The following is a 72,089-nucleotide window of genomic DNA, read 5'->3' as shown; positions in this document are numbered from 1 at the left end:
TGTACTGTTACTATGTAGACTGACTGACACCTTCAATAAAGGCGATATATAGAACAACGTGTCCTGATATTTTTCTTTTTTTTGTATATAACAGGGATATGGAGCTTTTGTGTGACTAAAGCCCCATACACACTGCAGATTTTTGTCTTCAGATTTACCAAAACCTTATAATATGAGGTCAAACCTTAAGAGTTTCTATTTGTATGCAATCAGGCAGGCCCTTGCAATGCAAGGTTTTGGTAAATCTGAAGACAAAAATCTGCAGAAAATCTAATAGTGTGTATGGGGCTTAAAGGCTGGTTCACACCACAAAAACATACTCCAAATCCGTTCTGTATGCGTTTCTGCATTCACGTTTTTTTTTTTTAGTTATTTTTTTTTTCCATTGTACTAGGGTCCAGTGCATTTTTTTGATGCTTTCCAGTACATTCTGGTTTGTTTTTGATGCGTTTACTGCATTCCACTACAGTCCATGGGAAGGAAAAATGCAGCAGGTTCTACTTTTTTGTAGCACTCTGATGTTTAGGCAGGGTTGCTAGTAAATGTACCTACCAAGTGTAGTTGCCTTGGCCAATCGATGGAACAATTGATTCCACCCTATTTCTGGAATTGCTGCACTTCTCTCTTCTGCCGTTAGATGGCTGGGTATCTGGTGGCATTGGATAGGACAAGGGCATTGCAAGGACAGGTTAGGAATAGATGGGGTGTCTCAGCCAATGGGCAGGGATTTTTTGGGTCCCTTGGCCTGCTGGGAGAACCTATTTATTTGGGTGAGGTCAGGTGATTGGGGTTTTGTGTCACCTGGACGGCTGTCTGGGTGGACGTGTGTTGTATTGCCCTGGGCTTCTAGGCCAGAGCCTGAGGACTATCCCGGGAACATCTGGCTGCTAGGCTGTCTGAGGGCCTATCCAGAAGCAAGAGAGCAGTGCAGGGTTAGGACGGCGGCTCGCAGTCCAGCCAAAAGTAACGGTTCTGCCGGCCAGTGAACCTGTCATGGTTGGAGGTAGAAGGGTAGCTGTCTCCACTAAGGGACCATCCACCTTATTACCAGGGACCACAGTGAACAACTGAAGCAAGTACCAGAGAAGTCTTCTCAACAACCGGGGACGGTAAAGAATTGGGAAACTTCAGCAGGTATCAAGCCAGGGACCCAGCCAGTGGAGGTGACGCTTGCAGAGCAGTCTTGTGTGCCAAGCCAGGGACCGAGCAGGCCAGTGGGGTGACACTTGAGGTGTATCTGTGAGTGCCAAGCTAGGGACCCAGCAGGGACGTGGGGGTGATGCTTGAGAAAGATACTCGTGAGAAGATTGGAAGAGCCCAGATAGACTGGGAGTTCAGTTGCGTGAAGATCTAAAAAGGAGCTTGTGGAGGAAGCGAAAGAGTTCATTGCAACCTTTGTTAGAAACTGTTCAAGATTGTTGCCACAGGAAACGGCGTCTCTACACATGCAGATCTGGTACCCAACTGGGTGCTTTTTCCCTGCGTGGCTGTGTACAAATAGAAGTCTTGAAATCTGCCAATTAACATTGCAACCACTAAAGGCTGTCCTGACCCTAACTCTGTATAAATAAATCTCTTTGCAATTTTTAAGAAGTGTGTGGCGCACATTAACCACTTGACCACTGGACCCTTAAACCCCCTTCCTAACCAGGCCAATTTTCAGCTTTTGGTGCTCTCACACTTTGAATGACAATTACTCAGTCATGTAATACTGTACCCAAATGAAATTTTTGTATTTTTTTTCACACAAATAGAGCTTTCTTTTGGTGGTATTTAATCACCGCTGTTTTTTTTTTTTTTTTTGCGCTATAAATCAAAAAAGACCAAAAATCTGTAAAAAACAAAAAACGTTTCTGTTAAAATTTATTGCAGAGTATTGGAAGAGTGTTGCAGAGTATTACACAGTATGGGCAGAGTATTGGCACAGAGTAGAGCTGTGAGCACTACACATCCAGCCCACAGCACTGCTGCCATCTCTCCCCCTCTCCGCTCGCACTGTACCGATTGGTACAGAGAGGGGAGGGAGGAATCGGCGTCATGACTTGTTTACAAGTGATCGCTCCATCATTTGGTAAACATGGACGCCCTCCCAGAAAAACATGACCGCGCTGTAGCCGTCTTTCGGCTATGACCCGGTCGGCAAGTGGTTAATCTACCTACATTGCACCCACCATGCCTCCTAACCCACTGTACAGAGAAGGATGTCAGCTGTCCCTGACTCTAGAGGTCACAATTAGGCCTGGAGAGGCCCGGGACTTGGCTACATTTTTTTTTCTGGAACTGGAAAGCCCTGCACTGGTGTGAACTATGCCATTGGAAACTATAGAACCTACTTTCCATGCAGAAACATACTTTTTGATGCAGAAAAAAAGAAAGCACTGGACTGCCTGTGGTGAATACTGGCCCTGACAGCAACTGGAGTAAAGACGGCAGTGTTGTTTGTAGCAACCAATCAGATTTTAACTTTCATTCTCAGAATGGAGGATAGTATGTGGTGGATTGAATAGAAGACACTAATATATGCAATATAATGAAAGTAAAACTAAGGCCCCTTTCACACTGGGGCGGTTTCCAGGCGTTACAGCGCTAAAAATAGCGCCTGTGTAGCGCCTGAAAAAACTGGCCCCTTTCACTCCAGTGTGAAAGCCAGAGGGCTTTCACACTGGAGCGGTGCGCTGACAAGACGGTGAAAAAAGTCCTGCTAGCCGCATCTTTGGAGCGGTGAAGGAGCGGTGTATTCACCGCTCCTAAACCGCTCCTACCCATTGAAATCAATGGGACAGCGCGGCAATACCGGCCTTTTTCGGCCGCTAGCGGGGGTTAAAACTGCCCCGCTAGCGCCCGCAGACCGCCGCTAAAAAGACGGTAAAGCGCCGCTAAAAATAGTGGCACTTTACCGCCAACGCCCGCACCGCCCCAGTGTGAAAGGGGCCTAAGAGAAAAACATTTTTTTAAGGGAGGACTATAACCTATAAGGTTTTATTTTTGTCGTGTCCCATTGGGGAGATGCCCCTTCACTTCCTGTCTCCAAGACAAAACAGGAAGTGAGAGGAAATCCTCTAAAGTAAGGGAATCCTAACTTGTCACCAAACCTACTGTCCCCATCGGAAGATTTCCCCTCTATTTCTGTTCTGGAGATTTTCTTTCAGTCTTGTTGATAAAGAGCGTGAATCTCCCTAAAGTCGGGTACACACAGGCTGAATGGTGGGAGACAACAGCGATTCAAAAAAAAAAAAAAAAGTCTGACATTCAGCCCGTGGGTTTGAACAGAAAAAGCTTGTGTTCCCGGCTTAAGGGTTTGTTCACACAAGAGGCCAGGGGGCTATAAAAGCTGGTGGTTGAGCTGTGGTTTTACTGCCCCCAACCACCCACCCCTTCTAGATTGTAAGCTCTAACGAGCAGGGCCCTCTGATCCCTCCTGTATTGATTTGTTTTGTAAGTGTACTGTCTGCCCTCATATTGTAAAGCGTTGCGCAAACTGTTGGCGCTATATAAATCCTGAATAATAATAATAAAGGACATGCAGTCTCTCAAGGCTGTATATATGCCATGGCAGTGATGCTTGTCAACCACCACCGGATACAACCCATGTAAGTGTAAAGGACAGTGCCTACATCTCTCCATTCCAGCTGCAGTGAGCCGGCAGTAGGGGGTGGTGTCTAAATAACACGTTTCGCATCACAGTCCCCTTTTTCTTTCTTTTTTTGTCAACTTTATTTAAAGTATACAAAGTGACACAATATTTATGTCCCTACACAGCAGCCCCATGTGATCCCTTCCTGTACACTGAGATAAAATGCAGCATGCCTCCTGGACTGTGTTGCAATGTGAAAAGAATAGGAAATAGTTTTCTGTTTTTTCCGTAGGGTGACCTGTGGGCATCCAGTGCAGGAAAAAGCGTGTCACCACACTGTATGTGAACAGGGTTTTAAGGTAGAGGTCCACTTTAAGAAATTGAAGCCAAGCTCCAGCTAATACTTTTTAAAGGGCCAGTCCACACCTTAGAAGCGCAGTCCGGATGCATTCCGGATGCTTTTTCACATGCGTATTTTTGATGTGTTCGGGTGCATCTTTTCCCCAATTTTACTGTGTGTTACAGTGCATTCTGGTTCATTTTTGATGCATTTTACTGTACTCCAGTTCAGTGCATAAAAAATACAGCATGTTCTACTTTTTTCTTCTGGAACTGGAACACACTGGGACTAACTGCATTGGTGTGAACTCTTCCATTAGAAACCATATAACCTACTATATGGGCCAATTCACACCATAGAAACGAAGTCTGGATGCATTGCAGATGCTTTTCTGCATGTGCGTTGGCGTGTTTTTGGTGCGTTTTTGATGCAGTCCAGTGCATTTTTCCCCCCTTCTTTTTTTCTCAACCTTAAAGGCCAGTTCACACCACATGCAGTCCAGTACGTTTTTTTTCTGCATCAAAAATGCATGGAAAGTAGGTTATATAGTTTTCAATGGTATAGTTCACACCAGTGCTTGCAGTTCGAGTGCGTTCCAGTTCCAGAAAAGAAAAGTAGAACATGCTGCATTTTTCCTGCACTGGACTGTACTGGAATGCTGTAAAACGCAACAAAAATGCACTGGAACACGCCAGAATGCACCTGAACACACCAACAAAAAACGCACTGGAACACATATGTACTTGTTTAAGAAAAAAAGAGGGGGGGGGGGGAATGCATCAAAAATGCACCAGAAGCACATTGGAATGCATCAAAAATGCACATGCAGAAAAGTATCTTGAACGCATCCAGACTGCATTTCTATGGTGTGAACTGGCCCCAAATAAGGACATATATGTGTTACGGCGAGTGTGTTTTTACAGCGTTCCAGTGCAGGATAAATGCAGCATGTTCTATTTTTTTTTTCTGGAGCAAACACTGGTGTGAAATATGCCACTGAAAACCATATAACCTACTTTCCATGCGTTTTTTGATGCAGAAAAAAAAACGCACTGGACTGCATGTGGTGTGAACTGGCCCAACAAAAGGAACTAAACCGTCCTATTCCTTTCAGCCAAGGAAGCTGCCATCTTAGCCTCTGTTTGATCTGCCATTGCTGTGGTCCTGCACATGTGATCAGTTATGACACCAGACATTTGATGGTTTGACAGTTCAGTTGAGGAAACAGGCAAATGTGTAACTGTTTTTTAAAACTTAAGTCAATGGGTTTGGTTCCGCTTTAAACGATCACAGCAACAGTTTTTTTTTGTTCCTTTTTTGGCATAGAGGAATTATTTAAATTAATTAAAACTGAGGAACCTACCCAAACACGAAGGTGGAATAACGCTCCCTGATCTCAGGAAATACCATCAGGCAACCCTCCTAACACGTATAGTGGATTGGAATATCCATCAAACAGTAAAAGATTGGGTAACTTTAGAACAAACCCAATTCCTCAATGAGATTAAATCTCTACCTTGGATTCACCCCAAATTTCACTCTAAGGACATCAAATCACACCCCTTAATAGGCCCCACCTTAGAAATCTTCTGACAAGCATTCAAAGCCACCAATCCAACACCCTGGCTAAGCTCCCTCACACCACTCAGCAACAACCCCGACTTCCCACCAGGTCTAGACAAAAACTACTTTACACATAGTTGTGTGGTGGAGATTTTGAAATATAATATTTATTGCAAGGAGCTTAAAGGAAACCATTCTGAATGTATGACTTAATATTTTTAGGTTTATGTGTGTATGTGGGCAGAGGTTTTAACCGGTTCCCGACCAGCGCATGCCGATGTACGTCGGCAGAATGGCACGGGCAGGCATATTGGCGTACAGGTACGTCCGATCTTCAATGCCGCCCTACCATCGCGAGTGTGCTGCCGGCGGCACGCTCTCGTGCCGGTCAGGACCCGCGTGAGTCCGGTCACGGGTCCCGCGGACTCGATCGCCGCGGGCATACCCGCGATCGTCTCACGGGACGGCTGAATGGAGGAAATGCCGTGTAAACAGCATTTCTCCATTCTGCCTAGCAACTAGTGACGCTGATCTCTGCTCCATGTGATTGGAGCAGAGATCAGTGTTCACTAAATGAAAGCCCAACCCCCCCACAGTTAGTCACACACCCCTAGGAACACTTAACCCCTACACTGCCACCCACTGGTTAACCCCCTCACTGCCAGTGTCATTTACACAGGAATCACTGCATTTATATAGCAGTGATTACTGTAGAAATGACAATGGTCCCAAAAATGTGTTAAAAATGTCTGATGTGTCTGCCACAATGTCGCAGTCACAATAAAAATCGCTGATCACCGCCATTACTAGTAAAAAAATAAATAATAAAAAATTATTAATAAAAATTCCATAAAACTATCCCTATTTTGTAAACGCTATAACTTTTGCGCAAACCAATCAATAATCGCTTATTGCGATTTTTTTTACCAAAAATATGTAGAAGAATACGTATCGGCCTAAACTGAGGGAAAAAAAATTTTTTTATATATTTTTGGGGGATATTTATTATAACAAAAAGTAAAAAATAATGCGTTTTTTTCAAAATTGTCACTCTATTTTTGTTTATAGCGCAAAAAATAAAAACCGCAGGGGTGATAAAAAAAACCACCAAAAGAAAGCTCTATTTGTGGGAAAAAAAGGATGTCAATTTTGTTTGGGAGCCACATCGCACGACCGCGCAATTGTAAGTTAAAGCGACGCAGTGCCGAATCGCAAAAAGGGGTCTGGTCTTTGACCAGCAAAATGGTCCGGTCTGTAAGTGGTTAATACAGAAATGTCTCCTATCTTGTGGGAACCATTGAATGTCCCCAGGTGTTAAGTGAATACCAATCATCTTTGCAGACATTGAGGCTCCATCTCCCCAAGGGACATTAACATGCTAATGTCGGAACTGTTTGGGCTTAAGGATAAAAGGAGGTGGCTCAATAATTGATAGACGAAGTGGCTCCGGACGTTCAGACCTGAAATATGGACATTTCTGGGAGCTTGAGAATTAGCCAATCAGAGTGTGAGCCATCCCGAACCAATCGGCATTTAGACTTCAGAATCTGCCAGTCAGAGGTTGATGCGAACTCAGAGTTCCATCTTTTGATTGGCCGAGAATGCATATAAAATAGGGCGAGAGTTTAGCTGGTGGCCTGTTCAGTTCCAGACCATCGGGGATGTCAGGATTAGTGATGGACGAACTTCCGACGGGACGTTTCGCGAACGCGAAACGCGAACGGGCACAAACGTTCGCGAAAACGACCGTTCGCCGCGGGCTCCATTGACTTCAATGGGAGGCGAATTTCGCAAACCTTTAGGTCGAATTTGCGGCCACGGGGTAATTATTAGGGGGTAGCACGTAGTCCCACCACCTGGACAATAGCATAATACATGTATGAGGTGAATTTGGGATCGATAACTACAAGCATTTTTTTTTTATTTGGGAAATTGTTCTGACAATTCAGGACTATGGAGCTAATGAAGGCAATGGAGGAGAGGGAAGGTCAGGGACCAGGGTAGGCAAACAAGAGGGTGCAGGAGATACAGAGCACTGACAGCAGCACCGTAATACAGAGCACTGACATCAGCACCGTGACATACAGCGCTGACAGCAGCTCCGTGACATACAGCGCTGACAGCAGCTCCGTGACATACAGCGCTGACAGCAGCTCCGTGACATACAGCGCTGACAGCAGCTCCGTGACATACAGCGCTGACAGCAGCTCCGTGACATACAGCGCTGACAGCAGCACCGTGACATACAGCGCTGACAGCAGCTCCGTGACATACAGCGCTGACAGCAGCTCCGTGACATACAGCGCTGACAGCAGCTCCGTGACATACAGCGCTGACAGCAGCTCCGTGACATACAGCGCTGACAGCAGCTCCGTGACATACAGCGCTGACAGCAGCACCGTGACATACAGCGCTGACAGCAGCTCCGTGACATACAGCGCTGACAGCAGCTCCGTGACATACAGCGCTGACAGCAGCTCCGTGACATACAGCGCTGACAGCAGCTCCGTGACATACAGCGCTGACAGCAGCTCCGTGACATACAGCGCTGACAGCAGCTCCGTGACATACAGCGCTGACAGCAGCTCCGTGACATACAGCGCTGACAGCAGCTCCGTGACATACAGCGCTGACAGCAGCTCCGTGACATACAGCGCTGACAGCAGCTCCGTGACATACAGCGCTGACAGCAGCACCGTAAGCAGCCCCAGGAGGAAGTCAGCACAGCACAGGGATGGTGTGATCCCCTCATAATAAGAACCCCCAGGAGGAAGTCAGCACAGCACAGGGATGGTGGGAGCCCCTCATAATAAGAACACCCAGGAGGAAGTCAGCACAGCACAGGGATGGTGGGAACCCCTCATAATAAGCAGCCCCAGTAGAAATATGACACCGCTCAACCTCTTCAAAGAGGAGGGTAGGGGCATATAGTACGGTGTGCTTTTTTGGGTCAGGGAAGTGAGCCAAATGAATTAAGAAGGTCTGTGTGCTTGATTCCAAAAATTGTTTATAGACATATACATGGTCTACTGATCACATGTGTTGAATTCCTCCGAGATCCATGCCTCATTCATTTTTAGAAATGTGAGGTAGTTAACACTGTGGTGAGCTAGGCGAGTACGCTTATCGGTCACAATCCCCCCTGCTGCGCTGAACGTCCTTTCGGACAGGACACTGGATGAGGGGCAAGCCAACAGTTCGATTGCAAATTGGGCAAGCTCTGGCCAGAGGTCAAGCCTGCCCACCCAGTAGTCTAGGGGTTCATCACTCCTCAGAGCGTCCACATCGGCCGTTAACCCAATGTAGTCGGACACCTGACGGTCTAGGCGTTCCCTGATGCTGGATCCGGATGACACCTGTCGATGGGTCGGCTGAAAGAATGACCTCATATCCGAAGTCACCAACACATCTTCAAACCGGCCTCTTCTTGCAGGCGCTGTTGGATTGGTACCCGCAAATCCTTCTCTGGGAGTGGGAATTGCTCCTCTGCCAGCGCACGCAAAAGCAGAATGCAGCATTTCTCGAAGCAAGGCCTGGAAGTGCTGCATTCTGACAGCCCTCTGCGACGGCGGTAACATTTCCGCCATTTTGTGTTTGTACCGGGGGTCTAAGTACGTTGCCACCCAGTACTGGTCCTTGACCCTCATGCTTTTTATACGGGGGTCCCTATTAAAACACTGGAGCATGAAGGCCCCCATTTGCACTAAAGTGGAAGCGGTGTGGTGGCCTGGCTCCTGCTCATCATCCAGGATAATGTCGTCCTCTTCATTCTCCTCTCCCCATCCTCGCACAACAGGGATCCCAGAAAGGTTTAAAGCATGCTCTTCTTGCTCCTGCTCATCCGCCCCGGCACCATCCTCCTCTGACTCCTCATCAGACTCCTGTTGTTGACTTGTCTCAGATAGAGTAGCCCCCCCTGGGAATTCATCCAGCATTGCGACTTCCTCATCTTCCCGCTCCTGCTCCTCCACAGCCTGATCAATGACACGACGCAATGCACGCTCCAGAAAGAAGGCATAAGGTACCATGTCACTGATGGCGCCATGGCTGCGACTGACCAGTTTGGTGATCTCCTCAAATGGCCGCAGAAGTCTGCATGTGTCGCGCATGAGCAGCCACTGGCGCGGTGAAAAAAAACCCAGCTCCCCAGAACCGTTTCTTTCGCAGAGTTCATACAGGTAGACGTTAACTGCACGTTTCTGCTGGAGCAGCCTATCAAGCATATAGAAGGTTGAGTTCCATCGCGTCGGGCAATCGCAAATAAGACGTCTGACCGGCAGATGGTGTCGCCGCTGAATGTCAGCAAGGCGAGCCATGGCCGTGTAAGATCTTCTGAAATGGGCCGAGATTTTCCTTGCCTGCCGCAAGATGTCCTGGACCCCAGGGTATTTGACAAGGAATCGCTGCACGACCAAGTTTAAGACGTGTGCCATGCACGGCACGTGCGTGATTTTGCCCTGTTTCAATGCGCTAAGCAGATTGGCACCGTTGTCACACACCACTTTACCAACTGTCAAATTGAGCGGTGTTAGCCACTCATCTGCCTGTGAACGCAAAGCTGAAAGGAGTGCCGGGCCAGTGTGGCTCTTTGCTTCCAGGCACAACAGACGCAGCACGGCATGGCAACGTCTCACCTGGCATGTGGAATAGGTTCTGGGGAGCTTGGGCGGTGCAGTGGAAGAGACGCTAGCAGCGGAAAAGGAGGAGGCAGCTGAGGAGGAGAGGGAGGAGGATGGAGTAGGAGGAGGAGAAGAAGAGTCAGGCCTGCATGCAATCCGTGGCGGTAAAACCAAATCTACACGGGTGCCACGGGTTACATGCTTGACGGCCGTCAGAAGGTTCACCCAGTGGGCAGTAAAACTGATATACCTTCCCTGCCCGTGTTTGCTAGACCACGTGTCTGTGGTCAGATGTATCTTGGCACCGACACTGTGTGCCAGAGATACATTCACTTGCCGCTGAACATGGCCATATAGCTCTGGGATGCCCTTCTCTGAGAAATACTTCCTTCCTGGGACCTTCCATTGTGGTGTTCCAATGGCCACAAATTTGCGAAAGGCCTCCGAGTCCACCAGTTTATATGGCAGTAGTTGGCGGGCTATGAGTTCTGACAAGCCAGCCGCCAACCGTTGGGCAAGAGGGTTATCCGGCGTCATCATTTTTTTACGCTCAAACATTAGGCCCACGGAAGCCTGCCTTTTTGCAGAAAAATGTGAGCTTGGCGTGATGGAAGGTGGAGTGGAGGACAATTGTGAGGAGAGAGGAGAAGGAGAAGTAGAAGACGAGGCTGGACGGTGAGAGCCTGCAGTGTGGCTTTGTGTGTTCCGTTGCTCCCACTGGGCTCGGTGATGGCTGCTCATGTGCCTTCTTAAGGCGGTCGTCCCTAGGTGAGTATTGGGCTTACCGCGACTAACGCGTTGACTGCAAAGATTGCAGATGGCAACGCTATTGTCAGCAGCGGACACGTTAAAAAAAGCCCACACTGCGGAGCCATGTGCCGGTGTCCTGGGAGCGCCAGATGTGACCGTACATGGTCGATGACTCGCTCCTGATACATTTGCAGTCTGCTTTGTCCCTGCTGTGCAATGTAAGTCATTGCTGCTTCTCCTCCCTATCTGCTGGTCCATATCTCCCTCTGAACTCCCCTCCTCTTCCTCTCTTGTGGGCACCCACGTGACATCACTAGACACGTCATCATCAACGTCACCTTCCCCACCGCTATAAGTAGAGTAGGCAGCAACACCGGGGACCAACCTCCTCCTTGGGCTGATCTGGGTACTGGCGTCAGACTGCTGAGTAGCGCTTGTTGCTACCTCCTCTTCCTGATCCAATACCAAGAGTGGCTGCGCATCAGAAATGTCCTCTTGATATGGATCGGAAAATAATTCCAGTGACTCAAGCGGAAGGTATGTGGTGGTGGTGGTGGTGGTCGTGTTGTTGGTGGTAGTGTCTTTGGGGGTGCACATAGCAGAGAGTGAAGAAGAGGGTGCAGATCGAGAGGATGAGGAGGGTGCAGAAGAGTAAGGCTGAGCGAGCCACTCAACCAAGTCTGGTGCATCCTTTAAAGTAATTGAACGCACCTTCTGCAACTTCCCACTTTGGCTCAAGCCTGTTGCTCCTGCCCTACCCCTACCACCCCTGCGGAAGGGCCTGCCTCTTCCTCTGCATGTCATTTTTTAAATGACCCTGTGACAAAACTCTTAGTCCCTATACCGCTGAAGGACTGCTGCAGTATAGGTGAGCGGTCAGCAGTGGTGCACGTCAACCCTATCTATTGTGGACCTATAGCGGTCCTTACAGAACAGCAGACTGTACCGCACTCAAGCCTATGTACCGTAGCACCCTATACCAAGTTACCAGTCCTTATAAGAACTTTTGTGGACCAAGCAGGTTGTGTATTAGTGTTTAGCAGACTGTACGTCAGTCCCTATACCGCTGAAGGACTGCTGCAGTATAGGGCAGCGGTCAGCAGTGGTGCACGTCAACCCTATCTATTGTGGACCTATAGCGGTCCTTACAGAACAGCAGACTGTACCGCACTCAAGCCTATGTACCGTAGCACCCTATACCAAGTTACCAGTCCTTATAAGAACTTTTGTGGACCAAGCAGGTTGTGTATTAGTGTTTAGCAGACTGTACGTCAGTCCCTATACCGCTGAAGGACTGCTGCAGTATAGGGCAGCGGTCAGCAGTGGTGCACGTCAACCCTATCTATTGTGGACCGATAGCGGTCCTTACAGAACAGCAGACTGTACCGCACTCAAGCCTATGTACCGTAGCACCCTATACCAAGTTACCAGTCCTTATAAGAACTTTTGTGGAACAAGCAGGTTGTGTGTTAGTGATTAGCAGACTGTACGTCAGTCCCTATACCAATGAAGGACTGCTGCAGTATAGGGCAGCGGTCAGCAGTAGTGCACGGCAACCCTATGTATTGTGGACCGATAGCGGTCCTTACAGAACAGCAGACTGTAACGCACTCAGGCCTATGTACCGTAGCACCCTATACCAAGTTACCAGTCCTTATAAGAACTTTTGTGGAACAAGCAGGTTGTGTGTTAGTGATTAGCAGACTGTACGTCAGTCCCTATACCAATGAAGGACTGCTGCAGTATAGGGCAGCGGTCAGCAGTAGTGCACGGCAACCCTATGTATTGTGGACCGATAGCGGTCCTTACAGAACAGCAGACTGTAACGCACTCAGGCCTATGTACCGTAGCACCCTATACCAAGTTACCAGTCCTTATAAGAACTTTTGTGGACCAAGCAGGTTGTGTGTTAGTGATTAGCAGACTGTACGTCAGTCCCTATACCAATGAAGGACTGCTGCAGTATAGGGCAGCGGTCAGCAGTAGTGCACGGCAACCCTATGTATTGTGGACCGATAGCGGTCCTTACAGAACAGCAGACTGTAACGCACTCAGGCCTATGTACCGTAGCACCCTATACCAAGTTACCAGTCCTTATAAGAACTTTTGTGGACCAAGCAGGTTGTGTGTTAGTGATTAGCAGACTGTACGTCAGTCCCTATACCAATGAAGGACTGCTGCAGTATAGGGCAGCGGTCAGCAGTAGTGCACGGCAACCCTATGTATTGTGGACCGATAGCGGTCCTTACAGAACAGCAGACTGTACTGCACTCAGGCCTATGTACCGTAGCACCCTATACCAAGTTACCAGTCCTTATAAAAACTTTTGTGGACCAAGCAGGTTGTGTGTTAGTGTTTAGCAGACTGTGCGTCAGTCCCTATACCGCTGAAGGACTGCTGCAGTATAGGGCAGCGGTCAGCAGTAGTGCACGGCAACCCTATGTATTGTGGACCGATAGCGGTCCTTACAGAACAGCAGACTGTAACGCACTCAGGCCTATGTACCGTAGCACCCTATACCAAGTTACCAGTCCTTATAAGAACTTTTGTGGACCAAGCAGGTTGTGTGTTAGTGATTAGCAGACTGTACGTCAGTCCCTATACCAATGAAGGACTGCTGCAGTATAGGGCAGCGGTCAGCAGTAGTGCACGGCAACCCTATGTATTGTGGACCGATAGCGGTCCTTACAGAACAGCAGACTGTAACGCACTCAGGCCTATGTACCGTAGCACCCTATACCAAGTTACCAGTCCTTATAAGAACTTTTGTGGACCAAGCAGGTTGTGTGTTAGTGATTAGCAGACTGTACGTCAGTCCCTATACCAATGAAGGACTGCTGCAGTATAGGGCAGCGGTCAGCAGTAGTGCACGGCAACCCTATGTATTGTGGACCGATAGCGGTCCTTACAGAACAGCAGACTGTACTGCACTCAGGCCTATGTACCGTAGCACCCTATACCAAGTTACCAGTCCTTATAAAAACTTTTGTGGACCAAGCAGGTTGTGTGTTAGTGTTTAGCAGACTGTGCGTCAGTCCCTATACCGCTGAAGGACTGCTGCAGTATAGGGCAGCGGTCAGCAGTAGTGCACGGCAACCCTATGTATTGTGGACCGATAGCGGTCCTTACAGAACAGCAGACTGTAACGCACTCAGGCCTATGTACCGTAGCACCCTATACCAAGTTACCAGTCCTTATAAGAACTTTTGTGGACCAAGCAGGTTGTGTGTTAGTGATTAGCAGACTGTACGTCAGTCCCTATACCAATGAAGGACTGCTGCAGTATAGGGCAGCGGTCAGCAGTAGTGCACGGCAACCCTATGTATTGTGGACCGATAGCGGTCCTTACAGAACAGCAGACTGTAACGCACTCAGGCCTATGTACCGTAGCACCCTATACCAAGTTACCAGTCCTTATAAGAACTTTTGTGGACCAAGCAGGTTGTGTGTTAGTGATTAGCAGACTGTACGTCAGTCCCTATACCAATGAAGGACTGCTGCAGTATAGGGCAGCGGTCAGCAGTAGTGCACGGCAACCCTATGTATTGTGGACCGATAGCGGTCCTTACAGAACAGCAGACTGTAACGCACTCAGGCCTATGTACCGTAGCACCCTATACCAAGTTACCAGTCCTTATAAGAACTTTTGTGGACCAAGCAGGTTGTGTGTTAGTGATTAGCAGACTGTACGTCAGTCCCTATACCAATGAAGGACTGCTGCAGTATAGGGCAGCGGTCAGCAGTAGTGCACGGCAACCCTATGTATTGTGGACCGATAGCGGTCCTTACAGAACAGCAGACTGTACCGCACCCAAGCCTATGTACCGTAGCACCCTAGACAGACCAAGTTACCAGTCCTGATAAAGAGCTTTGTGGAACAAGTGAGTTGTGAATGATTAGCAGACTGCAGCAGAAGGGCAGCAGTCAAGTATAATATTCTTTCTATATTTGGAAGAAAGAATATTATACGTGTACAAGCCTATTACCGTACCACTGATACCAGTCCTGAAAAGAACCTTTGTGGAACTAATAGTAACAGCAAGTCTTTAAAATTATCCTCACTGCCTGACACACTGCTTCCTGCCTGTCCCTATACAAATTGGCAAAAAAGAGTAGGCTGGAACGATTAGCTGGAACAGCTCTTTTGTGGACCTGATAGTAACAGCTAATGATGATGATGATGATGATGATGAAGAAAGACTAATCTGGCTGAGCTGTCCCTAAAATAGCAGCATACAGCGCTCTGTCCCTTTATCTAAACTGACAAAAGAAACTCAGGCTGCTGACCTAACACCTATACCAGTCCTGAAAAGAACTTTTGTGTACCAAATAGCTAGCGTTTTCTCTGTCCCTACTCCACACAGGATCCTTTCCCTACAGTGACAGAAGAAAGAATGTAAAATGGCCACCGGATCGGGTGTATTTATAGGTTAGGGGGAATGTCCAAGTGTCCATGAGCTGTCATGTCTCAATTGGTTGTCCTGTAACACATGATAAACGTGTCACGAAAGGTTAAAGTTCTTGTATACATTAAACACGTAAGTCCGCCGGGGCGAACGACGGAAAAAGGCGTTCGAACCCGCGGACGGCGAAAGTCGGAAATTCGCCGCGAAACGACCGCCGGGCGAACCGTTCGGCCATCACTAGTCAGGATGTCCATGTAATCTCTCTCTCTCTCATGTCTATTGTAACCATATGGCCTAAATTATCTTTGCAGCCTAAGCAACACTGTATTTTTAACATCACTTGAGTTATATGATAAGTTCTAATTATCCTAAAGTTTCTTTTCGGTATAAATAAATGTAATTGCTTATCTTTTCGCACTGTTATCGTTCGTTTTTATTCTTATGTAGACAAAGGTTTAATCACTTATTTCTTGTATCGTTAATCATTTAAGTGAGATATAAAAATAGCCTTAAAGTGGTTGTATAGTCAATTTCTTTACTTTTACCTATAGGAAAGCCTATAATAAGGCTTACCTGTAGGTAAAAAAATATCTCCTAAACCTGTACAGTTTAGGAGATATTCCCCTCGCTATGCGCCGCTGACTGCAGCGGCGCATGCGCACAAGGGGATTTTTGGCTGAAAGCCCAGCAGACACCGGACCCTGCCGGGAAGAAATCTCCCGCGCGCATGTGTGGGAGTGACGATATCGTGGCTCCGACTACTCACAGAGCCGGAGCCGCGATACCCGGAAGAAACGCAGAGAGAGCATGTCAGCTCCCTCGGCGTGGATCGGGCTAGATGTCGGGGCCTCGTTCTAAGGTAAGTATTTCATAATGAGCTAGTATGTGGTGCATACTAGCTCATTATGCCTTTTCCTTTGCAGGTGGCAAAAAAAAAACCAACACATTAGCGGGTATACAACCACTTTAACAGTTGGCCTCACAAACAAATTTGAACCAAACACTTCTTTAAAAATGGGAAAATCCTCTCCAGGGACGATCTTAATGGAGATATTAAACCATTAAAAATCTCACAGTGGAATTACAACCAAATTAGGCACTTCTTGACCAAAAAACAGACAACACATTCATGGACGAAACACCTTACGACGTTAGAAGACCTGTGCACATAAGCGACTCTATAACTCTTTGTTTGAGGGTCAGGCGGACTTCTCCAGTTCATCTTGTCAAAACTGGGAAAGAGACCTAGATATCCCACTCTCAAAGGAAAACTGGGAGAAAATATACATGTACGTGCATAAAGGATCATTAAATGTAGCCACACAACAAAGTGGTTTTAAAATTCTAACCAGCTGGTATAGAACCCCTTCTATACTACATAAATTCTCCCCCCAAATTTCTGATAGGTGCTGGAGGTGTAAACAAGAAGAGGGCTCGATGTTTCACATCTGGTGGTCCTGTCCGATAATTCAAAACGTTTGCAAATCTGTACATGAAACCATCAACTCGTTACCAATGTTTATCCACTACAATATAGGGCACTTTCGTCCCCTTCCTTCCCAGCCCAGTTTTCAGCGCTCTCACACTTTCAATGACAATTGCACGGTCATGCTACACTGTACCCAAATGAAATTTCTATAATTTTGTTCGCACAAATAGAGCTTTATTTTGGTGGTATTTATTTACGACTCCGTTTTTTATTTTTTGCGATATAAGCGCAAAAAGAATGGAAATTTGGAAAAAAAACAATATTTTCTTCTTTCTATTTTCAAAGAAATCCCATAAAATCTAATTTTGTCATAAATTTAAGCCAAAATGTATTCTGCTACATGTTTTTGGTAACAAAAAGTGTATAATAATTGGTTTGTGTGATCATGGACATATGTACGCAAATGATCATGTACAGATGTGTGCAGGTGATCACGTACATATGTGTGCAGATAATCATTGGGACATGTGATTTTAGTGGGACATGTGTGTTTTGGGGACATGTGTGTTTTATACTAGCTTGGTGATCAGTGAGTAAAAAAGCTGTAAAAACAGCTCATACTCACTGATCACCAGCCGGCTGCAGCGATCTGCTCTCCTCTCCTCAGCGACGACTTCCGTGTGAGGAGAGGAGAGCCGATTGCCTAGCAACCGGCTGTTTGTTTACATCACATGATGGCTGTGATTGGACACGGCCATCATGTGATCAGGAGAGCCAATCACAGAGCCCTCCTGCCGATCCGAGATGCGCTGTGTCCGGGTGACACAAGCGCATCGGGATCCCCTTCCTTCTGAAGGACGTTCCTGAAGTCAGAAGGAGGAGGCTCCCACCTGGCCGTTTATATACATTGGCTGGGTGGGAAGTAGTTATGATCAATGCAGTACGACACTGTATTCCATACCACTGGTGCTCAGTACATATTTCAATGAAAGCTGAATGGTTCAGAAGAATAAACAATATAGAGCAAATAGAAGAACTCATAAGTATTTCTCAGGAAAAAAATTACAAAATTCTCTGCAACCTGGCAAGACTGGACATCATTCAAAAACTCTCTGTCTTATAAATCAGCTATCAAACAATAACATGATCTAATCACAAAGAAATAGGTAACACACATTCTGGGGTAAAACACTTCACTACAAGTTTTAATAACATAAAAAAAAAATCCCCCCCCCCCCCCCCCATCCCTTTAGCTCCCAAACTGACTTTTCAAAACTAGACTATCATCATCTACTTACAAGGGGAGAGAAGAGAAGAAAAAAGGTGGAATAAACACTAAGGGCCGGTTCACACTGCGACGTGAGGCGAGGCGACACGGCTCGCCTCGCCTCGCTCCCGCAAGTCGCCCCCATTCAGTACTATGGAACCGTTCTGAGAGGAGCGACTCAGAAAAAAGGTTCCTGTACTACTTCGGGGCGACTTCGGGGGCGACTTGCATTGACTTCTATGCAGAAGTCCTCTGCAAGTCGCCGCTGAGCTCCCCGCAAGTCGCGGCGAGGTAAGTCGGAGACGCCTCGCCGCGGCTCGCTGTGTGAACCGGCCCTAACTATAAACTCTAACTAAATGTTTTATGTATCAGATAAAATATTGTGCCACTCATTTCCGTAACTATACGTTATTTCATCAGCCATCTGTTGTTAAATTCAATTGTTCATTCCTGTACTAAGATGTATTGTGCATTTTTCTTATTCATTCAATAAAAGTTTGTTAACAAAAAAAATAAAAAAATAACTGACCATTATAAGTTCCTCCGTCAATGGTTTGTCTCAACCCTCTAACTGAAACTTTTGCTGGACCGTTAGAGGAAGTTGAAAAATAACAGAATTACTGATGCGGATCTCCAGGTGAAAATAAAGGGGAAAAAAAGCCTAAAAATAGGAAACGAATGCAGCCATCACATTACAAGTAGTGTTAATGTCTTAACATTGTTTAAAGAGGATCTTTACCCTAGGAAGAGAAAAATGTAAAAAGTCAGCAGATACGCATACTGTAGCTGTTGACTTTTAATAAAAGGACATTTGCCTATCTATGGATCCAGTGCTGTTCTTACCTGGGCCGGTTCTTTGCCAGTCTTTGGGTCCCCCAGTACTGGCATGTTTGCTGCAGAACACTGGTTTTGAGTCCTTACTTACAGCTGGCTTCCCACTGCGCATGCGCAAGCTGCTCTGCGCTTTGTAAATGATCCTGCAGCCTTCTGGGTCCTGTGACGTGTGCCAGAAGGCTGCGAGTAAAGGAAGGGGAGGAGAACTTTACCTCGGATCACCCAGGTCGGCTGCCTGGGATCCGGGGGAGACGTGAGCAGTGCACCGACGATCACAGAGGGGAAGAGAGGAGAGCCGCCGACTGGATGATCAGAGCAGGGAACATCACGGCTTTTGTTTCAATAACTGTGTGTTCTCCCACCGTGCGCCATCAGATAAGCTCCTCCTCTTTTTCCAGGACTTTGATAGAAAGATCACCCATCCAATCCTAGGACAGGTGACATGTACCAAAGTTCCCCGGACAAGGGGAGGGGCTTATGTGATGGCGTGTGGCGTCACCACTATTGAAACGAAAGCTGTGATGTTCCCTGCTCTGATCATCCAGCCGGCGACTGTCCTCTCTTCCCCTCCACAGGTAGGCTGCATATGGCACACAAGCTGCATATGGCACACGGGCTGCACATGACACACGGGCTACACATGGGGGACACAGGCTGCACGGTACGCACAGGCTGCATTGGCGGCCATGGATACAGTTGTTAATATTTTTATAACTTAATTGCTTAAAACATTAATGTGTCATGTCATGAGATAATTTATGAGGGCAGGCTTAGGGGCGGGGCAGGGTAGGGGCTGGGCGGGGCAACTGGTGGCGAGTAACCTTTGAGGCCTGGCTAGAAGCTCAGGACTTGAAATTTTGAGTCTTGATCCAGGTAATCCCACCAGAAGTGGGAGCAGGTACCTATCAAAATTAGGTACCTATCCCTCAAAAATAAATAATGTACTAATGTGATGGGGGAGGACATAAAGTGGAATGTTACCTTTTGAGTGAAGTTCTGCTTTAATGCATTTTGTCCGATAAAATAAAGAAAATGTCCCAGGAATGTCCTGTCATTTCCTCCCCTGCTCCATCCCTAAACACCTACCTGGAAACACTGTCCTTCCCCTCACTTCCATATTTTATAGGAGAACCCGAGGGCAGCCAATCCATAGGCGACTGCTGCTGTCACACTCCTGTAATGTGTGTCTATGTACATTAGTTGGCTGTGTGCCCATACCCTTACACTGCAGTTTACAGCTACCGTTTTGACAGCCGGGAATTGCCAGCAAGGGTGAGGGTAGGAGCAGCAGAGCAGGAGGATAGGACGTATCCCATATGCCCTGTGTACTCGGCATTAAGGTAAAAAAAAAAACTTCCAAGGCCTGTACCCCCTCCATCGCTAAACACTTACCATAGTCCTCTCATGCTCCAACGCTGTCCCAGCTGCAGCGCCACTCTTGCTCCCCTCACAGGATACACGAAGAGCAGCAGGAACCATTGGCAGTACAGTGTATGTACATAGTCATCTGTGTAAGAGAAACCATACATGGGTTATATAGACCCATAGTCTAAGGTGAGCAAACACCGGCTCACAGACCCTTATTTAAGACTCTGTTATCATGTATGTTATATATATTGTTCCTAGTCACAGTGCAGACTCCTCTACCCTGGCACTGCATGAAAGCTAGTCTGTGGCCGTCTTCTGGTCATAGACGGCTCGTGGGTGGGAGAGGCAATTAGGCTCATCAACGTGTACGCCCCCCCAGATAAGAATGAGCGGCTGGAACTTTTCGAGACCCTGCGGACCCAACTCGTCACCACCAGGGCAGTAGTAATCGGCGGTGATTTTAACTGTCCGATAGAGGAGGATGGGCGCAGCTCCAGCATGTACGCAAAACTTGATGCTACATCTAGGCTGCTCAAGGAGATGATCTCGGAGGCTTCCCTGCAGGACGCCATGGGATCCATAGGGAAAGGTACCGTGAACTACTCATGGTGCCGTCCCGATGGATCAGTGCGTTCTAGGATCGACTTCGTGCTCACTTCAAGAGCAGTCAAGCATCGCAATTTCTCCATGATCCCCTGCTTTTTCTCTGACCACAGGGCTATTCACTTTCGGGGTGACCTGGGCGAGGGCTTTGCCCGCGGACCAGGCTCCTGGAAGCTGAATAGTACCCTGCTGGAAAATGAGGAATTGATGGGGGAACTCCGGGAGGCCTATGCCACCTGGACGGAGGAAAAGCGATTCTTCGGAAGGGTAAGTGACTGGTGGGAGTTTGTGAAGGTCAAGCTGCGCAGCTTCTTTCAGGCAAGGGGACGACAGCAAGTGTGTGCCAGGAAGAAGGAACTCAGGAGACTGCAACGTCAGTTGCAGTCCCTGCAGGACCTTCACCACTGTGGCTGGGACGTTAGGCAGGACCTGGAGGACACCAAGAAGAGCCTGAAAGGGCACTTTGAGGAAGAATCCAGGCGCATTATCTTCCGTGCCAAGGTGGAGAATCTTGAGAAAGGTGAGAAGTGTAACTCTTTCTTTTTCAGGAAACTCCACTCAGGACACACACCCTTGTCAGAGCTGCGTGACGAGACCGGAACACTCCAGAAGGGAAAGAAGGCTGTGATGCAAGTGATCAGCGACTACTACACCAACCTCTACTCCCTGAAAACAGCAGACACACAGGCAGCCGACAGGTTCCTGTCAGGTATCTCTAACCCAATTTATTCCTGCAGGTTCATCGGCCGTCAACGCCCCTTGGTGTTGGAGGAGCTGCACTCTGCCGCTAAATCACTTAGGCGGGGCAGGACCCCGGGCTGCGACGGTCTCCCAGCTGAACTTTATGTAACGCTGTGGGATCTCGTGGGCCCGGACCTGCTCGAGCTGTATGAGGAGATGGTGGTGAAGGGCAGAATGCCTCCGACACTGAGAGAAGGGATGATCACGATTTTGTATAAGCGCAAGGGGGAGAGATCGGACCTGAAAAATTGGCGTCCGATCTCTCTTCTGAACGTGGACTACAAAATCCTCGCCAAAGTTCTGGCCAACAGGCTGAAATCTGTCATCGGACAGATCATCCACCCGGATCAGACTTGTGGCATTCCTGGTCGCAGGATTGCGGACAGCCTTGCGCTTGTCCGGGACACGGTCCAGTACATTCATGGCCGCCGTGTGCATGCAGCCCTGGTCAGTCTTGACCAGGAGAAGGCCTTTGACCGTGTCTCCCATGAGTTTATGTGCAGCGCTCTGCGCAGGTTTGGTCTTGGGGAAATGTTCTGTTTATACGTAAATGTAATGTACAATGACATTTGTAGTGTGGTGTTGGTGAACGGTTGGAAAACTGACCCCTTTCCAGTGTTGTCTGGGGTCAGACAAGGCTGCCCTCTCTTCACCTCTGCTTTTTATCTGTTGTATAGAGCTCTTCGCCCAAAGCATCAGACGGAACCCAGAGATCAGAGGGATCACCGCACCACGACCGGACAGACAGGAGGTCAAGTGCTCGCTCTACATGGATGATGTGACGGTGTTCTGTGCCGACCGGCGCTCCATCGACACACTCGCCCAGACGTGTGAGGACTTCGGCCAAGCTTCAGGGGCAAAGGTCAACTGCGGGAAGTCGGAAGTCATGCTCTTCGGAAAGTGGTTCCTGCCTTCTTCTGCACCCATGCCCTTCAGCGTCAAGACAGACTTCATCAAAATTCTTGGGGTCTGGTTTGGAGCAGAGAGCGCAGCCCTGAAGTCCTGGGAAGAAAGACTGACAAAAATGCGACAGAAGTTTGGACTTTGGAGCCTCCGAGAACTCACCATCGAAGGTAAAACACTGGTACTCCGCAGCGAGATTCTCCCTGTGTTGCAGTACCTCGCCCAGGCCTGGCCCCCCTGGGTTAACACCTGCAAGGCCATCACCAGGGCAGTGTTTCACTTCATCTGGAGCTCCAAAATGGACAGAGTAAAGCGGGCGGTTATGTTCAAGGAACCCCTCAAGGGTGGTAAGGGCGTGCCCGACATCGCCACTCTACTGAGGGTTTTCTTTGCCTGTAACTGCATCCGCAGAACTTTGGTGGACAGAACTGTAGACTCTGGTGGTAACTCCATGTCCCGTTTTTTTCCTCCTGCCTCTTTGGAGGTCCCTTGGATGGGACAAATGGGACAGCTCCATCCCCTACAACTGGGACACTCCTTGGTACTACTTGGACACTTTCAAGTTTATTAAGGAGCTGGGGCTACATGGAGTGAAGCCCGACTTGTGGAAGCCAAAAACTATCCACAAGTTGATTAGAGCATCGGACATTGTTGAGACTGTTCCAGGCCTCCCTTCAGCCACTTGTAAAGTGGTCTGAAGGAATGTTTCTTCAAAGAGACTCACCAACAGGCACAAAGATCTGGCATTCATGCATGCCAGAAACCTGTGCAGATACAGACACTGTGCCTTTTGCATCATCCAGGAGGAAACTGCTCTGCATGTTTTCTGGGAGTGTCCCTTTGCACAGGACCTGTTGAGGGCTCTGGAACCTGATCTCAAAGACTTTGTTCCACAGACTGCTATTACACACTTTGGTGTGTTAAACGGATTATTTTGTGGAACTCATTCACAGGAGGACATTGATAGTGCCTGGCGGGTGCTGTGTTGCTTTAAGGACGCTGTTTGGTGTGCCAGAAAGCGCCTCATCCACCAGAGGGAGAGGATGTCCATCAAGGACTGTCGCAGACTGACTCACAGTCTGCTCAGAGACTATCACCTGATGGACAACAAAGAGGAAGAGGAGGTCTGAAGATTTCCCCTTCCTATGAGGTGAATCTGGGATCGACAACTACAAGCATTCTTTTTTTATAGGTGAAATTCTGAAAATTCAGGAATCTTGAGACAATGGAGGCGAGGGAAGGTGAGGGTAGGCAAAGAAGAGGGTGCAGGAGATGATCACCAGCACCAGCACCGTGATATACAGCACTGACACCTGCACCGTGATAGAGTGATCTGACACCAGCACCGTGACATAACACATGTATGAGGTGAATCTGGGATCGACAACTACAAGCATTCTTTTTTTTATATGTGAAATTCTGAAAATTCAGGAATCTTGAGATAATGGAGGCGAGGGAAGGTGAGGATAGGCAAAGAAGAGGGTGCAGGAGATGATCATCAGCACTGTGATATAGAGCACTGACACCTGCACCGTGATAGAGTGATCTGACACCAGCACCGTGACATAACACATGTATAAGGTGAATCTGGGATCGACAACTAAAAGCATTCTTTTTTTATATGTGAAATTCTGAAAATTCAGGAATCTTGAGATAATGGAGGCGAGGGAAGGTGAGGGTAGGCAAAGAAGAGGGTGCAGGAGATGATCACCAGCACCGTGATATAGAGCACTGACACCTGCACCGTGACATAACACATGTATGAGGTGAATCTGGGATCGACAACTACAAGCATTCTTTTTTTATATGTGAAATTCTGAATATTCAGGAATCTTGAGAAAATGGAGGCGAGGGAAGGTGAGGGTAGGCAAAGAAAAGGGTGCAGGAGATGATCACCAGCACCAGCACCGTGATATACAGCACTGACACCCGCACCGTGATAGAGTGATCTGACACCAGCACCGTGACATAACATATGTATGAGGTGAATCTGGGATCGACAACTACAAGCATTCTTTTTTTATATGTGAAATTCTGAAAATTCAGGAATCTTGAGATAATGGAGGTGAGGGAAGGTGAGGGTAGGCAAAGAAGAGGGTGAAGGAGATGATCACCAGCACCGCGATATAGAGCACTGACACCTGCACCGTAATAGAGTGATCTGACACCAGCACCGTGACATAACACATGTATGAGGTGAATCTGGGATCGACAACTACAAGCATTCTTTTTTTATATGTGAAATTCTGAAAATTCAGGAATCTTGAGACAATGGAGGCGAGGGAAGGTGAGGGTAGGCAAAGAAGAGGGTGCAGGAGATGATCACCAGCACCAGCACAGTGATATACAGCACTGACACCTGCACCGTGATAGAGTGATCTGACACCAGCACCGTGACATAACACATGTATGAGGTGAATCTGGGATCGACAACTACCAGCATTCTTTTTTTTATATGTGAAATTCTGAAAATTCAGGAATCTTGAGACAATGGAGGCGAGGGAAGGTGAGGGTAGGCAAAGAAGAGAGTGCAAGAGATGATCACCAGCACCGTGATATAGAGCACTGACACCTGCACTGTGATAGAGTGATCTGACACCAGCACCGTGACATAACACATGTATGAGGTGAATCTGGGATCGACAACTACAAGCATTCTTTTTTTATATGTGAAATTCTGAAAATTCAGGAATCTTGAGATAATGGAGGCGAGGGAAGGTGAGGGTAGGCAAAGAAAAGGGTGCAGGAGATGATCACCAGCACAAGCACCGTGATATAGAGCACTGACACCTGCACCATGATAGAGTGATCTGACACCAGCACCGTGATGTAACACATGTATGAGGTGAATCTGGGATCGACAACTACAAGCATTCTTTTTTTAGATGTGAAATTCAGAAAATTCAGGAATCTTGAGATAATGGAGGCGAGGGAAGGTCAGGGTAGGCAAAGAAGAGGGTGCAGGAGATGATCATCAGCACCAGCACCGTGATATAGAGCACTGACACCTGCACCGTGATAGAGTGATCTGACACCAGCACCGTGACATAACACATGTATGAGGTGAATCTGGGATCGACAACTACAAGCATTCTTTTTTTAGATGTGAAATTCTGAAAATTCAGGAATCTTGAGACAATGGGGGCGAGGGAAGGCAAAGAAGAGGGTGCAGGAGATGATCACCAGCACCAGCACCGTGATATAGAGCACTGACACCTGCACCGTGATCATGCTCATTATGAGGGGCTCCCACCATCCCTGTGCTGTGCTGACTTCCTCCTGGGGCTGCTTATTATGAGGGGCTCCCACCATCCCTGTGCTATGCTGACTTCCTCCTGGGGCTGCTTATTATGAGGGACTCCCACCATCCCTGTGCTATGCTGACTTACTTCTGGGGCTGTACAGTCCTCTGCTGTGCATATTATGAGGGGCTCCCACCATCCCTGTGCTGACTTCCTCCTGGGGCTGCTTATTATGAGGGGCTCCCACCATCCCTGTGCTATGCTGACTTCCTCCTGGGGCTGCTTACGGTGCAGGTGTCAGTGCTGTATATCACGGTGCTGGTGTCAGTGCTCTCTATCACGGTGCTGGTGTCAGATCACTCTATCACGGTGCAGGTGTCAGATCACTCTATCACGGTGCAGGTGTCAGTGCTCTATATCACGGTGCTGGTGATCATCTCCTGCACCCTTTTCTTTGCCTACCCTCACCTTCCCTCGCCTCCATTATCTCAAGATTCCTGAATTTTCAGCATTTCACATATAAAAAAAGAATGCTTGTAGTTGTCGATCCCAGATTCACCTCATACATGTGTTATGTCACGGTGCTGGTGTCAGATCACTCTATCACGGTGCAGGTGTCAGTGCTCTATATCACGGTGCTGGTGATCATCTCCTACACCCTCTTCTTTGCCTACCCTGACCTTCCCTCGCCTCCATTGTCTCAAGATTCCTGAATTTTCAGAATTTCACATATAAAAAAAAAATGCTTGTAGTGTTCGATCCCAGATTCACCTCATACATGTGTTATGTCATTGGCCATGTGGTGGGACTATGTGTGCACAGCTAGTAATTATTTTGTGGCTGCAAATATGACCTGTAGGTTTGTAAAGTTCACCATTCCTGTGCTGTGCTGATTTCCTCCTGGGGCTGCTTATTATGAGGGGCTCCCACCATCTCTGTACTATGCTGACTTCCTCCTGGGGCTGCTTACGGTGCAGGTGTCAGTGCTGTATATCATGGTGCTGGTGTCAGTGCTGTATATCACGGTGCTGGTGTCAGTGCTTTATGTCACGCTGCTGATGTCAGTGCTCTCTCTCACGGTGCTGGTGTCAGATCACTCTATCACGGTGCAGGTGTCAGTGCTGTATATCACGGTGCAGGTGTCAGTGCTGTATATCATGGTGCTGGTGTCAGTGCTGTATATCAGGTTGCAGGTGTCATTGCTGTATGTCACGCTGCTGATGTCAGTGCTCTCTATCATGGTGCTGGTGTCAGATCACTCTATCACGGTGCAGGTGTCATTGCTGTATGTCACACTGCTAATGTCAGTGCTCTCTAGAGGTCGACCGAAAAAAAAAGGGCTAACTTGCGTTTGAAAGACCTCTGCGCAAATACCGCGTCACATAAAATATTGCAACAACCGCTATTTTATTCCCTAGGGTCTCTGCTAAAAATAAATATATAATTTTTGGGGCTTCTGAGTGATTTTCTAGCAGAAAAAATGGAATTACGTACCGGTAATGTCCTTTTCCAGGAGTCTTTCAGGACAGCCACCTTAGAGAGACACCGGCTCCTCCCCTCTGAGGAAACACCGCCTTCATTTTCATGATTTAAGCCTCCTCCTCCCTTCGTTCCTCAGTTCTTCCAGAGTACCTCCGGCCAACTGGGGAGACACAAGAACACGTCAAACAAATAAACTTTTTAAGTCTTACCTGACGGCCTCATGTAATGAGTTCCCGATGATCTGCAAACAATTTGGGTGGGAACCGGTGCTGTCCTGAAAGACTCCTGGAAAAGGACATTACCGGTACGTAATTCCATTTTTCCTCAATCGTCTTTCAGGACAGCCACCTTAGAGAGGATAAGCGAGTATATTACCTTAGGGTGGGACCACTGCCTGCAGTACTATACGGCCAAAGGCTTGGTCTTTGGCTGACAGAAGATCCAGTCTATAATGTTTCACAAACGTAGAAACACTGGACCACGTTGCAGCACTACAGATCTGTGCAGGAGATGCCCTAGCCCACTCTGCCTGAGAAGATGCTACTGCCCCGGCTGAGTGTGCTCTAACCCCAACTGGAGGATCTAACCCCCCTGTCACGTAAGCCTGTCCAATGGCTAACCTTAACCATCTAGCTTACGTACGTTTAGAGGCTTTGGAACCCTTCCTAGCCCCAGAAAACAACACCAAAAAGTGAATCAGATTTCTTGAACTGACCTTGTGCAATCCAAATAATGAAGAACACATCTTTTAACATCTAATCTGTGAAACATGTGTTCCTGTTCTCTTACTGGATTCGAACAGCAAGTAGGTAGCACAATCTCCTGTATTCTTATGGAAACTAGAGGCTACCTTAGGTAAAAAAAAGGTGCCCTAATAGAAAGGGCTTCGAGTTCACTTACTCTCCTTGCTGTAGTGATTGCCACCAAAAATACAGTTTTGAGAGTGATCAATTTTAACGAGCAAGGTTCTAACGGCTCAAAAGGTTCCCATGTGAGAACCTGTAAAACCAAAGCAAGATCCCGACTAGGAAGGGGGCGACCAAAGGCTTGGTCTTCGCCTACTTAAGGTTCTGAAGAACCTTACTATACCAAGGACTGACATTAGATGTCTATCCAGAAATACGCTTGAAACGGATACCTGACTCTCCAATGTTTCGGGGGCTAACCTTTTATCTGCCCCTGACTGCAGGACCTCTAGAACGGCCCCCGAGCTGTGCTCATTGAAGGAGTTCTCTGAGCACCAGTTATTGAACCGCCTCTATACCTTCAGGAAAATGGTCTGAGCTTCCATTTACCTGCAACTCAAAAGAGTGGCTACTAACAGTCTGAGACCCCTTTGCCGTTCGGTAATTCCTCAGTAGCCAAGCTGCAAGGTTCCACCTGGGGACAGCAGATTGGACACCGGGAAAAAACCCCGGGGAGTTCCACCGACAGGCCCTTCAGAATGGAGAACCACGGCCTCCTGGGCCAATGAGCTGCGATTAGAAAGAGATGGTAATCTCCACCTGAAACTTCCTTAACTCTGCAGGAATCAGGACGGGAATCAGGACGGGAAGGGGGAAAGCATAGCACCTAGAGAAACCCTAAGTCTGTGCTTAGTGCGTCTGCTTCCGACATCCCATCTCCCCTGCTCATAGAACAGGAGATGGCTTCTTTCGCGTTTTCCCTTGGGGCAAAAGAAGTCTATCGAAGGAATCCCCCTCCACCGGGTGATCACTTCGAAAACGTCCTGTTTGAGAACCTGGTTGCTCTCTCCCCGCGTTCTCCCTCCAATTTTGAGGGTCTCTTTGACTCCTTCCTCCTTGGATATTGGCCAAATCCACTCTAGGCCTTGTGACAAACATGCTCCCCTATCCCACCAAAGGGACTTTAAAATACGGGCTGTGTAGTATTATCTCAATGGTCTAAGTCGGCTATTCACTGCTACCTTGACAGCACAGGACTGTCAGCTGTGACCTTTGCCATTCGGTGATCAGTCGTGAGCCACTGTGCTAAAGCTAGCAACGGACACCCTCGTGATTTGGCACAGGGTGGACTAGAACTCAGACATACGCAATCCAACCGCAGACTGCGCCTTTGGGAGACGGCGCGCATTGTCACACGCCACCGCTCCTGGCTTCTTTACCTGAGTTAGAACCGAAACCAAAGAGTCCTAAGACCCTCTACTGTGGCCCCAAACCTTCAAGATGAATAGTTTGCAGAGGACGGTAACGCAACCCCGTCCACTGAACAGCTAGGAGCGTGGATGTCAGAAAGCTCAACCTGACCCTCTTCACCCAGGAAGGTGACCCCTTGGGAAGAAGTTTAAGATGAGTTTCCCTAGGTTCAGAGGCCAACCCAAGCTCACTAATAGGTCCCTTGTAAGCTGTGGATCCCCGTTCAACTGCGCCAGAGAAGGGACAAACAGGAGAAGATCGTCAGGATACACGATCACAGAGACTACCCTGAGACGCAGGAAGGACAGAACCTCTACCATCGCTTTGGTGAAGATACGAGGGAGAAGGGGATAGCCCAAAGGGGAGTGCTTTAAACTGAAGGTGTAGCACCCCTACAGAGGTTATTACTGCCAGCATGAGGAAACGCTGGTGGCTCTCTGCGATGGAAATATGCAGGTATGCATTCTTACTATCGATGCCCTGAAACAGTTTTGGTGGAAGAGGTGCCCTCACCCCGTGACTAAAACCAACCAAAAGCTTCTGTAGGTGACCAAGACACCCAGACGATTCAGGTTCAGGATGAGCCTGAACTTTTCCGAAGGCTTGTGAACCATAAAAGAGAGGATAGAAGCCTTGCCTGTTTAACCTGCTGGGACCTTTGTTACCACTTCCTATTCCTCTAACTCCTGCAGAGGAAAGAAAGGCACATCTTGTCAGCTCAGTGACAAGGAGTCTCAAAAGGGGGAAGCTCTGAAAACTCCACACGGTAACCTCTTTTGATGATCCCCAACACAAACTGATTGGAGGTGATCGTCTCCCACTGGGGGAGGAAGGACCCTTTTTAACTGCTCCCCCTATTTTTTCTTAAGGGGAAAGGCCTCTTTCTTATAAGCCGTGCGATAGCACTGCTTCAAGACCTGGCCCAAACAGCAGGTCTCCCCTAAAGAGGAATTCCACCGAGCTTTGATCTGGACGCCCTGTCCCTCTGCCATGTCTACAGCCTTAAGGCTCTCCAGGCTGAGTTGGTCAGAGCCGAGGACCTTGCATACAATCGAATGGATTGAGCCGAAGCATCCGCAGAGTATGCCAACGCCTAAAGCAGCACGGGAAAAGGAGGATAGAAAAGACTCCTCTGCCGTCATTGCTTCATCTGGATAAGCCAATACTTTGTACTACGAGCCACCACTGTGGCTGCTATGGCAGGCTTAGAGATTTCCTTATGGTAAATCTTCAAACCATAGGGTCTGAAAGTACCCCCATGTCCCCAAGGACAGGTCAGTATGCCTGGACATCTGAGAAAAGGCCGCATCTAATCTGGGGGATTTTATTCCAGATGAGAGCCTCCTCTTCCGCCCAAGGAAACCTTTGCTTTAATGCACCAGAAAAGAAAAGTTTTCTATCTGGATCCTGCCATCCTTGATGGCATCGATCAAGACGTCATGACCCGGGAACACCCGCTCCCCCTAGGCCCTAGTACATCTGATCGTGGGGTGACAGTGCCTCCTAAGTGACTTGGACAGCCCTCAAGAGCCTTTCCATCTCATCCAGGGGAAGTTTATACCGTGAGGTTCTTTTGGGTTCCCCATCCAAGTCCTCACCCTCAGTCTCCCTCTGGGAGTCTGAGACGGCCCTGTCAACTTCTTCCTCAACTTCCCTCTGGAACCCTCTGGATTCTCCCTAACCTGTGGGAGGAACAACCATTGGGTTAGGTGGAACACTCTGCTGTGCTGGTGAAAAGAGTGCTCTGGAGCTGAGGGCATTGAAAACTTCACAGAAGCCGCCAGATCTGCACCCTGTTCTGCTGCCTGCTTTCTAATGGCACCCAAACAGAGCTACGGACTGAGCTATCCAGGCCTTTAATACACTCCTAACAAAGTGCCTTGAACCAGGAATTCCCCAAAGAGGCTCTACATGAAGGACACTTCCTCCAAGAACCAAGGGGGGACCTGCTTAAGTCTTTCTGAGATACCGAAGCAAAAGAGAGAGAGCAGCATAAACTTTAAAAAGAAAAGAAACACCAGCACTACTTAAGAGGACCACCGGGAGTGCCCAGGATCAAACTCCGCCTGGATCCCAGACGCACTGCCCTTCCCCCCGACCACCTAGGGGGAAAACACACCAGTGGAGCTACTGGTTATAAGGTAAGGGAACCCCTCTCCAGGGCTATTACCTTTGAGTGGCTGGTGCTGTTATCTCCAGGAGTTCTTGAAGCCTCTGCTTCGGACATTCTCCCGTTGAGGAAGCGTGGTACGAACGTGCCTCCAACAGCTACCTGTGCAACTGTAGAAAGAGAGGCTGCACCAGCCGAACGCTAGGTTCCCCTTCACGTGCCGCGTCCGGAACCGGAAGACGCGGATCGAACGAAGGGGTCCGCCCCCACCGGAACTGACGTCGCCCGCCTACCGGTCCGGCTTCCAGCTCCCAGCCGGCTGTATACACAGGGGGGCCCTGGACGCCTTCGTTCAGCGCCCCACTGGGCGAAACGCAGGGATGAACCTCCCCAAAAACTTCCTGCTTTCCCCAAGCGAAGATTGGAGTGCGTGTAAAGGTCAGTCGAGAGTTCAGCTTCCCCAGCCGACCGGACTGTTTGTTCCGTTGAAACACCCACGGGTGAACGAACGGACGACCCCATAAACTTCCTGCTTCCCCAAGCGAAGTTTAGGGTATATGGACAGTACGAACACTTCAGCTCCCCGCCGATAGGACTGTCCCGGACCGACCGATAAATGGTCGGATAGCCGAACGGGGCCGGGGCTCCGCTCGGATAGCTTCAGTTTCACCAACCGAATTCAGCTTTCAGGTTCCTTGGCGATGTCTCCCCGCCGGAGGAAACACCATAACTGAGGAACGAAGGGAGGAGGAGGCTTAAATCATGAAAATGAAGGCGGTGTTTCCTCAGAGGGGAGGAGCCAGTGTCTCTCTAAGGTGGCTGTCCTGAAAGACGATTGGGGAAATACTGGATTTTTACTTGTAAGCAACAAGTGTCAGAAAAGATTTAGTCTTTAAACGGTTAAACTGAGAACTTCTACACAAGGAGTTCAGCCCATTGAAGAAGAAACATTGTATCACTTTGTTCTTTTCTTGGCAGCCTGCCCAGAGAGAAGGAAAGTCCTTCACTGATGTCTTCAGGCAACTTACATTGACTTCTATCACAGAAGTCTTTTGCAAGTCATAATAAGCATAATGAGCAATGTTTTTGCCTTTAAATTCATCGTAAAGAACGTTCGTACACATTAACGAACCTAACAACAATTCGTATTTCGTACGGAATTTCGGACACAAAATACGAAGTACAAATTAATTTTATTACGAATCTAAACGGAACAGAATGAAACAAATTTATTGACGGCGCCCATGTCTACTGTGTACCCTTTTGGCAGTTCAATAAAGCTTCGGGCCTGTGAACTATTTCCCCTCCCTACCCCACCTTCTGCACCCCCCATCACACCTGTTTCTCATTGAAATGCCATTTGACTCTGACTAAGACTGTACGACTTGATGACATGTTTTTGGTAATGTTTTTGGTAATGCTTTCAGGGTAATGCGGCGTCATGCATGATGTGATGTTTCAGGGTATTATTATTCTGCGCAACACATCAGGCATCATACCGCAGGATGAATGTAATTTATTTGTATGCTTGGAACAGTATTGTTATGTAGTGTATGTATGCGCTGCATCGTAGTACAGTGTGGAATGTACCCTGTTCAAAGTATTTTGTTTTTTGTATATTTTCTTGCAAAATAAAGTATACATTTTCAATCAAAAAAAATCAGAGCAGCCCTCTTCACATTCGGTGTCCATCAGAGCAGCCCTCCTCACATCCGGTGTCCATCAGAGCAGCCCTCCTCACATCCGGTGTCCATCAGAGCAGGCCTCCTCACATCTGGTGTCCATCAGAGCAGCCCTCCTCACATCCATTGTCCATCAGAGCAGCCCTCCTCACATCCGGTGTCCCCCAGAACAGCCCTCCTCACATCCGGTGTCCATCAGAGCAGCCCTCCTCACATCCGGTGTCCATCAGAGCAGCCCTCCTCACATCCGGTGTCCATCAGAGCAGGCCTCCTCACATCTGGTGTCCATCAGAGCAGCCCTCCTCACATCCATTGTCCATCAGAGCAGCCCTCCTCACATCCGGTGTCCCCCAGAGCAGCCCTCCTCACATCCGGTGTCCCCCAGAGCAGCCCTCCTCACATATGGTGTCCCCATCAGCCCTCCTAACATCTGGTGCCCCTCTGACATCAAGACTGATTGGCCCCCCTGACATCCAGACAGACTGGCCCCCCCTGACATCCCCAGACTGGCCCCCCCCTGACATCCCCAGACTGGCCCCCTGGCTAACAGCCTGGCCCCCGACATCCACAGCCTGGCCCCTGGCATCCACAGCCTGGCCCCCGGCAAACAGACTGGCCCCCGACATCCACAGACTGGCCCCCCGGCAAACAGACTGGCCCCCCACATCCACAGACTGGCCCCCGGCAAACAGACTGGCCCCCGACATCCACAGACTGGCCCCCGGCAAACAGACTGGCCCCCGAACATGATCCACAGACTCACTGGCCTCCGACATGATCCACAGACTCACTGGCCTCCGACATGATCCACAGACTCACTGGCCCCCGACATGATCCACAGACTCACTGGCCCTCGTCATCCCACGCGGAGACTTTGAACCAACTGTGTGCCCCTCTGACATCCAGACTCTGACTGCGCCCCCCTGACATCCAGACAGACTGGCCCCCCTGACATCCACAGGCTGGCCCCCCGGATAACAGCCTGGCCCCCGGCATCCACAGACTGGCCCCCGGCATCCACAGACTGGCCCCCGGCAAACAGACTGGCCCCTGACATCCACAAACTGGCCCCCGGCATCCACAACCTGGCCCCCGACATCCACAGGCTGGCCCCCGGCAAACAGACTGGCCCCCGACATCCATAGACTGGCCCCCGACATGATCCACAGACTCACTGGCCCTCGTCATCCCGCGCGGAGACTTTGAAACAACTGTGGCGCCGTCCACTGCACTTCACACACACACTGGCAGCGGCGCCACAGCAATGCTCTCTATTGAAGACCAGCTTCTGGTCTTCTTAAAAATTTTCTCCGCCGGCCACGGACCTCTAGCGGCCAGCGGCAAAAAAACAGGAAATTCAATTTCCCGGGACAAACCGAATTTCCCGGGACAAAATTAATTTGGGACAAATGTCCTAATCCCGGAAATGTCCCGGGAAATTCGGGACAGTTGGCAACTATGCTATACGGTTTAGGAGATATTTACCCGAAGATAGCCCCCGCTGTCTACGGCACATTGCCCGTAGACAGCAGCGCGCAGGCGCACTGGGCAGGCCGCAGATCGCAGCGATATGCCGCAAGTGTCGGCTCCCGTGCGCATGCACGGGAGTGACGTCATCGCGGCTCCGCCGAATCACAGCGCCGGAGCCGCGAGACCCAGAAGTCGCTCCGGGATACATGGCAGCGGCGAAGAGGAAGACGGAGGACCGCTTCGGGGGCTTCGTTCTCAGGTAAGTTATTCATGAGCTAGTATGCTATGCATACTAGCTCATTATGCCTTTGCCTTACAGGGTGCGTTTTAAAAAAAAATATGTTGCCTTTACTTCCTCTTTAAGATGAGTGTTGAGGTGCCTTGTCCCTCCATATCACTGTATGAGGTGAGGACACAATGAAGGTGAGGTCCCTTGTCCCTCCATATCACTGTATGAAGTGAGGACACAATCAAGGTGAGTGGTGAGGTTCCTTGTCCCCCCCATATCACCATATGAGGAGAGGACACAACGAAGGTGAGTGATGAGGCTCCTTGCCCCTCCATATCACCATATGATGTGAGTGGTGTGACTGAGGCTCCTTGTCCCCCCATATCCCCATATATGAGGACACAATGAAGCCATCACACTACACCCAGCTCTGCAGTACTGAGCAAGCACTGAGCCCAGGCGTCTGCAGCGTTTCCATGGGACCTGGTCCCGCCCCACCCCCGTCGCGCTGATTGGCCAGATTCTCCTGCAGGACAAAACTCGGCGTCAATCACACCGCGGGAACTTCAAGTTCTCCTCCCGCCAATCAGCGCGCGGGGAGCGCCGGGACGTGACGTCACAGGAAAGGAGGGCGGGATTGGTTGCCGGAAGCGAAGGCACCGGCGGGGAAATGGCGCCGAGCTCGAAATCGGACCGGGGCGCGAGCCGGAAATGGGGACCCCGGGACCACGTGATCCGACAGCTGGACCGGGTGAAGGTACCGGGAGGGGCGGGTCCGGGGGTGAGAAGGGGGGCTGAGAGGTGTTATGACTGAGGAGGGAGGATTACAGAGAGCGGGGGTGGGGGAGGGACAATAATAGACCATGAGGGGGAGGAGGAGGACAGAGATGAATAAAGAGGGGGGATGGGCTGGAGTGTAATAAGGAGAGGGGGAGGGGCTGAAGCGTAATAAAGGAAAGGGACAGTGTGTAATAGGAAGGGGGAGGGGCTGGACTGTAATATAGGATAGGAAGCTGGAGTGTAATAAAGAGAAGGGGGTGGTGTGTAATAAGGAAAGGGGAGGGCTGGAGTTTAATAAAGGGGAGGGAGCAGGTTGTAATAAGGGGGGATGTGCTAGTATAGGAAGAGAAGAGGCTGGAGTGTATTAAGTAGAGGGGCCAGAGCATAATAAGGAGGGGCCAGAGCATAATAAAGGGGAGGGATGGAGCGTATAAAGAGGGAGGACTGGAGTGCAATAAGGGAAGGGGGAGGGGTTGTGTGTAATAAATGGAATAGAGTGTAATACAGAGAGGGAGGAGTTTAGTGTAATAAGGGGAGTGGTCAGAGCATAAGGAGGAGTGGGAATGTAGCGTAATAAGGAGAGGGGGGGGGTCTAGCATGTAATAAGAAGAGGGTCCGGCGTGTAATAAGGAGAGGGGGGGAGGGTCCGGCGTGTAATAAGGAGAGGGGGGGAGGGTCCGGCGTGTAATAAGGAGAGGGGGGGGGGGTCCGGCGTGTAATAAGGAGAGGGGGGGAGGGTCCAGCGTGTAATAAGGAGAGGGGGGAGGGTCCAGCGTGTAATAAGGAGAGGGGGAGGGTCCAGCGTGTAATAAGGAGAGGGGGGGAGGGTCCAGCATGTAATAAGGAGAGGGTCCGGCGTGTAATAAGGAGAGGGGGGGAGGGTCCAGCGTGTAATAAGGAGAGGGGGGAGGGTCCAGCGTGTAATAAGGAGAGGGGGGGAAGGTCCAGCGTGTAATAAGGAGAGGGGGGGAGGGTCCAGCATGTAATAAGGAGAGGGTCCGGCGTGTAATAAGGAGAGGGGGGGAGGGTCCAGCATGTAATGGGGAGAGGGTCCAGCATGTAATCAGGAGAGGGTCCAGCGTGTAATAAGGAGAGGGGGGGAGGGTCCAGCGTGTAACCAGGAGAGGGGGGGAGGGTCCAGTGTGTAATAAGGAGAGGGTCCCGCGTGTAATGCAGAGGGTCCAGCGTGTAATAAGGAGAGGGGGGGAGGGTCCAGCATGTAATGGGGAGAGGGTCCAGCATGTAATGGGGAGAGGGTCCAGCGTGCAATAAGGAGAGGGTCCAGCGTGCAATAAGGAGAGGGTCCAGCGTGTAATAAGGAGAGGGGGGGGAGGGTCCAGCGTGTAATAAGGAGAGGGGGGGGGAGGGTCCAGCGTGTAATAAGGAGAGGGGGGGGGAGGGTCCAGCGTGTAATAAGGAGAGGGGGGGGGAGGGTCCAGCGTGTAATAAGGAGAGGGGGGGGGAGGGTCCAGCGTGTAATAAGGAGAGGGGGGGGGAGGGTCCAGCGTGTAATAAGGAGAGGGGGGGGGAGGGTCCAGCGTGTAATAAGGAGAGGGGGGGGGAGGGTCCAGCGTGTAATAAGGAGAGGGGGGGGGGGAGGGTCCAGCGTGTAATAAGGAGAGGGGGGGGGGGGGGAGGGTCCAGCGTGTAATAAGGAGAGGGGGGGGAGGGTCCAGCGTGTAATAAGGAGAGGGGGGGGGAGGGTCCAGCGTGTAATAAGGAGAGGGGGGGGAGGGTCCAGCGTGTAATAAGGAGAGGGGGGGAGGGTCCAGCGTGTAATAAGGAGAGGGGGGGGGGAGGGTCCAGCGTGTAATAAGGAGAGGGGGGGGGGAGGGTCCAGCGTGTAATAAGGAGAGGGGGGGGAGGGTCCAGCGTGTAATAAGGAGAGGGGGGAGGGTCCAGCGTGTAATAAGGAGAGGGGGGGGAGGGTCCAGCGTGTAATAAGGAGAGGGGGGGGAGGGTCCAGCGTGTAATAAGGAGAGGGGGGGAGGGTCCAGCGTGTAATAAGGAGAGGGGGGGGAGGGTCCAGCGTGTAATAAGGAGAGGGGGGGGAGGGTCCAGCGTGTAATAAGGAGAGGGGGGAGGGTCCGGCGTGTAATAAGGAGAGGGGGGGAGGGTCCAGCATGTAATGGGGAGAGGGTCCAGCGTGCAATAAGGAGAGGGTCCAGCATGTAATCAGGAGAGGGTCCAGCGTGTAATAAGGAGAGGGGGGGGAGGGTCCAGCATGTAATCAGGAGAGGGGGGGAGGGTCCAGCGTGTAATCAGGAGAGGGGGGAGGGTCCAGCGTGTAATCAGGAGAGGGGGGGAGGGTCCAGTGTGTAATAAGGAGAGGGTCCCGCGTGTAATGCAGAGGGTCCAGCGTGTAATAAGGAGAAGGGGGAGGGTCCAGCGTGTAATAAGGAGAGGGGGGAGGGTCCAGCATGTAATAAGGAGAGGGGGGAGGGTCCAGCGTGTAATAAGGATAGGGGGGGAGGGTCCAGCATGTAATGGGGAGAGGGTCCAGCGTGTAATCAGGAGAGGGAGGGAGGGTCCAGCGTGTAATAAGGAGAGGGTCCAGCGTGTAATAAGGAGAGGGGGGGAGGGTCCAGCGTGTAATAAGGAGAGGGGGGGAGGGTCCAGCGTGTAATAAGGAGAGGGGGGGGGAGGGTCCAGCGTGTAATAAGGAGAGGGGGGGGAGGGTCCAGCGTGTAATAAGGAGAGGGGGGGGGAGGGTCCAGCGTGTAATAAGGAGAGGGGGGGAGGGTCCAGCGTGTAATAAGGAGAGGGGGGGAGGGTCCAGCGTGTAATAAGGAGAGGGTCCAGCGTGTAATAAGGAGAGGGGGGGAGGGTCCAGCGTGTAATAAGGAGAGGGGGGGAGGGTCCAGCGTGTAATAAGGAGAGGGGGGGGGGAGGGTCCAGCGTGTAATAAGGAGAGGGGGGGGAGGGTCCAGCGTGTAATAAGGAGAGGGGGGGGAGGGTCCAGCGTGTAATAAGGAGAGGGGGGGGAGGGTCCAGCGTGTAATAAGGAGAGGGGGGGGAGGGTCCAGCGTGTAATAAGGAGAGGGGGGGGAGGGTCCAGCGTGTAATAAGGAGAGGGGGGGGAGGGTCCAGCGTGTAATAAGGAGAGGGGGGGGAGGGTCCAGCGTGTAATAAGGAGAGGGGGGGAGGGTCCAGCGTGTAATAAGGAGAGGGGGGGGAGGGTCCAGCGTGTAATAAGGAGAGGGGGGGGAGGGTCCAGCGTGTAATAAGGAGAGGGGGGGGAGGGTCCAGCGTGTAATAAGGAGAGGGGGGGGAGGGTCCAGCGTGTAATAAGGAGAGGGGGGGGAGGGTCCAGCGTGTAATAAGGAGAGGGGGGGGAGGGTCCAGCGTGTAATAAGGAGAGGGGGGGGAGGGTCCAGCGTGTAATAAGGAGAGGGGGGGGAGGGTCCAGCGTGTAATAAGGAGAGGGTCCAGCGTGTAATAAGGAGAGGGGGGGAGGGTCCAGCGTGTGATAAGGGGAGGGTCCAGCGTGTGATAAGGGGAAGGGGAGGGTCCAGCGTGTAATAAGTAGAGTTGAATGGGGCTGGATATTATTGTGATATTCGGTATTATGCCCACTAGGTGGAGCTGAGGAGTGCAGGAAATACAAATGTGATGTAACAAGGAATACAATGTAACAATTGTAGAGGATTGGGGAATATGGGGCGTATTCCTGGGCTCCTCCCTCCAGTCGGTGTTTTGGAATGTAGGATTATAATATAGAAGATGGGGTGTGAGGAGGGTCCGGTGATCGGAGTTGTCCATACACACACACTGGGTGGAGGAATGTCTGTGACCCCTCAGTGTGTGGATATCAGATCCATGGACTCTTCTTTTCTCCCTCCTCCTCCGGGGTGTCTGTAGTAGAAGTCTCATCCTTGCAGTGGCCATAAGACCCCTTTCACACTGAGGGCATTTTGCAGGCGCTATAGCATTAAAAACAGCTGCTCCGTTGTCTGCAGTGTGGCAGCCTGAGGGCTTTCACAGTGGAGCAGAGCGCTGGCAGGACATCAGGAAAAGTCCTGCCAGCATCTTCTTTGGAGCGGTGTGTTTACCGCTCCTCCACTGCTGCTCCCCATTGAACTCAATGGATCAGTGTGGCTATACCGCCTGCAAAACGCCACTATTGTGGGCAGTTTTAACCCTTTCTTGGCCACTAGCTGGGATTAAAAGCGCCCTGCTAGCATCCAGAATGCGCCGCACATCCGACTGTAAAACGCTGCTAATAATAGCGGCGGTGTACCGCCGACGCTATGGGCGGCACAGTGTGAAAGGGGGTCTAAATATTGGTTTTATTTCCTGTATGTGATCCTGGAATAAGGAAAGCTTTCTCTCTTCCTCAGATCACAGGTCAGCTCTCCCCTCGTCTGTTCCGGAAGCTTCCACCCCGCCTCTGCGTCTCTCTGCGCAATATTGTGGATGAGGAGTTCCTACAAAAAGGGTAAATATCGCATCCTTTCCACCCACCGCCTGGGAGAGTGCCGCTTGGTTTACGCACCAACTGATCCCTACCTTAAATAGATTGAGTGTTGTCACTGGATCCTCTTTCCTCCAGGGTGAGGTTTTTACTACAGTCATACAAAACTTAATGACCCAGTTATTTACTGACTTTGAACACAGAGGCCAGAATCACTAACCCACGCCTTCTCAAGCAAATTCAAAGCAAAATAAATGTATCTGATTTACCCGTGGCCCTGACTGCTTTTGAAGAATTAGCCACAGAAACTAAGCCTGGGTTTACACTGTAGTGATGAGGGAACCAGCGCAATTCTAGTGCCGGTTCCCACATCACATTTCTCCCGCAGGCAGTTCACACTGCTTCCTGCGAACTAGGGGTGCAACGGATCGTCACTGATCCATGATCCGAACGGGTCAACTTGTTCGGATCGTCACACCCCGCGATCAGCGGAACGCTCTGCTGCCTCGGCCTTAGGAAAGGCCGCGGCTTCAGTCTAGCTCCGGAGAGGCGGCCATCTTGGTACACCCAGCGGCCATTTACAATGTGATCGCTCCGTCAAATGATGGAGCGATCACTTGTTAACAAACCGGCGTCATGACGCCGGTTCCTCTATCCCCTCTGTGTGCTGATCTGTACGGTGGAGGGGAGAGATCGGATGGCAGCAGCGCTGTGGGCTGGATCTGTAGTGCCCACAGCGCTGCTCTGTGACAATTACAGTCACATCCATCCATACTCAGCCATCCCGCAATACTCTGGCAATATTACAGTGGGGGGAGATGTCCATTACAATGGGGGAAATGACGTGGATATTACAGTGGGGACTATATGGTGGTGGAATTTTCACAGGTTTTTGCAAATTCAATTATTTGCTGATCCTAAAAAATTATTAGATCCATGACTGATCTAAGGAACGATCCGGTCCGTGAATTTTTTGATCCGTTGCACCCCTACTGCGAACCGCTGCGGTTCACAGATCGCAGTGCGAACCCAGATTTGTCACTGAGTCCCTGCAACTTTTTTGTGTAAATCCAATGCAATTCCAGCCATACAACTGTATGGCTGAACTGGCATTGTACAGACATCGCATGTGATTGGCACAGCATTTGGCATATGTGTGAACCCAGGCTAAAACTGGAGAGTACAGACTCTGATACAGCTCTGCATGGTAGCCAAATTTACACAATGTGCGATGACAGATGTTTTACTAAATGGAAAAATGTCTGGCACTGCGGGGACACGCCAGAAACAATTGTTTCCTATGTGTCCCATTCACACTGCAATGCAGCCTAGTGCTGCACTAAAATGCAGACGTGCTGCATTTTATCGCAGCACACCAGCCTGAATAGCACTGCTCTGCCGGACAATGCAGTTAATGAAGTGTACGTTTTTGTAAACACAAAAAAATCCATCATTCTTGCCACTCTGCATTGCAGTGTGAATTGGTGCTTAAATTTGACACAAAAAAAACTGGAAGCTGATTGGTTACAATGCAGAGCTGCACCAGATTTTGCATTCTCCAGTTTTAGTAAATCTTAGTCTGACTCTCATCGCTCAAGCCCCTGACTAATAAGATTGCTTTTCCAAAAGTCTTCTGCTGTTACTCCCAAAGTAACAAAATCCGATTTGACTTTTGTTATAGTGTGCACCACTCAGACACTGGAGGATTATCCTTTTGCTTCTAGCTGTACTGTTTCTAGTCTTCAAAGTCTTCTTGCACCTGCTTTTTTTTTTTTTTTCCTATTTTTATTTAATTTTTTTCCTTTATGAAGATTGGGCTTGCCTTGATAAGTTGCTTACTTCCTCAAAAGCGGTTGTTAGCATTGTATCCCTTTTGTGAGGCTTTTGTTCAGAGGTGGTCTCGCTGAACCTGGTTGTGTCTCACCTTAGTACTGTGCTTGCTCTAAAGGTAAGAGTATACATCTGTCTTTCAGCACCCAACATGCAGTTGGAAGCTCTTTCCTGTGCTGTTTTCACAGATGGATCCTGCTCTACACCTGATTCAGGCTGCTTTACATTGTTATATCCTGTCGGACTGGTCAAAACCCCATAAAGCGGAACTTCACCCAAAAGGGGAGGTTCCACTTGTTTGCATTCCTCTCTCCGCTCCCACATTTGGCACTTCAGGGGGAACAGGTACCTGGTATTAGTTACCTGCTCCTACTTCAGGTCAGATTACCAAAGTGATCTGTTTGGAAGTTCGCCCCCCCCCCCCCCCGCTGCCCTCTGGCACATGTCCCAGAAGACTGTGGGACCATTCAGAAAGTGGAGCATGGTTCACGCGTTTACAGTAGGAAACGGTCTGTGAAGCCGCAAAGCTTCACTGTTGGGTTCCCTTACTTAAAGTGGTTGTAAACCCTCCCCCACAACTTTGTCCCATGTAAATCAACATAAAAAACCCTAATGAACACTGCTTGTAGATATCTCCTTACTTGCTTAGTATTGTTGTAATCCTTTTTGTTCTGTAGAATGAAGTCACTGAGCATGCTCAGATGTCCCCTGATTTACGGCACACTCTCTATGTGCTTGTCTATCTGTTATCAGGACTTCCTATGGCACACCACTGAACTCCCAGGAGACTTCAGAATCATTCAGAGCTTCCTCCTACACGCCATGTGACCTCACATACAGTCTAAACTTGGCCATTACTGCAGTCTTATCAGCTGAAGCTGATAAGTCTGACAAAGGCAAACATTAGACAATCGGCACAAGTAAATACTATGAAATAAACAAGTAAGCTATGAACAGGAAAGCAGGGTTGCCATAGAAACGTTGGATTGAGAAGGAGGCTTGGTTAACAGTACAGGAAGTGCTCAATGTAAGGGCGGAAATGCACTTCACTGTGGACTCAGAAAACAATACTTAAGATGGTGCTGCCAAACCCCTGGAAACAAGTTTTTTTTTGAAAGTTTCTTTAAACAGTAAGTAATATGCGATTTGGGCTGGATTACAGTGGCTATAGTTTGATAATTACTTATTATAATGGACTAAATGAAAAGAAACATCAGAGTAGGAGAGTTTACTCTTCCTCTTTAAGATGCCGTCTGCAACCAAAGCCAATTAAAGAATCTGCTCGGGTGAGCTCATTGCTGGATCCCTGGATAGGTAAGTGTCCTTGTATTAAAATTGATATTAATTTTGTGGGGGGGGGGGAGGGAATCCTGGAGCTCCTCTTTAAAGTGGTTGTAAACCCTGCGCAACCACTTTTCCCTACAGGTAAGCCTATAATGAACCTTGCCTGTAGGTACTGGAAATATCTCCTAAAACTGTACGGTTTAGGAGATATTCACCATATACATCTGCGCAGACGTCATCAGCCCATGCGCACTGAAGAAAGGGTACGGTCGTGACATTTCTGTAGTGCCTGTGCCATAACTGGCGGCTCCCGTGCAGAAGTGATGTCGTGACTCAGAGCTGGAGTCCACGGCTCCGGAAGGAAGAGGGTTTGAAGATGGACGCAACCACACAGCGGGGATGGGGGTGACCTCGTAGGATTCTGCAGGTAAGTGGCACATAATGGGCTAGTATGCGATGCATACTAGCCCATTATGCTTTTTTGTGCAGGGAACAAAGGGGAAATAAAACCCATCAGGGTTTACTTCCTCTTTAAGATTTCTAGCCAGTGCTGCGGTTGTTCCCTTGTTTTTGTACTCGTGGAGCAGATGGCTGCAACCTTTTAATTTTGGCTGTGATGGTTTTCTGGGAGCCTTCCATCTCCTCTCACATGAAGTGCCTCAATGTGGATGCATATGTATAAGGTACATTGGCTAAAGTACTGGTTTGCAGAACCTTACTGATGGCAAGATCATCCATCTTCCACAGCGCAAATAGCCTGAGTGCTAGACTACAAAGTCGTCTCCCTCTCTGACTGTCAAGAAACATTTGGTTCTTTGGTTTCTCCACTCCCTCAACTTCCACATCAAGGATACTTTGTTCACCATCTCCCCACAAAGTTTGGCATTCCATATTTGCCAAATCCTCACAAGCCCCCCCCCCCTTATAGAAGTGCACCCCCAGAAATGGAACTTCCGCTGATCCGGTAACCCCCCCCCCCTCCGGTGTCACATTTGGCAACTTCTGGCGAAAGATCACTGCAGTATCAGCAGCAATCTACGCCATGTCAGGCCCCTCCTCCTTTCCCTCTGCTGTCTTCTGGGAGGCACACAGGTCCCAGAAGACAGCAGGGACTACAAATACCTTATCTTATAGTTTATCAGTCTGTTAATTGTTTTCCAATTATCACTGGAGTTAGGTTTTTTATTTATGAATGCCTAATTTGATTAAATGTTTTTTGTTTTTTTGTTTTAAAACACAAAAATGTTTGTATGATACTTTATGTTCTTCCGTATGTATAATTTGCCAAGATGATTCAATAAAAAAAAAGACCTTCCCATCATAAAAACTTACAACAAAATGCTAATCATACTTGCTGCATTTATATTCCTACAGCAGCAGGTATCTCCCTTTTCCGTAATTCCTCCTCTGCAGGGCTCCGGCCCTCCATACATTATCTGTTCTTCCATTTGACTTGTATGTGTTTTCTGTCCCTGCAGACACATCTTCCTGGGTTTTTCCAAGTGTGGCCGCTTTGTGTTGTCATATACCAGTGATGTCCTGGACGATGACTTCTCCTTCTACTCCTATCACCTGTACTGGTGGCATTTCCAGGGGCACAGCAAACTTCGTCTGGTAAGAGCCATTTCATGTTAAGACTTTTTACTAACAGACACCAACATCTGACCTAATCTGTTACAGCTGTGCAGAAATTCACAAATTGTGGCTGCCAAAAAAATGTTTTGAGGCCAACGGTTCACTACAGATAGTCGACAAGATGGGAGCATTAAGGTTCATAAATGATCTCATATTGCACATATACAGCTATGAGGCTCAAGGCACAAGAAGTGCCTTTTAGGGCAGGGGTCCTCAACCCCTGGCTTGCGGACCAGTGCCCGTCTATGCCTTTCTTGAAGCAAGGCCGCACTGAAGGAGGTGGGCAAGCCGAGACCAGAGCATCATTGCTTGTGTCACCACACACCTGATTCTCAACACTCATAGGAGCGGGACCCTGTGACTAGCTGCGTATGTGCTGGTTTCCCACTCTGGCCGGATTCCTTGCAAGTTCGTAGCACTGGGGGGAGGCTTTAGTATTTGTCAGGTCTTTCACTGCACAAAAACACTTACAAAGTGACAAGCCGCATTTAGTGGCTATAGTAGCAGGCTACAGAGATAAGCTGTAGTGAGTTGGAGTATTTAAAGAGGCGTTTCCCCTAAAAAAAAAAAAAAAAAACCTGCAGCTGCTGACTTTTAATAATCGGACACTTACCTGTCCGATTTACCAGGGTCCAGCGATGCGGGGGGAACGAAGCCCCGCTTGTCGTCTTCCCCCCCCTCCTCCTCTCGGCAGCGCCGGCATTGCAACTGTGGGCACCCGGCTGTGGCTTCACAGCCGGGCACCCACTGTGCATGCGTGAGCGGCGCCGTGATTGGCCGCGCAGTCATCTGGGACCTGTCGCGTGTCCCAGATGACTGATGGGAGGGAGGGGCCGGAGCTGAGCCCTTTCTGTGCCGAGGGGAAGTGACGTCAGGAGCCCAGGCACTGAAGGAGGCAGATTACGAGGGACCCTCTAGCAACAGACATTCAGAGCTGAGTTACATTTTTTTTTTTTCCAAATGTTTTTTTATTTAAATTGTTTTTTTTTTTTACGAATTTTAAGCATATAATTTCATTTATTTATTTATTTTTGTGGGTGGAACACCACTTTAAGCATATACTAAAATGTAATAGTAGAAATAATGTGTTTCAATCATCCAAACACCATACCATGGTGTTTTGGATGATTGAAGCGCTAACACCCACCCCTCCAACCGCCAAACACCAATCCCTCCCACCCAGTCCTTGCCAAAATTTGCTTCCACAAAAGCGGTCCCTGGTGCCAAAAAAAGTTGGGCTGCTCTTTTCAGGTACTACTTGTGTACAATTAAGACTTCTGTTTCCTATAACATCTGTAAGCTCAAACGAGCAGGGCCCTCTGATCCTGTATTGTAACTACTGTCTGCTCCTATGTTGTAAAGCACTGCGCAAACTGTTGGCACTATATAAATCCTGTATAATAATAATAATCACAAATCTGGACTTTTTGACTTCAGGTCCACTTTAATTTTAACCCTTCACTTCTCTACAGAAAGGGCTAGTGGGAGTATTGTTTGATACCTTTTATAGCCATTAAAGAGGTTGAGCAAAGCTAAATAAATTTTTGCTGCCTTACTACTTGGACAGCGACTGCAGGTCATCAACACTAGCAGGAACTGAGATTTAAGCCTAATACATGGGCCGCGGGTCATTCGGCCCATGTGTACGAGGTTTAAAACACTAACCTCTGGTTCCATTGGTAAGATCAGAGAGCAGGGTTTGCATACTTTTGCCCTGGAATCTTACACAAAGGAATTTGAAATGTGTTGAAATTCTTGTATTACCTGTAAGTTTGCAGCGCCTACTTATCCTGACAGGGATCCTGATTTGCCTTTTTTGAGTATCTGCAAACCATGTGGAATTTCCTTCTTAAGTGAAATATTTGTGGCCAGTACAAGTCACTGTCAGACTGCTCTTCAATGCACCCCTTTTAATTGTCCAGCAGAACAGCCCACTAAATCTTTAGTTGAGAGCATCACTGGACACGTTCTAACACAGACACAGAACGTGGGAGCGTGCCAGATCCACAGATCGGGACCCTAGACCAGGGACTGACTTTCCCCCTATTTCATTAAATATTACGTGTGTGTGTGTGTGTTTTTTTTTTTAATGGTTGAACTGGATGGACTTGTCTTTTTTTTGACCTGACTAACTATGTAACTATCTGACATGAAAATGGTAGACTCCAATAAACATGGTGCCACCAAAGGCAACGTCTATATGGCTTTTGACTCTCAATTGCTTTTGGCACTTGCAAGTTTTTTTGTTTTTGTTTTTTTTAAGCGGAGTTCCGCCGGGGAAAAAAAGAAAAGTCAGCAGCTACAAATACTTCAGCTGCTGACTTTTAAAATATGGACACTTACCTGTCCAGGGTGCCCACGATGTCCTCACCTGAAGCCGGCCCATCCCTTGACTCCGGGTGGAGGCATCGGTATCTTCAGTAAGGGAATCGGGAAGTGAAGCCTTGCGGCTTCACTGCCTGTTTCCCTACTCCCAATGCCCGAGTCACGCTGCACGTTCTGATTAGTCCCTGCTCTCTTCTGGGACCTGTGTGTCTCCCAGAAGACAGCAGGGGGAAAGGAGGGTCCGGACATGGTGTAAATCACTGCGGCTACTGCATTCCCTACTGCATATGCACATTCTGAGTGGTCCCTGCTGTCTTCTGGGACCTGTGTGTCTCCTAGAAGACAGGAGGGACGGAGGAGGGGCTGTGACACCGGGGAGGGGGACCGGATCAGCGCAAATTCCATTTCTGGGTGGAACTCTGCTTTAAGTTTAAAAGCAGGCAAGTGTACACCTCTCTCATACATTCCATTTATTCATCAGACCTCAGAAAGTGCATCATCGGAAGACCCTTTTGTGGTAAAATAAAATTCAATGTATTTACAAAGGTACACAGCTGTAAGCATATAATCAGTTCAGTCCCAATGCTTGAGCGGTGCCCATCTGCAGGGGCATAGCTTACCTGTATCAAAGGGCAATGCCCTCTTCATACAGCTCTGGATGGGAGAATAGTTAATTAAAATTGCAGCAATAAAACAAAGGTTGACACTTGAGTTGTGTGGTGTTTTCTTTAATCCCTACTGAGGGAAGTGAAGATATAAACACATTTTACATGTGGTCACAGTCTGATAGAGCAAGAGTTTAAGAAGGGAAGAGGGCTAGTAAAAAGAGGTTGGGAGATGGATAGGGTACAGGGAAGTTGGTAGGGTGAGGGGGCAGAGTGGGTAAAGGAAGAGGGTGTATCAGGAGTGAGTCTGTAAGTGTACACAGATCTGGAAGTGATTTTCTTTAGGAGGAGGTGAGGCAGCGGTTGTATGGGAGCCAGCGGTGCCAAGGGAATCACGGTTCCGTACTTGGCCCCTCAGAGAATAAAAGAAAAATGATAATTGTACCTGTGGTCCAGCCATGTGCATGAGTAAATGAAGTCAGTCCAAGTGGACCACATATTATGAAATTTCTCCTCTTTATTATGAGTAGCAATAAAGTCTCCCATTTGTGAACTTTTATTAATTTTCAAAAACCATAAGGACAGAGAGGGGTTAATGGTTTATCAAAATGAAAGTTCCGAAAATGTAGGATGCACTTGGCCGAAAATCGAAAGGGACAGTTTATTTATTTTTTTAGTTTAGAATTTAACTCGCAAGTCATGGGGGGGGGGGGGCTGGTTTTGCATGGAACTCTGTGGAACAAAGCATGCTATTAGCGGCTGATAACCCTAAATGTATTTATTTGGCAGATCATTTTCGATTGTCGATTATATATCGGTGCATTCCTAATTTTAGAGAGGTTTTAACTCGGGGCTTTCCCCAGCATGCCGACATGCATCCAACCTGTACTTTACCTGTGCAAGGCAAACAAACTGGTTCTTAATACCTCCTCCCACCCAGTTCGGCTGTTGGAAGTAGGGAAAGAAAGCACTGTGTAATCTCCGAGTGACATACTTGGCTATAGAGATATACAGTGCTTTGAAAAAGTATTCATACCCCTTCAGATTTTGTCATGTTACAACTAAAAACATGTATTTTGTTTGGATTTTATGTGATGGACCAACACAAAGCGGCACATAATTGTGAAGTGGAAGTGAAATTCTAAATGGTTTTCAAAATGTTTTACAAATATCTGAAAAGTGTGGCGTGCATTTGTATTCGGCCCCCTTTACTCCGATATACAGTATCTCTAAAATCTAGTGGAACCAATTGTCTTCAGAAGTCACCCAATTAGTAAATCAAGTCTTCCTGGGTGTAATTTAATCTCTGTATAAATACAGCTGTTCTGTGAAGCCCTCAGAGGTTTGTTAAAGAACCTTAGTAAACAAACAGCATCATGAAGGCCAAGAGCACACCAGACAGGTCAGGGATGAAGTTGTGGAGAAGTTTAAAGCAGGGTTAGGTTATAAAAACAATATCCCAATCTTTGAACATCTCACAGAGCACTGTTCAATCCATCATCTGACAATGGAAAGAATATGGCACAATGGCAAACCTACCAAGACATGACCGTCCACCTAACGTGACAGGCCGGGCAAGGAGAGCATTAATCAGAGAAGTAGCCAAGGGACCCATGGTAACTCTGGAGGATATGCAGAGATCCACAGCTCAGGTGGGAGAATCTGTCCACAGGACAACTATTAGTCGTGCACTCCACAAATCTGGCATTTAAGGGTGTGTGGCAAGAAGAAAGCCATAAGAAGTCTCGTTTTGCAAGAAGCCATGTGGGGGACACGGCAAACATGTGAAAGAGGGTGCTCTGGTCAGATGTGACCCAAATTGAACTTTTTGACATAAAAGGAAAATACTGCATGTGGCAGAAATTAACACTGCACATCACCCTGAAAACACCATCCCCACTGTGAAACATGGTGGTGGCAGCATGATGTTGTGGGGATACTTTTCTTCAGCAGGGACAAAGAAGCTGGTCAGAGTTGGTGGCAAGATGGGTGGAGCCAAATACAGGGCACTCTTAGAAGAAAACCTGTTGGTCTGCGGTACACTTGAGACTGGGGGTTCACCTTCCGGCAGAACGACCCTAAATATACAGCCAGAGCTACAATGGAATGGTTAAAATCAGGGCTCTCCAAACTGCGGCCTGAGGGCCAGATGTGGCCCTTTCCTAGTTTTTATCTGGCCCTTGGGGGACAGTTCCTTCCACTGATATGAGGCACTATTCCTCCCACTGACACCAACAAGGGGGAGGGGCTATTTCTTCCAGTGATAGGAGCACTACTCCTTGCCACCAATCCAGAGGCAATATTCTCACTGATGCTGAGGCCCAGGACAGTTTCGGCCCCCAATGGCCACAAGTCTAGCTCTCAAGTCTGAAGGATAATAAACTGGCCCTTTTTGTTTGCAAAGTTTGAAGCCCCCGGTTTTAAATCAAAGCGTATTCATGTGTTTAGAATGCCCCGGTCAAAGTCCAGACCTAAATCCAATTGAGAATCTGTGGCAAGACTTGAAAATTAAAGTTGCCAGACGCTCTCCATCCAATCTGACAGAGCTTGAGCTATTTTTTAAAGAAGAATGGGCAAACGTTTCACTGTAGATGTGCAAAGCTGGTAGAGAAATCCCGAAAAAGACTTGCAGCTGTAATTGCAGCGAAAGGCGGTTCTACAAAATATTGACTCGCACTTTTCATATATTTTATTTGTAAAACATTTTGAAAATTGTTTGATTTTCCTTCCACTTCACAATTATGTGCCACTTTTTGTGTTGATCTATCGCCTAAAATCCCCCAAAAAATGCTTTTAAATTTCTTTATCGTATGTCGTGGGACACAGAGCCTTAAGTAATTAATGGGTTATAGGCCACCTTCAGGTGATGGACACTGGTAAACCCAGTCAAAGGAAGTTTACTTCCCAATATAACCCCTCTTCTTTCCAGGGACACATCAGTTTTTTCACCAATGTCTAAGGTGTTATTTACGATTGAAGAAATGCTCTGAGGAGCTCCAGGAGGGATCCCTGCTGGATATATATTCCTCCATGATAATAAGCCAGATCCATCCAAAATTCCACTGAGGCCTAAGATGGATGGTACCTGGGACCTAGTATCCAAAGCACAAGGTTTTGCTTGTAACGCCTCTTTGTAGGGCTGGAACCCAGGGCTTAGGTCTTGTTACATTACCTAAAGCTTCCTGATGGGGTGCTTGTACATGGCCTAAGGCAGTTGGAACCCCATTTTTGGGACCCAGTCCTTGAAGGTTTGCTAAATGCAGCCCGCCGTAATGGGTGAAGGTTGGATTTTCTGTTAATTCAGCAAAATCCTGCTGTGAGGATAAGGGAAGAAACTTGGGTATTAAAAACCTCTATGTATGTCATGCCTTAAAATCCCCACTAGATGGAGTCTCTGCACATACCTTATTCTGCTCTGTTGTCTTCACTGTTGGCTCAGTCCGTGTCTGGCTGCACAGTGTGTGGAGGGAGATTTGCAAGGTAAAAAATGTCTTATTCTCCCCCTGACGAATGTCCACGAGGACGCACACCAGGCTAAAAGCAGATAAATACAGCTGTGTCAGCCTCCCCCTCTGCTGATGAGGAGGAAACGAGCTACCTGCACGCAGGGACACGTATCGGTTGCAAAAACTGGCATTCCTGATACAGGAACAACACCTTTTTCCTAGCACTAGGCTGAACTTTATTTCGGCTTTTAAAGTCATGACTGTTTTCAGCGATTTAATGCAAATTGTATAATGCTCGTTCCTCCTCCCTCCAGGGTCTGGAAGAAAGATTAGCGGCTTTAATCGCATCCTCCATTCAAATGGATAGGAAGTGTACTAGGTCCCCTTCCCCCACTTCAGCTTTGCAAAGGGAACAGTGGGCACATGATGAGGTGTTACCCTCAATCGATCAGGAAGAAAAGCAAACTGACGATTCCTCTGCAGAAGAAACAGTAGATGAACCTTTTTCAGCGTCTCAATCTGAGAAATTGCTAAAACAATCTTGCAGAAATGGTTTGTTTTACTTTCATGCTGCTTCTAACAGAGTCTCATGAAAACTCTCCCTCTTCCTTAGGTTCTTTAAAACCTTCCCATCCTTTGCGTTGTTTCCAGTTAGGGGTGCACCGAATGGTTTTTTTGGTGCCGAAACCGAAAATGAAAAATACACTAGGCCGAAAACCGAAATCGATACCCAAACTGACCAATACTGAAAATGATGGTCAGAGATTGGGGACGTGGTACAGGAGATGGTAAGAGACTGGGGACAGGAGATGCAGCCTAACCAGTGCCCGGCAGCCTACCAGTGCCCATCATTTGCAGCCTGCCTGGGCCTCACCAGTGCCCAGCAGCCTACCGGTGCATACCTCCCAACTTTTGAAGGTGAGAATGAGGGACATTTAGGGGGGAGATTGACCTGTAGCAAGCGTAGTGCACTGTGGCAAAAAGTGGGTGTGGTAGCATAGTAAACTGTGTTGTCTGTAAACAGTTTATTATGTTACAGTTAGGATTGGACAGAGTACATGATTTGTACAGATAACTTGCTCTGTCATTTCAGGCAGGGAAGCCTTTCCTGCTCTCCATCCTGACATATTCCCCACAGCATCCAATGGGAGATGGAAGGGGGGGGGGGACCTGGCAGAGCTGGGGGGTGGGCAGGAGACAGTACAGGGTGACAGGAGAATGGCAGGGTAAAGGAGAACAGCACAGGGGGGATCAGACAAGAGCACGGGGGGGGGGGGACTAGAAAAGAGAACAGTAGGGGGCAGAGAAGTTGCTGGGCAAGATCAGAGAAGGGCCAGGAGAGAGCTGAGAGGGGCCCACGGGCAGCAGAAAAAAGCTGGAGAAGAGGGGCGGCATACAGAGAAACCAATGCCCTCCACGTTCTTCCTGCAGCTGCTGAATGCCCACTTTTCCTCTTGCCATTCAGTGGCTGCAGAAAAAACATGGAAGGCATTGCTTCCTCTGTATGCCACCCCTCCTCTCAGGCTGGGTCGCAATAGCGATGTAGTGTAGTTACGTTGTAGTGTAGTTACGTCCCTGCAGTGAAGTAAAGAAAAGAAAAAAAAAAAGTTCTAGCAGAATGAAGGAGCAATGAATGCTGGCAGGATTCTGAGGCTGGGACAGTTGCAGAATAGAGCATACAGAGGGTTAAAAAAACTGGTAGATGAAAAGATTGTGGCCCGGGAAATGCTGAGGATGAAAGGGGGGGGGGGGGGCTGCGAGTTTAGTGAGAGCTGGACAAGCAATGTGAGAGAAGAAAAGTGCCGGGTGTGAGGAGTTATCAGAGTGCAAATGATGCTGGAAAGATTACCGTACTTTACCTTCTGCAAAGCACATTCCGGTCATACAGAGGCACTGGGCTGTGGTACTCGGAGCTAGTAGAGGATCACATGGCACTGCACAGTGACAGGAGAGAGGAGCAGGAATGGGGTCAGATGTCAGAATCCTCCCACATGCAGGGACGTCTATCACTTGATCACCACAGTGTTGAGTGATGGGAGGAGGGGAGCAAGCTCCACAGCCTGTGCCTCCAATAAATATGTACATTGGCCGCACTTAAGATACTGTGCAGGAGAGCGAGATGTCAGGAGGCAGAGCTGGGAGGGAAAGTTGCTCTGCACATTTTCCTCCACAGTGTGCACCCACAAAGCACGGCAGCACTCCAGAACGATACCCGTCCCAGGGATGGGGTCCCGCCCCATTTTTGGCGCCATTATCAGCAAGATTTTTCTCTCTGCAAATTGCTGAAAAAGCCATTTTCGGCCAATATGTTTCGCCACCCGAAATTTTGGTACATCCCTATTTCCAGCGCATGCATTAATAGAACAGCTGGTTTTTGCTGAATGGGATCACCCGGATAAGCATTTTCTCCCTCCTAAGAGGTTTTCATTTCTCTATCCTTTGGAGGAGAAATTCTCCAAAAGATGGAAAGTACCAGCAATTGATTGCGATTTCCAATGTGAATAATAAATTAACTTGTCCTCTAGACAATGCACAGATGCTTAAGGATACAACAGATAAGTTGGAATCCCTGCTAAAATCTGCCTTTTCCATATAAGGTGCCATCACTCAGCCCGCAGTCGATGCGATAGGCGTCTGCCAATCCCTAAAGGACCAATTTAAACAGGCCCTTGGAGAGCTTCCTACACAACAAGCTCGGGATTTGGCTAAACTGTGGCTGAGCTCCAGAGATACAATCGGGAGACGGGAGAAAGTTGTAGAAAGTCAGCCATCACTGCAGCCCTCCACCAGTCTGGACTTCATGGCAGAGTGGCCCGACGGAAGCCTCTCCTCAGTGCAAGACACATGGAAGCCCACATGGAGTTTGCTAAGAAACACCTGAAGGACTGCAAGATGGTGAGAAATAAGATTCTCTGGTCTGATGAGACCAAGAGAGAAATTTTTGGCCTTAATTCCAAGCGGTATGTGTGGCGAAAACCAGGCACTGCTCATCACCTGTCCAATACAGTCCAAACAGTGAAGCATGTTGGTGGCAGCATCATGCTGTGGGGGTGGTTTTTTTTCAGCTGCAAGGACATGATGACTGGTTGCAATCGAGGGAAAGATGAATGCGGCCAAGTACAGGGATAACCAGGACAAGAACCTTCTCCAGTGTGCTCAGGACCTCAGACTGGGCCGAAGGTTTACCTTCCAACAAGACAATGACCCTAAGCACACAACTAAAATAACAAAGGAGTGGCTTCTCAACAATTCCGTGACTGTTCTTGAATGGCCCAGCCAGAGCCCTGACTTAAACCCAATTGAGCATATCTGGAGAGACCTAAAAAAGGGCTGTCCACCAATGTTTACCATCCAACCTGACAGAACTTGAGAGGATCTGCAAGGAGGAATGGCAGAGGATCCCCAAATCCAGGTGTGAAAAACTTGTTGCATCTTTCCCAAAAAGACTCATGGCTGTATTAGATCAAGAGTGATTCTACTAAATACTGAGCCAAGGGTCTGAATACTTAGGACCATGTGATATTTCAGTTTTTCTTTTTTAATAAATCTGCAAAAATGTCAACAATTCTGTGTTTTTCTGTCACTATGGGGTGCTGTGTGTACAGTAATGAGGAAAAAAAATGAACTTAAATGATTTTAGCAAATGGCTGCAATATATCAGAGTGGAAAATTTAAGGGGGTCTGAATACTTTCTGTCCCCACTGTGTGTGCAATAAAAAAAAATAATGTGTGTGTGTGTGTGTGTGTGTGTGTGTGTGTATATGTGTGTATATGTATATATATATATATATATATATATATATATATATATAATTAGTATAATTTTTTTATTTAGAAAAATGACAGAAGATCTGCTTAAGAACTTGTAACTGTGACATCTTTAATTCTGTTGCGCTTGTCCCCAGGTACGGCAGGTACGTCTCTTCCAGGATGAGGAAATCTACAGTGACCTCTTCCTGACGGTGTGCGAGTGGCCCAGTGACAGCTCCAAGGTCATTGTGTTTGGCTTCAAGTAAGTCTTCCCCCTTCATACAGCCTGACAGTCCTTTACCTGTCCAGTCCAGTCCGCAGTAACCTCTATTTCCCTGTTCAGCACTTCTGGCAATGGGATGATAATGAATATGATGAGCGATGAGAATCATCGAGATATTTACATCAGCACTGTGTCTGCTCCTCCAACGTCACCCTGTATAGACTGCCGGGAGTCAGGGACTGGTAGGTAGAGTTTGTACCATGTCACCTCTTCCAGCAAATCATACGGTCATGTTTCCGCAACTCTGAAATTGCCCTTATTAATTCAGGAAAACTTCATTACCTTTCTGGTTCTCCATGTCTGTGTCAACTATAGTACCTTAAAGGGTAGTGTGGTTTTTTTTTTTTCTCTTCTTGATATTGAGGAACAGTAATCATATTTGTGTGTATGGAATGCTCTGTTTCTGTAACAGTAATATTTGAAAAATTGCCTGCTGGGAACAGTCTACACAGAGTCTGTACCGGGACAAGCTCCGTATTAGCTGCTGTTTTACAGTGTTAATGGTTTTGCTGTTCGGATTTTCATATCTTAAAGTGGTAGTAAACCCTTTTTGTGACATTTTTACCTACAGGTAAGCCTATACTAAAGCTTACCTGTAGGTAAAAGGAATATCCCCTAAACGTGCACCGTTTAGGAGATATTCCAGCGATGTCACAGGCGCATACGTTCTGAAGGGACGTCATACCCGTGCCATTCCTTCAGGGCTCTGTACCATGCCTGGGGCTCCCGCATGCACAGGCAGCAGCTCGTGAACCCAAAGACTGAGTGAAGATTGAACCTCTGTCAGCGCTGACAGGGCACCGTTGGAGGGATCTGTTCTAAAGGCAAGTCTAACATAATGTGCTAGTATGCAGTATTGTGACATCCATCTATGTCTCCACTAATTATTTGGTTGAGAAATCAGCCCCCCCCCCCACCATTTCTTGCCATAGCCATTCAGGTAGCGTATACTTCCTGGAATCCATCTGCCTTTAGCTTTAGGCATGCATGCAGGAGCGTGTATTTAGCTAAGAAAATCCCTCCTGTAGACTCCTGGGAAGTATGACATACTTCCTAGTTTCTTGCCTAGGCAAATTAACTGAAGAAATAAACTTTTTTTTAATTTATTTTATTTTTTTAAGGCTGGTTTCACACAATTCACACTCCCCTCTAAGGAGCGGGTTGACATATCTCTGGGGCGGCTGGCACAGGAGTCCTGTGTGTCCTTTGGCTCTGTTTTAAGACTGAATTCAGGCAAAGATTCATCCCTGAAACGGCAAACAGGGACGCACTGGACCCCTGCTGAGACCACCGCGCCCGTCTGCAGTGTGAAACCAGCCTAAAACAAGTAAATGATACTTTACTATCTCTATAGTAATGCTAGCGGCATGAGGATTAAAAATCAATGTTGATTGGGAGAGTGAAGTTCCACTTTAATGTTGATTGGGTGGAGTTTACTCTCTAACTTGTTCAGAATTCAAAGAGGCCAAATGGTGTCCATACGTGGTGCCAATGGTGTCCATACGTCTCTTGTGGGTCACAGGAGTGCACTTACTTTTGCTCTCCTGTGACCGAGTCAGCGGAGAGCAGGCAGGCCACGGAGTCTGCTGCTCCCGCCCCTCTCCTAAGCAGCGGAGGAGCAGATCGAGGAGCGGTGACTGGCATTCACTGTTCTCCACTCTGAGCAGACGGAGAACTGAGCGATCATGTGATTACTCAGTTCTTGGTGTTGGAGCCAACGTGGGACAGCTGCAGCATAGGGGGAGAGTGTTTATTTTTCAAATCCCGTACTTCTCCTGTAAATGGTAGTGAAGCAAAGAATATCACAGTTGACAATAATATTTCCTGTATTTCTACATTTGTAAAGTGTATGTTGTGTGTAGAATTCCTGATTGTATCCTCTGTTCTCAGGCCCGTGTTTGTTGCACAGTTTCATGCTGCATACAAAGTATCAGGTGGTCTATCCGTTCCCCACCTTTCAGCCAGCCTTCCAGTTGAAGAAAGATCATGTTGTGTTGCTGAATACGAGTTATTCCCTGGTGGCCTGTGCCATATCTGTACACCCTGCAGGTAAGTGGTCTGTCTAGCTTTGACTTGCACTTGATCAGCACTGTCTTTATGTACCTCCATACGACAAGACTGTTGCTTGTTCTTTGTTTAAAGCTTGTAATCGGAAGAGCATAGGTTTTATTTTTCTTCTTTTGTTTATAAAAGGTGATCAGGAATCCAGCCGTATCCTCTACAGCAAGCAGAGCCACCACAGCACCCGCCCTAACTCCTCCCCTTCAGCCAGCCCCTGTACCCCTTCTTCTTCAAGTAGCCAGTCCCCTCACCTACCTGACCCCAGTTCCCCTCCTCCTCCAGAAACTCCTCCTGCTGTCACTCGCGCACGTGAGTTTGTGGCTGGGATATTCCGGCGAGCTCGCGAGGCTTCAGGCATAGAGCAACAGGACAAGGGAGAGAAGGCCGGGCCCAGCCGACAGAGCCCTCCGCAGCCTGCTGAACCAGACTCTCCTGTATGGCACAGGCCTGCCGGTGAAGGCTCAGCACACAAGAGCAACCGCAGCGAGGAACCCAGCTATGTCAACTACTCAAGACTGCGATACGTCCTGGGGGAGGTGACCGAGAATGATCGAGCGAGCGGTAAGAGCGATGGGGTGTTGGTATAGAGCAGCAATGGCGAACCTTGGCACTCCAGATGTTTTGGAACTACATTTCCCATGATGCTTAACTACACTGCAGAGTGCATGAGCATCATGGGAAATGTAGTTCCAAAACATCTGGGGGGCCAAGGTTCGCCATCACTGGTATAGAGCATTTTATACTACCCTTTGTCTATGTGTGCATGATAATTTGGCATTACATCCCAAATAGAAACTGAGGAAAAGTGTAATATGTAAATAAGACCCGACACAGAACTAGTAAGAGGTGGTAATTTTAATGGAAATAAGTAAACAATTTTGGATCTTTAATGGGCTGGGCATGTAATATGTGATAAATATTCACATATATTTGGTCTCCTTCACACAGGCATACTTTACCTCTTGCTAAAAAAAATATACTGCGCTGTTTGATGAATTTACAAGCTGCGGCTCAAGATGTTATGACACCAACACAAATATGCAAAAAAGGAGCTGTGCTAGATATATCACTGCACACTAATTCAACCAAAAATTATAAATGTGCAGCAAAAATTCAAAATAATTAGAAGCGTGACAATCTAATGTAAATAAATCATCAATAATATATGCTATTTGATAATTGAAAGAAAACCTATATCATGAACTTGTTAAATCATGTGACTAAAAGAAAAGTCCACACATAATAGTGATCACGTGAAATAATGTGAAAAACTTATATAAAAAATGTCCTTAGGAAAATCCATGATTTTTTTCAATGATGGTGTAGCACCCAATCCTCCACACAAACTGACACGTGAGAAACCTCCACCGCAAAAACACACTGATGCTTGCCAGAACGACCTTGTTAGCAGCCCGTGGCTTCCGGGATTATGCGTGTAGCGGTGTCATCATTACGTCGCTCCTCCCCCCCATGTGTTTCATCATCAATAGGAGGTGGACCCAGTGACAACGTCCTATTGATGACGAAATGCGTAGGGGGAGTGACGTACTGACGTCATATCTACACGCATAGTCCCGGAAGCCACGGGCTGCTAATGAGGCCGGCCGGCTCGCGTTTTATGCTGGTTATCTTCATATTTGTAAGTGTTCATTTGTCTTTTACGCTCAATAAAATTTAAAGGGTTTTTTACGCAATGCAAGCTTTTATCTATTTTTGGGGAAATTTGCCGCATGTTTGAGTCTGCGGACTAATCTTATTGGAGCTGAGGAGTCCTTTGTGTGTCAGTCAGCTACGTAATCGCGGTTGTCCATTTTGTGGACCATTTTATTGAGGCTGAGGAGACCCCTGTGTGCCAGAAGTATCCCGGGCTGGGGTTATAGCTATCTGCTCAGTGTGGCCCGCTGTAGTAAGGGGCCACCTCGTTCTGGTAGGCGGCAGTGTGTTTTCATGGTGGTTCTCACATGTCAGTTTGTGTGGAGGATTAGGTGCTGCACCATCGTTGGAAAAAATCTGATTTTCATAAGGACATTTTTATATACGTTTTTCAAACTATTTCACGTGATCACTATTATGTGTGAACTTTTCTTTTAGTCACATAATTTAACAAGTTCATGATATGTTTTTTTTCGTTTATCAAAAGCATATATTTCACCAATTGGTATTGATGATTTAATTTATATCATATTGTCACTGTTATGTTTCAGTCACATGATTTAATAAGTTCATGATATATGTTTTCTTTTGATTATCAAATAGCATATATACTTTACCTCTTCACAACGGCGCTATAGCTGAATGACGCCTACAGTGAGCGCTCACATTGCCAGGAGGGCAGCCTATGATGTCCTCTTGTAATTGCACTTCTCGTGCAACCCCTGCAACGCACATCCGCAGGTATCTGTGCTGTGTCCTTGAGCCAATACAGCAGCTCTTTACCATGTTTACAGCTGTGTCCAATCACAGTGTAAACAGGATTTGACGGTTATTGGCATTCCCCTCCTCATGCTGACAGCACGTGAGGAGAGCTGATAATTGGGGCACTGATCATAAGTACAGTGCTCACCAATATTGCCAACCACTGCTGCCTGTCAGCCTGGGCAGGAAGGGGGTAAAAGTGCCCAGTATAAATAAATGACAAAATCTGCGCTATTATTTTAAACTGAACATGGGAGGTGGCCAGCATAAAAGGCAGTATAGCAAACCTTAGTCAAACTTGCACCTGATAAACAAGGTTAACCAGATGTACCTGCGAAGGGCTCGGTTTGCCAGCACAGCATGTGCAGGTGTTCCTGGAAGCCATGGCTTTAAATAGGCGCTGCCTGGCCCAAGATGGCAGTTGAGTCGCACGGGGCAGCAACATCCAATTGGATCCCTTCCCAGTGACCTAGGAAACTATAGAGGAAGAGTGCCACCTGCAACGCAGAAAGTGGACTGCGCCTGCCTACATTCCCCCCCCCCCTTAGCAGATGCTGTCCTCTGCATCAATATATCAATATAACATGGAAACAACAATAACACTAGTGATGAATAAAGGGGAGAGCAATAGGTAATTTCAAACAACCAAGTCCCATTCGTGTATGTTGGGACGCAGCAGCTGAACAGACGCAGCCTCTGGTCCCAATTTGACAGCCATGCAGGGGTGTGTCGCTAAACACACACACTGTCTGCATTTGGGGACATGCACTTGCACAGCTTTCAAATGAGGACCAGCAACTGTCTGTGCTGGAGTACATCTGTCGCCTCATCGAGAAGTGCCAGAACAAAGACCACCCTATTATAATCTAATGAAAGTTGCAGACTTAAAAGGACTAAAAAAAAACCTCATAAAATGTTACAGCCTGTATGAAATTTTGGGGATTGTAGTTGGATCTATTTTAGAGACAGAAAATATCTTCAGGCGAGGAGTTGCACCCGGCCTGCCATTTCTGTGTTCTATGAATTAGCATATGGTTGAGAATCCCAGTAAAGCTTTCTGGGGACAGTAGAAGCAAGGGAGAAAGTTGGTTATATTTGCTTGATTTTTTTTTATTAGTTTTTTCCTGGATATATCAAGAGCCAAGTGTTTTTCCAAGTTATTCTTAGGTGGGTTAGATCGCATTTTATTACTTTGTGTCTCATCAGAATATGAAGATGACAAAATGTCTCTGCCTTTCCTGGTCACTGATCTGAAGGGTCAACACCTAAAGCCTCTGAATGACAAGGCGTGTTTTCAGGTGAGCAGTGATCCTCCTCTGCTGTGTCATGTAAACATGCTTTCCAATCTTATCTTATCTCTGCACTTTTTATTTTTAGGGCCAGCACCTTTGTGTGGAGCAGCTGACACTGGACTTTGAATACGTAATTAACGAGGTCATACGACATGATGCATCGTGGTCCCAACAGTTCTGCTCCTTTAGTGACTATGATATTGTCATCCTGGAGGTAAGCAGTCACATTGTATCTCATGCAGTGAAAGACTCCATTGTTGTATTCTGGACCAGTATGGGAATGGAAGCCAATCCGTTTACTGGAAACTGTCCTGGGGTTTTCAAGTGACAGGTTTCCTTGCTCTCAACTACAATTACATTCACTCTGTATGTTAAGCCTAAACCTTATTTAAAGCTCCTCTCCAGCTTTTCGTGATGTTTATAGTTCGTTTGGACTAAGCTGGTCCAAATGAGCTATTACCTCCACTATGAGATGCAGGAGCTGGGAGCGCTGTATAAGCTGCGTGTATCCTCAGCTACATATAGTATACAGTACTTTTTTCCTGAGAGAGGGATGGGAACATTCCTTCACACTCCTGGGACAAATCGGAGTCTAGCTGAGAGATGCTCAGCCTTTTCTAGGGAGCTTTGTATTCTTTGAATGAATACAAAGGTTCCTCTGGTTAGTTGAGTTGGAGAAGCGAGTAAATAACATCAATCAGAGGAAGCTTTGTATTTATTCATAGAATAAAAAGTGGGACAGGAAGTTCCCATCTCACTGCTGGAACACAGCGATGTATACTCTATATGGAGGATGCTTTATACAGCACTCCCAGCTGCTGCGTCTTAGTGAAGGTAATAGTTTGTTTTGATCACCTTGGCTTCTTCTCCACCTCCCCCATCCCACCTCCTCCTATCCACACTTTCTTTTTCTCTGCTGCAGAAATTTTTTAAATTTTTTTTTTACATAAAAAGGCCTGGCCTGCAACCCTGTGCACATCCTTTGTCTAAGTGAATGATGCACACTTTGCCTGCATTGCCTCCTGGGATGAGTATGTCTCATATCCCGGAGGAGGCATAGTCCTTTATTGGCAAAGGAAGAGGGGGCGGGGTCAAGAGGCACATCAACAGTGAGGCAGTCGACTTAACCCAGAAGAGCTGGCAGCTTACAGATGGAGCCACAGAAGATGGTGGCGCGAGACTGAGAAGGACACAGGAGAAGTGAATCTCAGCAGGACTACACTGGATCCGCTGGATGGGTGAATACCCTAAATGTGCAGGACCTGCAACCAGTTTAGATGGGGTTAAAAAAAGGAGGGGGTGGATTTCAGGGAGCTCAATGTTCCGGTTTAACATTTGGCACTTTTTGAGAGGGGAGGGGGGGCGGCGGCAGATGCCTGGTTTTGACAGATACCCGCTACCACTTTCGGTCTGATAGCCTTGGCAAACCGGGTGGACGCATCATAGGCCCCAGAAGACTGCAGGACCATTCACACACTGCAGCATGGCTTGTGCAGTAGGAAACCCGGTGTGAAGCTGGAGCTTCTGGAACTGAAGCAAATTGAAGTATCTGCTTCTGAGTGAGGACATCGCTGGATTCCTTTACAGGTAAAGTGTTCTCTTATTAAAAATCTGGAGCTACAGTATTTGTAGCTGCTGGCTTTTTTGAGGGGGGGGGGGAAACTGGAGAACCAATTTAAACTTTGATAAAAGCTGAAGATCAGCTTTAGGCTCCTTGTGTGAACTTATACAGATATATGGTGACCTGATTTCTCCCCCCCCCCCCCCCTCTCATGAGTTTGGCGGACTGGCAGGGCACTGAATCCTCGGTTTATGGGCTGAATGAAGGTCACATGCTCCCTCATTCCCAGAAACACCAGATGGACTCCAATCCACCCAAGGATTGGTGTGTGGGAGACAGCAGTGATATTGCATATCTATGGGCCGGAGGTTGCTCTTTCAAGAAAACAGTCACTTTGGCCTGAATGAGCAATTGTCATATTCTCATTAGCCCTTTTACTGTTGCCACTGTAAGTAATATGGCACAACAATAACTGGGTGTATTCTTAGTGAAAAATTTGTTTTTGTTTTTTGTCCCTCAGATGTGTCCAGACACCAACAAAGTAATCATGAACATAGGCCTGTTACTCCTGGCTTTCCCCCCTCCTCAGGAGGACACTCAGCTCAGGTAGGTGATGTGACCGCTTTTCTCCCCGTCTATCTCTGTCAGGACCCACTTAGTGACCTTCTCTTTTCCATAGGCCGAAGACTCATCACACAAGCCTCAAAGTGGCCTGGGACCTGGACACAGGTGTCTTCAGCACGCTGAGTGTAGATGACCTCACTGAAGTCAAAGGTCAAACCAGGCAAGTCCTCGGTTTCTAGTGTTGCAACACATGAAAGTCCTATCCGCTCCCCCTCTAGGCAGTGGATAACAATAGTCTGTCTTCCATTTTCCTGTATGTAGAAAGAGTGGACTGACTTGTTTTGCTCCCACAGTGGCAGTGTCTGGAGCTCGTACCGGAAGAGTTGCGTAGACACAGTTATGAAATGGTTGGTTCCAGAGAACAGCGTGCGATATGTGCATCGTATGACCAATGAGGCTCTGCATAAAGGTATGGGGAGTCTGAAGGGGGTTTGATGCACTATATTACCAAAAGTATTGTGAAGCCTGCCTTTACACGCACATGAACTTTAATGGCCTTCCAGTCTTAGTCCATAGGGTTCAATGTTGAGTTGGCCCACCCTTTGCGGCTATAACAGCTTCATTTCATTTCTTCTGGGAAGGCTGGCCACAAGGTGTAGGAGTGTGATTATTCTTCCAGAAGGGCATTTGTAAGGCCCATCTCGCAGTCTCCGCTTTAATTCATCACAAAGGTGTTCTATCGGGTTGAGGTCAGGACTCTGTAGGTCAGCCAAATTCCTCCACCCCAAACTCGCTCATCCAAGTCTCTATGGACCTTGCTTTGCGCACTGGTCCAAATCATTTGGTGGAGGGGGATTATGGTGTGGGGTTGTTTTTCAGGGGTTGGGTTTGGCCTCTTAGTTCCAGTGAAGGGAAGTCTTAAGGCGTCAGCATACCAAGATAATTTGGACAATTTCATGCTCCCAACTTTGTGAAAACAGTTTGCGGATGGCCTCTTCCTGTTCCAACATGAATGTGCACCAGTGCAGAAAAATACATGGATGAGCGAGTTTGGGGTGGAGGAACTGACCTCAACCTGATAGAACACCTTTGGGGTGAATTAGACCGCAGACTGCGAGCCAAGACTTCTCGTCTGTTAAAATGCTGGTTTTATGGTTTTTATTTTTTGCTGAACAAACTAGACCAACATTTTTTTTTTTTGGGTGGGGGGGTTCTTAGTTTCTGTTATAAAATTTTTGTTTTCTCCTTCACTGATGGGCACTGATGTGTACTGGTGTGTAGAATTGATGGGCCCCGACTGGCAGCACTGATTGGGCAGGTACTGACAGGTATTAATGCTGGGCTCTGGCACTGTGGTGGGCCCTTCCAGACTTTATTATTGGGGCACGGCTGGCCACTGATTGGCACATATGGCGCTGTGCTGATAATCAACGTGCTGATTATCAGCACAGATGAGACATCCCCCCCCCCCGACAGGGAGAGCCGCCGATCGCCTCTTCCTGTCAGAGCGAACTGAGGAATGCCGTTTACCGGCACTTCCTGGTTCTCGTGATGATCAGCTATGATTGGTCACAGCTTATCGCGATCGCCGCACTGCATGCTGCCATGTTATTCTGATGTACGTCGTATGACGCCCAGTCAGGATAACAGAACCACTTCCCGCCCATCATTCTGTTATAGGCCAGGCGGGAAGTGGCTAAAGAAACCTTCTAACATCGTCCACCATCACGACCTGACCTCACAAACGTTTCCATAGACACACTCCTAAACCTTTTAGACAGCCTTCCCAGAAGAGTTGAAGGGTACTCGCCATCAGAAAATTTTCTGACGACAGAAGTGACGTAATGTGTTGAATTGTTTTCTATGTGTTTTTATTTCTGATCATTGCCTAGTCTTGCTCTTCAGATTTTTTAATTTTTTGTCAGAAAACCATACTAATGAAAAGAAAATCAGACGTTGTCACAACAGACAAAAATTTTAAAGCCTGCACATCCAGTTTTTGTCTGCCAAAAATTCGTAATCGGCTGTCAAAAGCGGCATACAAACGATCAGACAATCGGCAGATGCTTCATCGGATGAAGTTTATCTTCAGATATTCTACGGGCCTTTAGAGTGGATGCCATTATATTTAATGTGTGTAAAGGCAGCTGTCCCAATACTTTTGGTAATATAGTTTACTGGCAGAAGCTTTGTGTTATTGGTTGGTATAGTGACCCCATATAATGTGAAGATTAGCTAGTTCAAAATTCTACAGCAGTCACATTTGCTCAATGCAAATGCAGAATTTTGCTTGTTACTTTGCAATGGTTTGTGTTTTGCTGTTTCTTGTCATCCCTGTAAGTCTGGCTGATCAATAACAACAACAAAAAAAGAACTGAAAGTGAATATATGTCCCTTAAGAGGATAAACCAGTAAAATAACAACTCAATCTTTATAAATAGGCCAATTAAGATTTACACAGTAGGTTTCTTTTGTCTATTCAAGAAAAATTGGCAGTCTCTTGCAAGCTTACCCCGCCTGACCCATTTACACTCGTCTTTCCTCTGCTCCCTGCTGCTCTGTTCTTCCAAAACTCCATGTCAAATCTGAAAACGCCAGTAATTTCTGACGGCCCAAATGGCGTAAAAGAGTGATGGGGAAGCTTGGAAGAAGGCAAATAGAAGTGGGTAGAGGCAGTTTCTTTCACAAAACTCTTTACAATGAATAGACAAAGTGATTTGTCTCTTTAACCACTTCAACACTGGCCATTTTCACCCCCTTTCTGCCCAGGCCAATTTTCATCTTTCAGCGATCTCACACTTTGACAATTGTGCGGTCATGCAACACTGTACCCCTATGACATTTTAATTATTTTCATACAAATGGAGCTTTCGTTTGGTAATATTTAATCAACACTGAGGTGTTGTTTGTTTTTTTGCTAAACAAATTCATAAATTTAGGCCAAACTGTATTCTGCTACATTTCTTTGGTGCAAATAACGCAAAACAGTGTTTTATTATTAGGTCTGAAGGAAACTTGAAAATCGATCAATCCTGATGTACTGACGGCCTCATTTCTTGAGGCCTAAAAATGCCAGGACAGTACAAATGCCCCCCAAATTGATCCTCTTTTTGGAAAGTAGACAGTCCAAGGTATTAAGTAAGAGGCACGACGAGTTGTTTGAAGTTGTGATTTTTTTTTTTTTTGTCACAATGTTTTGGAAAATAGAGAAAAAAAAAAAATCACAATGCTATCACCAGTGCAGCACAGTGTCCTCACATAACTGGTGTGGCTGCAATAAGGGACACAGACTGGCAACACTGTAAAAAAAAAAAAATTATATTATATCATTTTTTTTACATTGCACTGTAACAAGAGCAATACAGGGTTCGCATAGTAACCTTGTACTACTCCGGGGAAGTGATCAGGATTTCCTTTCCTTTCTTCATCATTACTTTCCCAGTCCCGACTGCTGAAAAACATCCGCACAGCATGATGCTGCCACCACCATGTTTCACTGTGGTGATGTGTTGGGTTTGTGCCAGACATAGCGTTTTCTTTGGCCAAAAAGTGCAGTTTTAGTCTCATCAGACCAGAGCACTTTCCTCCGTACATTTCGGGAGTCTCCCACATGCCTTTTCGCAAACTCAGAATGTTCCATTTTTGTTTTTTTGCTGAAATAATGGCCTTTTTCTGGTCACTCTACCATAAAGCCCAACTCTATGGAGCGTACGGCTTATTGTCATCCTATGTACAGATACTCCAGTCTCTGCTGTGGAACTCTGCAGCTCCTCCAGGATTACCTTAGGTCTCTGTGCTGCCTCTCTGATTAATGTCCTCCTTGCCCGGTCTGTGAGTTTTGGTGTGCGGCCGTCTCTTGGCAGGTTTGCTGTTGTGCCATGTTCTTTCCATTTGCTTATGATAAATTTGATGGTGCTCCTAGGGGTAATGACAGATCATGTGACACTTATATTGCACACAGGTGGACATCATTCCACTAATTATGTGACTTCTGAAGGTAATTGGTTACACCAGAGCTTTTTATGGGCTTCATAACAAAGGGGGTGAATACATACGCACATGCCAATTATAATTTTTTTTATTTCTGAAAAATAGTTTTATGTATATTTTGTTTCCAAATTTTACTTCTCCAACTTAGACAATTGTGTTCTGATCCATCACATATAATTCAGATAAAAAAAAAACTTTGAACTAAAGGCTGTAATGTAACAAAATGGGTAAAAAGCCAAGGGGGGGGGGGGGGTGAATACTTTTGCACGGCACTGTAAGTGGTGGTACAAGGATAAAGATGACACAACCCCAAAAGACTAAAATGGCTTCTTTTCTTGATTTTTGTCCTGGGTTGTTCCTTTTTAATGGTCGCATATCACTGTTTGACACACTGATTTATTTGTCTGCAGGTTGCTCACTCAAGGTTTTGGCTGACAACGTTCGCTACACATGGATCGTGCTGTAATCTGGCTTCCCCAGAGACCTGAACACTACCTCAGCACACGTGTCTCTGTGCACCTGATAAAGGGATCCTGTGGATTGAAGCTTTGTAGCAGTCCTGTGTTGTTGTTCTGCCATCTAGTGGCCACTGAGTGGGGGGCCACCCATTATGCCTATTATGAAGAAAGGTACCGTGTCCTGTAGCAGGATAGGTGGACTTGCGTTTTAGAGGTCTGTGACATTCCCCGCTGAGGTGACAAGCATTCCTCTCGCTGCAGGGGACAGATCACCACAGCATCCATTTTAATTTCTTTTTTTTTTTTTTTTTTCTGTCCGGACAGGAACAGTCATTTTTCAAGAGCATGTGTATGTAATTGTGTATATAAAGTGTATTCTCTAGAATCCTTCTTTTTTTTTTTTTTTCACTATATGTAACTGTTCATTTTTGTGAAAATAAATCAGTATTTCAGTTTATGAACAATTTTGTGGATGGGTTTTATTTTCTGGGTATTAAAAAATAAATAAAAATAATACATGTTAGTAGGATTGTCTTATTAAACATTAGCCTTATAGTTTTCCTTAATACACGGGGGATGATTTATTAAAACTGGAGCATGCAAATCTGGTGCTACTCCGCATGGTAGCCAATCAGCTTCTAACTTCAGCTTCTTCAATTAAGCTTTGACAATAAAACCTGGAAGCTGACTTTTATTTTTTTCTATGTAGATCTGCACCAGATTTTGCACTCTCCAGTTTTAGTAAACACCCACTGGCTCTTTGCCATAGTGTCTGCACATAACAACCCAGGGGTAGGCAACCTCGGCACTCCAGTTGTGGTGAAACTACAAATCCCATCATCCTTCTTATAGTGCTACAAAATAATATGTGCTCAAATATATATATAATATTACCCAAAGGGAAAAAAATATAGATACACTGTAATAAAAACACAGAATATGAAATTGTATAAATATATACAGTGACCTATATATATACCAAGAGAAGAAGGTAATAGGATGTTGTATCTCTAAAAGAGAAAACAGTGACTATGAATATCTGTAAACAATAAACACAGTGATAAGATCCATAGATAACTGTGAAAACAGTGACTGTGAATGTCTATAAACAATAATCTCAATAATGAAGTCCATAAATGAATATATAGTCCAAAACAATCGTGCAGAGTGCCAGTAGTGACCAGGATCCTGTGATATTGTGACCGAAAAGAACAATGTTCCACCAAGTGACAATCCCACCACCTTGTAGGGTGTAGGCTTACCAGATCTATGTGACCCTAGTAGGCATACGCCTCAGGGGTCAATCAAAGCTTGATCTAGGTTCCTAGATAAGGGGTATCATGCACTGACTTTGGAAACACAACTACAGGAAGTCTTGAATATAAATAGGGACACTCTCCTGCAGGTGAAAACCCCCCGTAATGATAGAGAGAAGTTTAAATGGTCCTTTACAACCACCTTCAACATACAACACAGGCAGGTAAAAAAGATTTTGAGTAAACATTGGGAGGTTTTGAGAAGAGATCCTGTATTGGGTCCTAATCTTCCTGAAAGAGCTAATGTTCTCTTCAGAGGGGCTCCCACCTTGCAAAGTAAAATTGCCCCCAACATCATTAACCCTCCAACACAGCCTACTTTCTTTCATAACATGGTAGGCTATTTTCCGTGCAAAAAATGTAGTGTGTGTCAACATAATGCACTGACACAACGAAAAATTTCAGAATTTACATCCACTGTAACTGGTAAAAGATATTCAATTAAATGTTTTTGCACTTGCAAAACTAAATATGTGGTTTATTTAATAACCTGCCCCTGTGGGAAGCAATATGTTGGCCGCACTACCAGAACTTTTTCCACAAGGGTCGGCGAACATATCTCCCTGATCAGAAGTAAATTATCTAAGCACACGGTGCCGAGACACTATAGGGAATGCCACAGTAACGATCTACGTGGCACTCAATTTATCGTGATAGATAAATATATTCCACCTTGGAGAGGGGGACCCCTCACTCGTGGGGTCTCCAGGCTTGAAACTTTTTGGATATACGAACTTCAGTCCCACTCCCCACTCGGTATGAATGTGGAGTGGGACATCAATGCGTTCATTGATGATTCGTAGGACCTTCTGGCATTAGTGATATGTAGTCTGACATTGGGTATGCTTTTTCCGTGGATATTACCTTTTTTTTTTTTTTTTGTGTATCTCTATTTTTTTTACATCTATATTTTTATTTTATTTTTTAATTTTTTGGAATGACCATATTAATAATATTTATTCAATGTTGTGGTATATGGTCATTGTGACCATAAAATTATTAGTCTGCAGCATGAGATGCATTTTTTGCACATTGTAACGTATTGATGGCTTATTTCCTGTATATTTAGTTGCAATCTCATTAGTGGCCATTAGGTGTCATTAGTGTGAGTTGCATTTTCTGCACAGTGTAATGTAAAGATGGCTTATTTTCTGCATATCTAGTTGCAATCTTATTAGTGGCCATTAGGTGTCATTAGCGCTACCTTTTTATCTGTATAAGAGAATAGATAGTGATTTCTTTGCATTGATGTCTTGTTTACATCCTCATTCCGCTCCGGAAGTGATGGACAATCACTTCCGGTTCCGGGTCTTGTGGATGCTCACTTCCGGTTTCTGATCACCATTCTAAAAAGGGTTCTGGACATTTTTTCTGATAACTTGTGAGCCCACAGCATTCAAATTTATTATATGTTGGCTCGTTCCATATATGGACCATAAAAAATAGGTTCGTGCCTATATCCTCTTTTTACATATCAATATGGATAGGTGAAACGCACCCAATGCGAGGCGTGGAACGCACGCCGGGCCGCCATTTTTTCCGCATACCGGAAGTAGAATTACCCTCACTTCCAATTAGGTTTTCTGGGCTTAAATGATGTTGATATGGGTGGAACGCATTGCAATCGAGGCGTGGAACGCACGCTCGTCCGCCATCTTTAATATACCGGAAGTGGGCATAATCACAACACATGGAGGATTGCCACCACTTCACTGTGTGAGTACCTATATAAGGCAGTAGGACAGTAGTGTGAGTCCACCCCAGATGATGACCGGTGGGTCGAAACGCGTCGGGAGGACTCCGCTACTGCCATTTTTATCCTGACACGCTTGATTGTACTTTTGGAAATGTGAGTTTTACCAAAATATTTTTTATTAAAGTTTTTTTAAAGACGTTATTATGCCATGTCGGTTCTGTCTTCTCATCTTTCATGCCTGAATCATTGTTGGATCTATATATGCACATGAGGAATATTGACCACATCTAGCCATCTGTTGGGATCGTATATGCCATGACTGACACACCTAATCCTTGAGACCATTCTTTGGTTGGGATCGCAAGCTTTGATTGACCCCTGAGGCGTATGCCTACTAGGGTCACATAGATCTGGTAAGCCTACACCCTACAAGGTGGTGGGATTGTCACTTGGTGGAACATTGTTCTTTTCGGTCACAATATCACAGGATCCTGGTCACTACTGGCACTCTGCACGATTGTTTTGGACTATATATTCATTTATGGACTTCATTATTGAGATTATTGTTTATAGACCTTCACAGTCACTGTTTTCACAGTTATCTATGGATCTTATCACTGTGTTTATTGTTTACAGATATTCATAGTCACTGTTTTCTCTTTTAGAGATACAACATCCTATTACCTTCTTCTCTTGGTATATATATAGGTCACTGTATATATTTATACAATTTCATATTCTGTGTTTTTATTACAGTGTATCTATATTTTTTTCCCTTTGGGTAATATTATATATATATTTGAGCACATATTATTTTGTAGCACTATAAGAAGTGTGTATAGGCTGAGCGCTTGCACTACATTTTTTATCGATTTTCCAGCTAAAAAAAATCCCTAGTTTTAGCGTGTTGGCTGCTCATCATATACATTTCTTTGTATTTATCTATTTCAATTTATAATTTTCCTTTTGCGCAATATTGTTGGTGTACATCTTACAAATCCCATCATGCCATCAGGCAGTCTTGAAATGTCTGGTGGGGTTGTAGTTTCACCACAGCTGAAGCATCAAGGTTGCCTACCCGTGATAGCAACCCCTCCCCAGGCGTAGATCATATAGTGTGTGTGTGTGTGTGTGTGTATGTATGTATATGTGTGTGTGTGTGTATATATGTATGTATATATATATATATATATATATATATATATATATATATATATATATATATATATATATATATATATATATATATATATATATATATATATATATATATATATAATCTCTCACACTAGAGGATATGATGCTAGAGTGATCGAGAGAAGTAGGGGAAATTCCAAGATCAAAATGCCTGGAAGAGGTAGCTAGGGAAAATTCTACAGATGAACCACGTAAGATCTCTTTTGATAAAGAATGGGGGTTCATATCGGGTTGTCATGCCCAGTATAGAGAGGTTGAAGCCATCTTCAGGAAATACTGGCATATCTTGATGTTGGATAAGAAGTTGGGTACCCAATTACCCCCAAAGCCATCTACAGAGAGGCTACGAACTTCGATGACAAGATAGTGAAATAGTAGTTGACCCACCCAAACGACCACCCACTTTTTGGAACCAGAAT

At 47.1% G+C, this 72,089-nt stretch overlaps 1 protein-coding gene across 1 annotated transcript; it reads left to right on the top strand.

Annotated features, from left to right (window-relative positions):
• Positions 1 to 35,367: 35,367 nt before the first annotated feature.
• On the top strand, positions 35,368 to 67,984 carry DCAF15 (DDB1 and CUL4 associated factor 15). The gene is made up of 13 exons (XM_077470447.1): positions 35,368 to 35,525; positions 39,889 to 39,986; positions 44,555 to 44,690; positions 54,993 to 55,099; positions 55,181 to 55,302; positions 57,011 to 57,169; positions 57,314 to 57,742; positions 60,803 to 60,894; positions 60,974 to 61,102; positions 62,970 to 63,055; positions 63,129 to 63,233; positions 63,367 to 63,482; positions 67,414 to 67,984. Exons 1-13 carry the CDS (start codon positions 35,439 to 35,441, stop codon positions 67,467 to 67,469), a joined length of 1,722 nt encoding a protein of 573 aa, XP_077326573.1. The 5' UTR covers positions 35,368 to 35,438; the 3' UTR covers positions 67,470 to 67,984.
• Positions 67,985 to 72,089: the final 4,105 nt, after the last annotated feature.

Source organism: Lithobates pipiens, unplaced genomic scaffold (genome assembly GCF_037356315.1).
Source record: "Lithobates pipiens isolate NorthernLeopardFrog02 unplaced genomic scaffold, aLitPip1_a1.2 Scaffold_8, whole genome shotgun sequence".
NCBI lineage: Eukaryota > Metazoa > Chordata > Amphibia > Anura > Ranidae > Lithobates > Lithobates pipiens.
The sequence above is the reverse complement of the archived record's forward strand: the minus strand, read 5'-3'. Positions and strand labels throughout refer to the sequence as shown.

Coding starts and splice junctions, on each gene's coding strand:
- DCAF15 (XM_077470447.1), top strand. CDS start 35,439: ATGGCGCCGAGCTCGAAATCGGACCGGGGCGCGAGCCGGAAATGGGGA. Junction 55,303..57,010: donor CTGCCGGGAGTCAGGGACTG/GTAGGTAGAGTT, acceptor CTCTGTTCTCAG/GCCCGTGTTTGTTGCACAGT. Junction 57,743..60,802: donor CGAGAATGATCGAGCGAGCG/GTAAGAGCGATG, acceptor GTGTCTCATCAG/AATATGAAGATGACAAAATG.